The sequence below is a fragment of the Diuraphis noxia genome, unplaced genomic scaffold (assembly GCF_037042655.1).
Source record: "Diuraphis noxia isolate RWA-SAM2 unplaced genomic scaffold, SU_Dnox_SAM2 contig0001, whole genome shotgun sequence".
NCBI lineage: Eukaryota > Metazoa > Arthropoda > Insecta > Hemiptera > Aphididae > Diuraphis > Diuraphis noxia.
The window spans coordinates 43938161-44003716 of NW_028301711.1; the positions used below are offsets into that span (position 1 = coordinate 43938161).

Consider the following 65556-nt stretch of genomic DNA (forward strand, 5'->3'; position numbering starts at 1 on the left):
TCGCAATTTATAGAAGACATAAATCATGAGTATGCTTTAAATATCAAAAAATCTATCACCGTTAACTTATTTTACTTTGGTTAGGTTGTTAGGTATAATATAATTTTAATGGCTTTTGTCTTAAAGTTTCATTAGTTTAAATGCTGTCCTTAAAAACAAATATTTTTACAGAAAATTGAATTTCGTAATTGTATTAATAATTTTTATACATATACGAATTGAATTTATTATATAAATAGTTAAAAAATTCCTATTTAAAAAAAAAAGATAAAATATACAGTATAAATTTAAAAAATATGCATATACTTATATAGGAAAAAAAGTTGGAAATAGGTTGGTAGGTATGCTTAAATATGTGCAAAACACTTTTAAATTTCAAATCCAGACGCCACAAAACAAATTTATAATGAATCAGGTTTATTTTATTTGCCTTCCGGACAAATGTTTTGCAAATTTGAAATTTTCAAATGCATAATACCAAGCCCTAATAATTATGTTACACCATTAATATCTTAATAACATAAATAAATAAACATATTTTATGTTATCAGAAATGCCAACACTGCTAAGATGATAGCTATGACCGCACCACCCACAGCTGATATAAATAATACAATAGATTGCTAACTGTTGTTATCGGCAATGGGGAAATTTGAAGCCGCCGAGTCGGTAAACCGCCATCTTTAAAAAGAGAAGCTGAACAATAATAACACAAGAGAATATATTAATATATTATTTTAAATTACAATATATATTTTATATTATGCAATATGCATCTTGTTCCTTCAAGTTGTTATTTAAATTTGCTAAACATACCTACTATAAATACTAAATAACTTAATGAAGGCATGAAGCATAGGTACCTAACATGGATGTTAATATAAAAGGTACAACAAAATAAAAAACACAACCCAAATATATTTTCGTTATTAATAAATAATCATTTATAACATTGATGAATATAAATAAAAAATGATTCACAAAATACATATTTCACATATAATTGATTGACATCCTCACCCAGTTGACAACCAATTTGCCTGCTACCAATAATGTGCCTGTCTCTTGAGTCTTCCATTTAATGTACCACCAATCACCATAAAATATAATTTATAATTTGTTGTGTAACTAACAAACAAATCAAAATATGCATAATGTAGGTAAGACAATATAATATATCAAATATTAATTTATCCACCATGTTACTGTTAGTAATATCAAGTATAACATTCATGTTATTTAAAGTGCCTATTAACACATTAACAAATTGTGAAACGGTCTTGTAGTACCTATACTGGTTCGTAACCAATTTTTGATACGTCTCATAGAAGTACACGATCTTTCGTAAGTGGTTGAGCTTAAGAGGACGACACACCTGCATGTGTTGTATCCGTCTTACAAACGTATAACATAGCAAAATCTGTTTAGCGCGGGACAACTTTTCTCCCTCAATATTTATAATAGAATTTTCAAAATTTCACAACGCATAGGTAAGAACTTTATCTGTGGCATAGCGTCGTTAATTTTTTGATAGCACAAACCAATAATTTTAAGTAATTTAATAAAAAAATAAAAACTAAATGTATTTTCTTAAGCTTATAACTTTAATTATATTTATGTTATCAAAAAACTAACGACACTATGACACGGATAAAGTTCTTACCTATGCGTTGTGGAACTTTGGTAATTCTACTATAAATACAAAGGGAGTAAAGTTGTCCCGCGCTAAACAGATTTTGCCATGTTATACGTTTGTAAACGTATACATGCGGGTGTGGCGTCCTCTTATTGGAATACTTATTCCTACTTGTAACAACTTATAAAGATTGGGATAAACATGTTTTTCAATCACTTTGCTAGTATCATTAATATCAAAATCAAGTATTATGGTAATCATGCAGTTATTTCTTGCTACACTCATTTCTGATTTTAAAGCTTGAATATCTATCATTAAAACATCCTAAAACAATAAAAATTAATTAATACATTTATTGAGAAAATAAAATATTATTAAAAAATGTAATATTAACCTTGTAATGGTTTATTAAATATGAACTTTCAACAAAATCTATTTTAATAAAACATTCAACAGAGCATGCCATGAGTAAACACTCTTTGAAAAATCTATATTTAAGGTTTCTTACAACAGAATCAATTAGCTGATAGAGCTATGGACGAAAATACACTTAACTGAAAAAACCAATTTCTATAGTTAATAACAAATAACTGAATAAAAAATAATTTTCAATGATATTATAGATAGATGATTAAATGTAATAAATATTTTATCACAAAAATCACAAAATCCCGAGATTCAATATTTTTTTATCAGACGGGGCTATGAAAATATTTAGGGGGGCTTAGGTAAGGAATAAAGATGGAACATTTAAAACCAGGATTCTCATAAATATTTCTTACTGTTGTAACCAAACAATTGAAAAAATATACAAATACAGTTTTTTTATACTAACATTCAATTTTGAAAGAAATTTCTTTTTAAAACTAAGAATAACGGTTAGTTATTTTGAGGTAATAAAAAAACTACTTTATACACCCATTGAAATTTCCAAAAGTTATTTTTTACAATAACTATAATCTAACTTAATTTTATGCTGATCCCAAATAGTAAAATAATATATTTACAGATATTGAACTTAATCTCTTGCCCAAAAAAGACCGCAACCTCTTACGAAGCCAATATAGGCGTGTCCTATCCATTCTTATAATATCTATGGTATAAGGTCTATGTGAATAATGATGATCTAATCTCTTATCATTTTATCAATTTAATCAAAATATTGTCATGGATCATAAGATAATAATACATAATATCCACGAAACAAGGGTCATCGTAATATTAAAGTGAATCTATAAATAGATTAATACCTCCTAAATAAAAGTGAAAACAGAAAAATGGTAATACTGGTAACATCGTCAATATTGTTTTATTGAAATGATTGAATGAGTACAATTTGTATTCACATTTCACAACTCTGGCAAAGGATATTTTAATATTTAACGCTTATGTTAATTATTTTTGTAAAACAATAAATTTAATATTACATATTATTTCTTGTAATACTATTTATTACGTTACAATAAAACCAGGCACGTCGCCAAGGTTTGGGGGGCTTAGGGGGGATGGCCCCCTAAGAAATGTCAGTGGCCCTGGACTGGCCCCCTTGATTTTTATTTTTAAATATTATGGTGTGTTATATACAGTGAAACCTGACTTAACGGACACCTGTATATAACGGACACCTCTCTTAATGGACAAAATGATCAGTTCCCGGCAGTAACAGACTCCTTCTATTACGGACATGGACACTAATATTTTACTCGACAATTTCACAACGGACTCCTTCTATTACGGACACGGACACTAATATTTTACTCGACAATTTCATAACGGACAAAAATACATACATACTACGTTGATAAGAAACGCAATTAGGACATTAAGTGAAAACACGGATTACGACCAATTACATTATCGCCGATTACGATAACGCTAATTGTGAGTACCTATTGAATTTATAAGGTTTACATTTGTACAACAATTTAGGTTAAGGTGGTTCCAGTCGATAAAAAAAAATCGTTTTTAGAAGTCTCGCTATGACAAAATTGTGAGACTTCGGATGGTTCGATTTTAATGCTGTAAAAATAATAACATTTCTTAACATCTCCACTGTAGAACCATCGGAGTAATTTTATTAAGTTTTAACTTTTGACAATGTTATAATATCATACAAATTTCAGTTTTTACTACATTTTCGTTCAATCATATGTATTGAATAAATTAATATTTATAAAAAAATTCTTCGTCCATTCTTTAGAGAAGGTTTTATTTTTTTTTAGGATTTTTACAGAATTAAAATCACACCAACCTAAGTCCCACAATTTTGTCACAGCCGAAGTATGTTTTTACTCGAAGAGTAACTGAATACTTTTTCATAATAGAACTTAACCTGTCATGTGCCTGCGAGTGCGAGAATGCCAAATGCCGATAACCAATTAATTACGCGACGTTTACCCGGATCGTCGTGGGTCGACCGGATGCTGACCATTTACCGAGAAACAATTTTCGATAATTATCAGATTATAATATTAGTCGAGTAATAATAATAATAATAATAATATTTTTCTATAATACACCACAAAAGAGATGGACTGAAAGAGTTAAGCTCATAAACTAGGAATGTATTGATTTTACCATGATGTATGTTTTTAATTTTTTATTATTTTTTTTTTTGTGTCTATCATCACTTTTTGGGGCAGTAAAAATGTTTCGATTTTTGACTTCAGTACCTCGTTCGATCAGAAAGTGAATCTAGTTGGTACTTTGGGGGGTCAAAAGTAACTCGATACTGTTCTAAATAATCGAGAAAAACAAACTAAAAATTAAGGGAAAAACGGTAAATTTTACGCACACTCATTTTTCGACAAAATCGATTTTGGTTTTTGATGTAACATTAAAACAAATGACCATAGGTACATGAAATTTTCACTGAATGTTTATATAAGCATTTTCTATATTTGATACAATTTTCAAAATATTTAGATTTGTTTTGAGCTGTTTACTGACATTTTAATTTTTCAACTTTTTTAGTTTTTTTTTTCTATAAATATCGATAAAAATTTATTTGTTAGGTAGAAAAGCTTGAAAATTTATTACAAGGCTTCTAACACATCTTAAAAATAGCAGTAGAAAAATAAAATACATTTATAATCACAATTTTTTTTTACAAGAATTCAAAGTTTGAATTTTGACAACATACGTAAAAATCACGAAAATTCATAAATTATTTTATGCTAGAAATTCATTAAAAGTTTCCTTTTATATCTAAGAATTTAAAATTTTATATAAGGCTCTTAACATTTTTACAATAGTAGGTGAAAAATAAAATAAATATATTTGCACAATTTTTTTTTACAAGCATTCAATGTTTGAATTTTGACAGCATATGTAAAAATCACGAAAATCACGAAAATTCGCAAATTATTTTATAACAAAAACAATATTTTTTTCACCAATACCGATAATATTTTTATACAGTTACAATTTTATAACAAAATACAAAAAAAATCATAATATATTTAGCAAAAACAATACTTTTAAGTAAATATTACTACAGACAGTCCTATATCTCTATAAAAATGGAAATGGAAATATTTATTAGTTTTTATAATATACGAGATTTAATTGGTACCTATACAATTTAAAAAAAAATCGAGACACAATTTGTATGACTCCCAAAAAAATTTAGGACGCAATGCGGAAGGAATTTTTGAAGCCGGATGCAATTCCAGCCGTGGTCAAAGCCGTTACTGACAAAGTCTGTGGTCATTGATGGGTGTGAGTGGTGGCCGACGGGTGATACCAACTTAGCAGGTAGAAATGTTTCCTATTGTTAAGAGGACATCTTATTAAAATATGTACGCTAAAATTTTCCTTTAAAAACACGTTTGCGAGGCTAAAGAATATGGGTTACTGAATAGTTTTATTGTAAAAACACCTGTGATGAGGCTATAAACAAAATGGTAGGCGAGTTTCATATCTCGTTCTGTAAGAAGCCCGATTTTTTATTTTTTTAACTTTAAGTCCCAAAAATTAGTTGCTGAATAGTATCTTTTGGTCCCCTTCCATAAGTTTAAATTAACTTTATTTTAACAAAAATATACTATAGCACAATGCTAATAACTTGTGTTATAGATATTTTATTTTTTTAGTAAATTTATAAAAATTAACTCATCTGTAAAAGCGTGTTCCTCAAATAAGTCGACATTAGTTCAAAATACCACAAAAGTTAATAACTTTAAGATAATGTTTATCACACCAATATCTCACCAATGTTCCCGATCCTTGTGTAACCCTATTCTTATTATGATTATAAAAAATCTACGGCTCTCCGGCCTTCGGGCGCCGGTCCGTGGTTGGCGGCCGTATGAGGTGTTTAGGTGGCCACATGACTCTCGGTGTATGAAAAATATACCCGAGCACTGAGCAGTCACAACATTATTTATAGATTCAAGATATAAGTCAATCCAACCAGTCGTGGTGGTCTGTGTCCCGTATGCCAGGGTACGGTTGTACCAGCACAGCCAACTGTGCCTACAAAAATACCGACTTCGAGTTCCTTTCAGCCATCAAATATTTTTAATTTCGAAAATGTTTGTTTGGTATATATTTTAACCCTTTAACGTGCAGACTTACATTTTAAATTCAATGATTAGGACAACTGTGGCATCCATAGAAGCCACCGGTAATATCCCTGTATGTGTGGGATTTTTTATACTAACATAGGTTTTACCTAGCTGTGGCATACATAGTAGCCACTTTGTTATCAGTGAGGAAAACGCGGTTAAATGATTTAGAATGTGATTATGATTATCAATATTGATTATATTATAATATTAAAACAAGTGTTGATACCATGGACTAAGATATAATGGACTGGTATCGTAACATTTTCGGTGATTCACAAATATCTGGTGTTATCAAGTAAAATGGGATCTTAGCTGTTACTACCACGCATGGTGGTGGTTTAATTTTAAACTACGAATTAAATAATAATATTGTTCAACTATTTTATTCTTAATATTGAAATTCAAATTTTCACATAACAAGACAAAGTTTATTTACACAAGTAACAAATAAAAACATAACTATTATTTTATATCGTTTATTAAAGTGTTATGTATTAACCAATTTTGAATGCGTTTTCTTTTTGGCATTATTTTGATTTTGATTTTTATTCATCACAAATGGATACTGGCGTATTCTCTTGAGAATGTAATCAGAAAAAATAAACCTTAAAACTTCGGTTTTGTGAACTGGACATAGAAATTTGATTGGACCATATTCTTCAAAGAAATGATTCAAAGTGAGCTCAAAGACATCATTACTGTCGCAAAACTCTGAATATGAGTCTTCAACAGCTGACAATATTTTAAAGATAAATTCATTTGGGTGGGTCAAACCGCCTTTAGACTTTAGATTTACTCATGCAGCTTCTGGGTTATCTGAATACGTTTGTGTACCTAAGGAAGTAATTTACTTTATAGTTATTAAGACATTTTTAATTTTTATGTAATATAGTTTTAATTATTTATATTATGTTGATAGGTACCAATTAATACTTTTCTGCAAAGTTCACAAGTAATGTGTTTGGTAAATTTTCTAGCAATGTTTCCACAAATGTTATAAATAACACAGCCTTTTGTTTCAGCTTTAAAGTAACTATGTATACTTGCATCAAACACAATATATATGTCTGTTTGAATCCTAATATATTTTGAAAATATTTTAAAATAATTCTTAAATGTAGGCATAAATTTTTATTAAAAAAATTAACATGTAGGTACTTATTTAGGCATTCAGTCATTAAAGTAATCAGTATTCTTGACTATTCTATATTCAACAGTAAAACAGAATGAAAAAAAAAACAGTAAAAGATAATAAATAATATATTAATATGTGATATACCGTATAATATGGGTATATTGTATACCTACATTTATTCTATGAATCTAGGTATATACATTTAGTATAGGTATGATACCTAGTATACCTATACTATATTGTCTATATTATTGAGTATTATAAATTTAATACAATCAATCATTTTTAGATGTACCAACTATAACGATAAAGAATTATAATGATTATAATATTATTTCAATGAAAACAACATTATTTTTATCGAAGCCAAATTGTTGTGAAAAATAATTAATTAAACAAATTGTATAGGATTTAGATACCATTACAGTGAAACCTCCTTTAACGGACTCCTCCCAATAGCGGACACCTCCAAATAACAGATGGAATTTTGGGAACGGTGAAATGTGTACTCACTGTATTTCCCCTCTTAATAGCGGACACCTCCAAATGGTGGACGACGTTTAAGCGACCAAGTTTAAGTGTCCGGTATTTAGAGGTTTCACTGTATTTACATTTTGTTAAAACTACTTTTAAAAAGTATTCAGAATACACAATAATATACTTTAAAAATTGTGTTTAGAACACAGGTACACAACAAGTATTCGAATACTCTACAAGACGGTTGATAGTCGGTAAATTCTGTTACAGAACACTTAATAGTATATGTGTTGGAGATAATAAAACTCACCATTGTACAATAAGACAAGACTGCCAAGTCTTGCACAAAATAAAATATAATTTTTCAATGAAAGCGTCAAAAAAAAAAAGTATTAATAATTTATTATTTACACCGAGGTTGGTGGGACGCATTGACATGAAAAATATTAAAAATAATAGAAGGCCAAAAGCATTTGATAGAAAAAATTCGAAACTTTTGTACGGTGGACTTTTAGTTAAATTTATTTTTTGATGGGTGTGATGTATCTCAACAATATAGCATACGAATTCAAAGATGAGTATTGTGCGTTGACCTTTTGGCCGCAAACGTAAAACGAAAAGAAAAAAATTTAGATAATAAAAATATAGAACGTCTACTACGCATTAGAAACCTTGAATGTTATAATTATAATTGTACTTAGAGTTAGTTGTTGTTGCGATGGGTGGGATGGTCGACAAAATCTCGAGCGACCGAGTGAAATACAGTAAAAAATAAATACAACATGGTCAGTGATTTGGACGATTTGGTCATCGTACGATATTATTAACACGGCACACGCATGGCTTCTTCTCACCTGACACCTGTACACAAGGTCCACGTCGGTGGCCAACTCATCAAACACCTTGTCTTTGCCTTCATCACCCCATTGGACGCCTAGAACGACAGTCATCTTGTTGAAATCAGATCTGATGATAGCCATGTTTGTATGAAAAGAAATAAATGGATAAGTAACAAAATGGAAAAGACCGGACTGTGGGTAGTGGACAAAAAACGAAAATTGAAAATTATATTAGTATACCGAAAGAGTGTAACAGGGGTATGTAACTATTGTATATCTATAGAACAGAAAGGATATACTAGGATAAACAGTTGTCAGCGCTAATGGCAGGGATCAGTCAAGCGTATTACCAACATACCAAAAATCATAAATGTCCCAGACATAGGTAATACTGATCATAGTAAACATAATCTCAAATTAAAATATAATAGAGGTTTTTAAATTTTTTAAACCTTGAATTTTTTTAAAAATTTTTTACCAAGGAGTGTAATTAATCAATAATTTTATTTATGTTTAGTTTGACCAGATGTAGCTCGCAAAGCCGCTCCAGGGGTCTGGGCTAGGGTATGATTGCATAGGAAAAAGTGGTAATGAGGCTGTAGTATCTACACCCAGTAGTACCCATGTAGCACCCATGTAGTATACCTCATACTTGGATTCAAATTTCAGTCCATCGCTCCAAGAACCTCTAAAAATAAATAATAAACATGTTTACAATAATATTATTTTTTTTTTTCATTAAACTATCACTAGTTACATACAATACAAAAATCATTAAGTTAGTTTTCATGACAGCATATGTTGATTCTGTATTACCTACATAATATGGAGGACTTGAATTAATTGAGAAAACAATCAATGATACACAATTTTTCTGACATTAATTCTAGAAAAGTGAATTTTGTTCTTATATTGATATAGCATAGGGTTAAAATACACAGGCCCTAATTAATTTACAAAAGATTGAAAAAAAGATTTTTAAGAATATTTGACAAATATAATATTTATTTTAACTTTCTTCATAATTAATTAGAAAAATTACATTAAAAGTTGATACCTACTTTGGTAATGTTTTATTGTATAACTGTTTCAATGTTGATAAATATAATTTTCGTAATAAATAATAATCTGTATTATTTTTAGAATCATAAGTATTTGTTATTTTAATTCTGTAAGGGTTCTATAATTCTATGTGTGATTTCAGTAGTTTCAGTGCAATTTTTATATGCAGATCCCCATTCTAGAACTCCATATAATAAGACAGACTGAACTAATGCAAATTAAACCATTTTTAGTCTTGGGATGTTTAAGATATTACGTAGTTCTTATTTAAATATAAAAAGCTTTACGTATTATTAGTATGTCAACATTAGGTTTCCATTTTAATTTTTCATCAAATATTACACCTAAATATTTTCTTAAGGTTACTTCAGGTATACAAAAACAGTTTTTATTACATTTTTTAATATTATATTTTGATGTTCTTACATTTATTTTTATATAATATAATTTTGACTTGTTCTGGTGAGTTCTGACTAGAAAATATTAAAGGAATAAAAACTGATTTGTTTTTTTGTCGAGCATTATGCTACTTTTAGTATACCATTTAATGGCCACTGATAGACCTTTATTAGCATTTTTTTCCACCTCAGTCTAATTTACACCTTCAAAAGCAATAGTGTCATTCACAAAGCGGAGTATCTTACTACCTATTTCTAAATTTAATGAGGCGTCTACACATTTTATTGAGAATTATATAGATCCTAGCACTGTTCCTTGTAGGATGCCATATTTAGCAATACACTATACACGAATCACATTATACAGTATTTTGCCGCTATTAATGCTATTATACAGTATACTTTCAAAAGTACATTGATTCATCTAATTGCTATATACTGACGTCTCACTAAGACACCTAAATCCGCATATATACGTATATGGACGTAAGTGTCCCTGGGGCATATGATTTCGCCAACCGATTACGTTGTGTAGGACCTCAATAGCTGAGTAGAAGGCCACACTAAAAGACTTTTCCTAATTATCGTAACAATGGAGATTAACTATGTGTTAGTTATATCACCTAATAGGGTCATCGGTTTACGAATTTGTAGTATTGACAGATACACATGGAGATCGTAAATAATTGTTATAAGTTATAACTTAAAACCTACTATGGGCATCGGTTCATGGACATTATGAGTGTCACGAACTCGTGAATAACAAGATGTGAACCGAACGGCCGCACGAGCGTGGGATGCTGCGATATCCTAATGATAGGTACATGAGGACGCATTTGCGCGACTCGACCATGGACACATACTTATCTTATCGATAGGAGAGAAAACGCAGAGAGTAGGACTCTCTCTTCTGAATAGGAGAGCCCCAATTAGACCCAAATCAGACGTGAACCACCAGTCAGTGCAAGCACCTTCACGCCAGTCAACATTCTAAATTAATCATTTGGACTTAGAATATTTTGAATTAAATCAATTTGTGCAGTAAAAGTGCTTTATTTACATGAAAATCAAATAAATGTATAATAAATTAACTACAAGTCAAGTTGTTATACTTATTTGCTTCAATCCATCTACCTCAATACCAGCCATTCGTCCTCCTGTATGCTGGGACGCTACATAATAAACTAAAAACATTTAGCACATTAATAGAACATACTTTATTGATGTTGACTATTACATGAAATATAAGAATAATCAGCTGGATCCATAAGAAATATTATCTTATTCTAAAAATATTACATCAATAAACCTACAAATATTTTTTTCTAAAGTTATTTATTAATTAATAATTAATCTATGTTTTGTAATAAGTTAATTTGAATTTTGGATATCAAAATATAATTAAATGTAAGAGAGACAATAATTGTGTAATATATTCAGAATCTGTATTTTAACACGAAAATTTGTATACCACTTAGAAAGTGGCGATGGGCTTAGAGTAATTAAAAAAAATCACCAAAGATGATGCCTAGTATGGTTAAATCGGTGGTTTTTGAAATACTACGCTATCTATTGGTGAATAACGGTCTATGGCTGTATTGTGTTTTTCGGATGTGTTTGGGAACCCTGCAATCGCTTATCAAATATTGCTGTAAAAAAAAATAGCGGAACATAGGTGTTGTGTTTGTGGAATGTGAATGTCTATTATGTCCAATGTCCATTTTCCAGCGAATCGTCAATTCAGCTATGGCGTCGACTTTCAACAAAGACACGAGTTGTACAACCCTGTTTATTTAATCGTTTGTTATTTCACTTTAATATTGTTCAAATATATTTGATTACACTATCTACACTACCCCCTGCAAACTACGCAACAGTTTTCTGGATTAGATGATTAAAAAATAATATCATACCGTGCTTGTCTATGATCGTAACACTTGTTATTTGATTGAACAAACATAATACAATGTAATTTTTTTTTATCATCATGAAATCTGGTAATCTAGTGATGTTTAAAATCCGTAGTTTCTCATCAGACATCTATGATATTTTTGAAAATAATCAATTTAAATCAATTTCATTGAATTGAACTGTGGTAAGTACCTACATATAAATCATAAGTAGTATATTATGCGATTTAATGAGTAGTCACCTAAAAAGTATTGGTTAATACTTAATATTTTATGTAATAATGGGTATTGATGTGTGAATGACAACTAGATACACTATATTGCTTAACCTAATTTACGTGTTTGCTCAAAGTATAGGTACTGAACTTTTTGTTTCCTTCCACAATTTTTACGGGCATTTGTAACTAAATATATTTATTTATATGTTCGTTGCAATTTATCTTTTTTTGTAGGTATCATATTATAATGTAAATTTTTACCTAGTTGAGTGAGTAACTAATCTTGTCAGGTCTATAGGTGCTAAAAAAAAATTTGTCTATTCCCTTTGACATATCTGAGATGGTATTGCATATAAAATCGAGCGATGCTTTTGATGTAAACTGTCTGAGAAGCATCTCTAAGTGAAATTTTCCTGATACGAAGCCAGAGTAGTAACTTTTTTGATAGAACAGTTCAAACCAAAAACATTTCTCGGCTTGCTTTGCAAAATCTTTCTATATGATAAAACCATTTTTTCTTCTTCTTTAGAGATATAGTAAATATTAGTTAAAAATTAATTATTCTTTCAAATATACAGGATTAAACAATATTATAAGGATATTTGGACTCTTGAATAAATTCATATTTTATTGTAATTTACAATATTGTATGTTAAAGTATGGTCTCATAAATATAACTTTTTTTTTTAAATTAATTATCAACAATGAAGTTGTTAGTCATTTAAACTAACTACCTATATCATTTACATTAGGCTTAAGATTATTTGTGTATGGTATTTGTTGCAAAAAATTATTATTATTTTAATTTTGATTATTAAAACCTTGTCACCTAGACATCACCAAGGATATCATATTCTACATTGAATTAATCAACAAATAAGTAAACTTAAACTAATTTAATAAAATAATTTCATTCTTCAACAATTTAGAGTAACATTATTAGCCATTAAATAACAAATAACTCATATGATTGAAAACTTTGCAGAAATGTAGATGTTAAGTTTTTTACCCTATATGCTTATATTAACTATTAAGTTATTTATCTCTAAACAAACAGGTGCTTTATCTTAGTTTTAATTTAAATAAGCTTTTTTTTATGAATGTATTGAATTGTAACATATTGTAATCTCAGTATTCTGAATTACAATTTTGGTTTTATTAACTGCTCGGTTAACTGTCAAGTACTACTGTTAATATATTTCATCTTTTATTTAAATATTGAAAATAAATTACTAGTGATCATGATTTTAATCGCCATTTCATCTTTCACTATTCATTATTTTTTTTTTTTTAATACATGACTAAATAAATAGGTATGATCACAAATTTGTGATATGCAACCACCCTTATCTTGTCGATAGCGAAGGTTCTTCGCTTCCATTATATTTTATTAATATTGCTGACCAATGAAATGCGGAAAACTACTAGTAATTGTGGGAATATGCGCAAACTGGACAAACAACAGTTTTTTGTAATCATATTTATTTATTTAGTCATTTTAAATACAAATATTTTAATTAATTATTTATTATTATTATTAATTATTATCTTATTATTAATGTTTATATTTTATTAGTTACTATAGGTCAAAAAGTCAAATAATTGTGACGTTATCTGATTGAAAATATCAATAATAATATTTAAAAGGAAGTAAAAAAAGAAAACATCATTATAGAAGAAAAAGAAGAAGTACCACAAAGAAAACATTTTGTTGTTTGACAGTCGTAATATAATATTTGAGTAAAAAGTAAGAAGTGAAAACAATTTTATACAATTTATTTTGAATTAATATGCAATTAATACTACAGTTCTAGCATGGCATCTTCAAACTCTGGCAACTGTAATTCCAGTTCAAAAAATTCTAAATTCAATTCTATTTTAAATTCAAGGTCGAAAAATTCTTCAAACATTTTACAAGTTAAAGACAAACCTACGTGAGTTTAATAAATACATTATAAATAAGTTGTTTTTGTAGATACTTAACAACATATACTATGTCTTTTAGTAAACATCAATGTAATTTATTTTCAATCAAAATTAATTTACAGATACTCGCAATTAATAAGTGAGAATGCAAAAACAAATAAAAAATGGTATGATGTAAAAATAAAAAATTCCAAAAATATCAGTATAGCTCATAAAAAACCAAGGTAAACTACTGGTAACTATCTATTTTAAGTATAAAAAAATTAAGTTATAAATATGATTTTAGGTCTCGTATTCCAATTAAGTGTAAAATTCAATGCCCACAAACTTCATGTTGCATTCGTATTACTAACTTATCCAGAAGAATTACCGTAGATTTCCTTTATGAAAATTTTTCTGAATTTGGAACAATAAAAAAACTAGATCTACACTTCAACCAATATGATAGATTTTCCAAAGGATTTTCTTACATAATGTTTTCTTCTCCAGAAGAATCTAAAAATGCTGTAAGAACTATGGATGAATGTGAGTTTTTCTATTTTAATAATTTTAAAAGATATAACTGATGATGATAATGTTGTATATAGGTGAAATTGATGGATATGTAATAACGTGCAAACAATGGTTCTTACCATATACAGAATACTGTGTAAGTTCTATACTTCGTGGTGCTTGCAGTGCAGATGAAATCCAAAGATATTCACCAACACACCTATCACCAACTTATTATATTATACAACATTCTTCTCAACTAGATAGATTGAATTCTCATACTGGATCTCGTTTTCATTCTCTAATGTATTATGATAATATACCTCCAAACAAATCTCTCACTGGGTCTTCAAGAATTTCAAGTTCTAGATCTCCGAGGCAATCTAGATCAAGATCTCGTTCTAATTCCTTAACAATACATCATTCTAAATCTAAAAAAAAAACTCATAATAGATCTTGTAATATCAAAACATATTCAAAAAGTTCTCATCATAGATCTTCTAGAAAGCCATATAAGTTTTATTAAAAATGAATAAGTCTTTAATTTTTATCAACACATTGATCCAAATAAGTAAAAATTATTATTATTATTGTTATTGTTTTTTATTTGCATACATAACATTGTTTTGGATACTGTAATTTAAAATTATGGTATTTCATCTTTGATAAGCGATAAACCATAGATATCACAATAAAAGTATAAATACATTTTTCATTATATCAATTAATTATTATTTTTAAATGTAACTATTATAAAATAGTTTTAAACATTGTAGTAAAATTTAATAAAAAAAACAATTTATTAAGTATTTTAAATTAAAAATTTCTAAATATTATCTTCATTTATTAATTAAATTTTAAGAACATAATATAATTGCATATTAATATGTATCAAATAAATATATTATTTAATTTTAAAGTATTGTTTTATTCATAGAATTATTCAATTTCTATAAAATAAAATGCTAAAATAGAAGAAAAAAAATTGCATACATCAACTGACTACATTTGCTCTTCTTGAGTAAAACATTTTAATTTTTAGTTTTTAATATTAAATCATAATTAAAACAATTTATCATTGTTAAAAGATAAAATTAGTTTAGTAGCTATTTGAAATGATATTCTCTAAAGTGTCTTTGTGCTAATTTAAATGTGTAGCGTTTTGTTTGTTTTAATAATTGTATATAGAGTATGGTACAGTGGTCTGGGATCTGTTTACAGCTTAAAATCTACTATAGAGTCCACCAAAGGTTCTTGTGAGGTTCCTAGTTATATGTTGCATATTCCTTGTAAACTACATGATTTTACTCCATAGCAAATTTAGGTGAAGGTGTTCAACAGGATTTGAATTCTTGGGTAAGAAAGAAGACTCTTCTACTAATTCCTAGTTCTACTGTTATTCATAAAAGTCACCAGCATTCTTTTAGATTTATTGTTAACTTTTTTTATTCTTCATTACACCACCAAATACCAATTGTTATACGTCTCGCTATAATGCAGATCTATCCTTTCTAATTTTTGTTTTGACACTTAATAGTTTGGTTATTTTGTACATATTATTAAATGAATAATTAAATAAAAAAAATTGTAATTATGTATAATCTTAAATTATTAATAAAATTCTGCATTTTTTTATGCTTACACATAGTGTAATATATTATTATTATTATTTTCGCTTATTATTAAATTATTATACTTAGTTCTCAAATACAATGTATATTATAGAATTGATATTATTTTGTCTATTGCTGATAATATTATAAGTTATAGATTGTTATAGAACTACTACATAGATTGCTCTGTTTCCAAATAAACTTAAAATACATACATTTTTATTTTTTCTAGGCACTTACTAGATACCATTAAAAATTAAGCATTTCCGTTTGATTGTTTACTTTTATGCTTAAAATATTGATTATATAAGTAGAGTATGTATTTAGTTATTATTTTTATTGTTAGACCAATAAAAAAATTATTCTGCTACTGTAGAATAAATGTATGTGTGAATGTGTGTATGCGGTACAAAAATTATAGATTACTAACATCTAATTGATGCTCGGTAAATAAATATTAATATATTATAATGAATGGTGAAGTTTTATGGAGACAAAATATGCCATGAATTTATTGGTCTTAGCAAATGTTCACTTACATAATTGATTATGTAAATGTTTTTTTCTTTGTGGTGCTTAGAACATTCTCCCCTGTTATTACAATAAATGACAGAGTTTGTTGCACCTTGCTCGATGGAAGTTTTCCCTTCTATTGCTATGTAAACTGAGGGTACACTCTAACATATCTTAAGTAGGTACACTTAATTGTAACTGATTGTGAAATCAAACGCCCTCTTATTGGAATATAAGGTTTTCTAATTTAAGATAGAAATGCTTTAGGTCCGCAATCAATAAAATCATGAATTTATGATGGTTACTCACAAAAATCAGCTATTCAACTATTCTAGTTCCTACCTTACACTTTACAGGAAGGAATATCAGATACTTCTAACTAGTTGTTAATCTGGCATTTTTAATCAACCTTTAGAAACTAGAAAATTCTGAACATTGTATTTAAAAAGCTCCAATTGCTTGAGTTTATATATGAATGCATGATATATTAATATACGATATTTTACTTCATTATTAATATTAATATTATTTCATCATTACTATATATTATAATAATGACTAATGATAATTATGCAATAGTAAGCCACTGTTGAGAAACCATTATCTTAATAAATACAATTACTATCTATATATAGCCTATATTGTGTCTGCGTATTTTTAGGTATTTAAAATAATTTGTGTACTAAATTATTAATGATTATAATTGAATAACATAAGCGTCATAAGCATATGAGATAACTAACTACCTTGAAAGTGTAACTTGCCCAACCTAGAACGACTGACTCTGCGGTTCCCAAGCGGGTGCCGGTGTGTAGTTACAATATTCCGGGAATCGCCTACACATTAGGTGTTGCCCGTAGACTACAATAATATACTCTTATATTCTAATACAGAAGGCTAATACTATATACTATTAGCTAATGCGTTTATAACAATCAGCATGAATAAACAACTTAAAGTTTTGCAACTCATCAAAGAACTTCGACTCTAGATTAGATCTGAAGCTCTGTCTCTGTGCGAGGTGATTGTATTCACGAAAAACTGTTTGCAATGATTCAATGAGACCTCTTTTTAAATTTGGAATCATATTTGTTCGAGTAGATAGGTATTTGATCCGACTCTGACATAAAATATATTTATAAAAATTTAGCATTATTTCCAATTTCGGGTAATAAACTACCTATTAAATGATGCACTTGACCCGGAATTTTAAAAGTGGTTATGAAGTTCCCTTCAGCTATTTCGTTTGCTCTAAACGATGTCATTTGAAACAGTGTATTATACCGTCTAGAGTTATCAAAGAAATGTTTTGATAAAGGGTGAGAATTATCAATTAAACTTTTAATTAGGCCTGGAAGATCCTTAAATTGGTGTAAAACAACTCTACCGTCAGAGCAGCTAAGTCCATGAGTTTCATCTTTCCATTTTTTTGCATGGCACTTAGGACATAATATAGTCATTGGTCCTATTTGAAGCGCTGTAAATTTTAAATAATCAATCTCTGATTGATAATTTAACGCTGATTTCAGACTCAGAACCTTCTCCTGGCAATGACGACCCAAACAAAAAAAGAGTGAGCCAAATCGGGCCTGCCGTTCTCAATTGATGAATTGTTATACATTTTTGTCTCCATATTTATATATTATATAGATTATAATGAATAACATAAGAATATGAGATAACTAACTACCTTGAAAGTGTAACTTGCTCAACCTAGTTAAGATACTTATGGTGCTGTTAAACTCTTATAAAATATAATAACATTAACATAATTTATCTATTGTTACCTTATGTTTAGTTTTAATCAATATTTAGGCGCGCAAAATGTATCATTAATCTAGTATAAAGTATAATATGTAAGAATATATTATTTAAAATTACAAAAATATAAACTTATAGATTATGGAGTACATACATCATTGGAGTACAATAAATATTATGGTTTTTATATTATTATACCAATAAAACCAGTATATAGGTACCATGTTCATGTAATATTATCCATGTCTTCTTTTATTTTGCACATTCCGTTTAATTCTACCTATTTTTAAGTACGATTCTTTTTGAACTTCTATTAAAAATATTTAGTATTGTAAAACAATTAGGATTGCAAAGTATAAAATTTCTATTAACATATCTATGAAAAACTGCAGGTCCATTTGTCGTCCTAGGATCCATGGATCGGCACACCTGCCCAAAAATAAGGTGGGAATAAACATTTTCATCAATAATTTTGTCTACAATATAATCCTTAAAATATTCAATATTATATTGTACCATGACCATGAGAGATTCATCAATCCCCTTATTAGAAGGTAAATAACTTAGATCGAAAAAACATTGTAGCCATTAAAACACAACTGTTTTTCCAGCATAATGCTATTATTTAATTCTTAATAATTTTTAATGCGACAAAACCAGGCTTGGCTAAAGTGAAAATGACAACCTTCTGCTACTTGACAATTTTCGAAAACTTGCATTGTCAGACGCTTTTTCAAAGCCTAATTATACCATTTCCAATTGCAATTGTTTATAACAATTCATTCTCTCAAAAATTTAAATTCTCAATAGTTAATTAATATTAAGTAAATATAATTGTGGTTGTACAAAAATAGACAGGTTAGGTTAATCGGGTTGATTTTTAATCCCACGTTATCTAATTATGTCTTCCATTGTAAATTTATGTCCTCGCGAGATGTCCTTAATTTCAAGTTTGAAGCAGAATAATTCATAAATAAATATGTTTTTACTTTATAATTTTAATAAGACATCAACGATTATTAATAAAATAATAATAACTGAGCAACGAGCACAAAGAGACGTGCTCAGGATTTTTCTATGGGAGGGGGGGAGGGTTCACTTAATATTTTTTAATAGATCCATTTAATAATATAAAATTTAGGTATTATACATTATACATATCACATATTTATTGCCTATAGATAATACACATAACAATGGACAATATTGAATATATACATATATACACATATATACATATTATATATTCCTAAATACATAACATATTTTTAAAGAACAAAGTCTAATTTTCTAGGCTTTTTGGCCAATTCATCAAGGACTTCTTCAGCTGTTATTGGAACTTCCTTATGAACGGCCAGCATTGTCAATCCATTAAGTCTAGTCTAGAAAAAATATGTTGTAAATATAAACATAAAAAAAATATTATAATTAATTATTTATTTAAATTTTGAAATGTTTACTTCTGTCATCGTGCTACGTAGATAATTCTTCAATCTTTTAAGACATGAAAATGTTCGTTCCGGTATTGCAGTTGACACAGGTAGTGTAACTTAAATTTTTACAAAGTCTCAAAGCTTCTAAACCATTTTTTGGTCGCTGTTCATTATTTTCTAACAAAGCATGCCTTAGATGTAATTCTGCCATAACTATTTTTGTCACTATCGAGATAGAATATAATAAGTTCACCAAATTCGTCTGAATATAAACCAGAAAATAAACTCTGAAATCCTGAAAAAATACTTAAATTCAGTAGCCAAAAGTTAAAAAAAATAATTAAATATATACCCAGAATTTTTTCGGGGGGTTAAAATAATATAACATTAAATTGTGTTGAATTTCATTTTATTTATTTTTATAATTTTATATATTTTATCTTTAAAAAAAAAAAAAAAACTTTAAGGGGATCGGTGGCGGACAGTTATTTTAGCCAAAACATCCAATTTTTATTCCATCATACTGATCGATGTAGTAATGCGATAATAATGTTTTAAACTGATTTGAATTTGTTATTATGTCTTTTTGAGATCGGTCAGTTTATTTTCCCCAATTTGACCCCCCTAACAGCTAAAAATTTGGTTTGAATATTTAGAAATTTCGGCATTTTCAAACGTTGATTATTCGGAATATAAATCAGAAATCATAAAATGTGAACTGACCGATCTCAAGTAGACATTATAACGAATTCAAATCAGTTATAAAAAGTATTATCGCATTACTACATCGATCAATATGATGGAATAAAAATACATAGTTTTAGTAAAAAAAAATACACGTTCTGGATCGTTCATGCGCGTGACAGTATGGCAGTGACTTGTACCGCACGTGCCGCGTGCGGAAGAGTTCCTCCGCCACTACCGTTCCTTCACCTATATCGCATGCCGTGGTCTGCGATAGATAGATTATAAATCGTAATTATATACTATTCTAGGTATTACAACGGTACAATTTATAATAAGATATTTAATATGTTGCGTATATTGATAATTTGGTATGAATGAAATATAATATAATAATATAACATGAAAATATGAAATATTGTTCATTTGAGCTTCGCCTCACGTCGTCAGTTCGTTACTACACTTGGACTTTGTATACCTATCAGTATATGTATTTTTTCGCTAGTGTAAAATAGTAAGATTTTTACTCACTTTTTTATTTAATTATATTTTGTTTTTATAAAACGTGATTTGTTTTATTTAAAATAATTTGGTAAAATGGGAAATAAAAAACAAAAACTATCCAAAGTGAAAAAAATAGAGGAAATATTTCATCACTTTTAAATTGGCAAACTCATCGCCTACAAAAAACAGTAAGTGAACTTACTTAAATGTTTGTTTCATTACCAATTTCATTTTTGATTTTTGCTTTAATTATTTCGTAGGATAACACCGAAAGTTTGACTATTCCAATTGAAGATCAAAATAACGAGTATATACATATAGAACAAAGTAGTATTGAATTGTTCGTAATATATTTTATTTTTTTTGTACATTTACACGTTTTGGGCTATTGATGCAATTTTTTTTTTCGTTATTTAGAATAAATACCGATGATGTAAAAATGGGTTGCAATATATTATCTCCGTCGACATCAAATATTAATCACAATATACTTGATTCGAAGTATAAATTGCTTGTGACAAATACAAACGAAAATAAACAAGTACAGTAAGTAAATAATCTATTTATACAGAAGATAAAATTTGTCCCAGTGCAATATTGTATGTTAGACAAATTATTTTAATTATTTTAATTATATGCAAAAGTGAATATCCTTGGTGCATTATAGAGGTCAAAAGTAAACATTTTCGAATAGTTTTCAAAAAAATCGAGAAAAATGAAAAAAAAAGTGACAGAAAAACAAAAAATTTTTTACGCAAAACCAGTTTTCGACCAAATCGATTTTTTTGTATGGTTGTAATTCAAAAACTGCAATCACTATAAATACTTGCAGTTTTCACCAAATGTTTATATAATCGTTATCTATATACTGTTTAATTTTCAAAAATTTTTGAATTTTTTTGAGTTGTTTATAGACCACTGAAATTTTCGATTTTTATGAGAATTTTTTTTTTGAAGTATCGGTAAAAAAATGTTGGATGACCAAAAAAACTTGAAAATTTAATACTAGGTTCTTTATGAGTTGTTCGTATTGTATAGCTAAAAAAAATTAAATATCGTTTCAAAATAGAATATAATATGACAATATTTAAATGTAATATATCCTAGACTGACAATTCATCTCCGTTCAGAATCGTTTTTCGTATACAATGATACCTATCATTGCATTCAAATCTAACCTACCCTAGTCAGAGGTCCACCCCACCACCTAATGTACAGCAGAGCGACATCTACTTACCCGCTTTTTTTTGTGTTTTGTTTTTGCAAGGTACAATTGTGAAGGCCGAAGATTTGTGGACATAAAACACTTCTTCAATTCTTTAAAAAATATTAAACACGATCCTTTTAGTTGTACATTTCAAAATTTAAGTTTAATAAATGAAAGAAAAAATGGTTTTTTTTCGGAATTTATTTTCAAATGTGATTTATGCAATAAAATTGACATTATATCTAACGAGCCTAAGACAACTGACATTTCGTTATCTATTAACACCGCTATTGTAATGGCAACCATAAACTCAGGACAAGGATTTGCTCAATTAGATACCATGGCAGCTTTTTTAAATATGCCAAGTATGTCAAACATGACTTACCAAAAACTTCACTTAGATATATCAAATCACACCAATGACACGGCTATAGAAGCAATGATACTAGCGGGAAATGAAGAAGCTGAAATTGCTAAAAAAGTAGGTAATGTAAATGAAAATGGAATACCACTTATAACTGTGATTGCCGACGGTGCTTGGTCGAAAAGATCATACAAAAGTGGTTATAATGCACTGTCTGGTGTAGTAAGTATTTTATTTTATATATTTATAGCAGGGCTTTGCACCTGAACGAAACCCAAAACCCGAAACCCCAATTAACCCGAATAAATTTGCAAAACCAAACCCGTATAATACAACACCTGAATGAAAAAATTAACACCTGAATTAACCAGAAACCAGAATTAATATTTGGGTTAACCCAAAACCCGAATTATTATTAAATACAAAGAAATGAGTGGCATATCAATTCGTATGTATTTTACGCAAATAAGAAGATAAGAAAATAGTTGGCGTTATATTAATAAAACATAACATAATAATATTATGTTGTATCAACTATTGATATTGACAGAAACTGTATAATTATTAATTCTCGACGATATTATCTTTAAACACGCGCGTGTATTACCCTTATTTGCTTGTGTTGCTTGTGACCTGCGTTTAGTCATGACTTGTGATCTATTCTTTTATCCATGCTTGTGATCACAATAATATACAGTGTCAAACGTGTCTATACAGTGTACAGACTACAAATACAACAGAATATAATATGAAAAATTAATATAAATTTAATGAATTAATATTAAATATAAACCAACTAAAGGTGTAGAATCTAGATCATTGTTTTATATTATTTCACAATATTAAATAATTATATTTGTGTTATCTAACCTTTGTATTCAACAATACTAACAACAAAATTATGTTTGATCAAAATAAATAATAAACAAGAAGTTTTTTTTGTAGAAAAATGACTTTTTAATGGTAAGTATGATTTTAATATGTTTTTTTTAAAATTATATTTGCTTTAAAAATAAAATAAAAGTACAATACCAAATTCGCGTCGAAAATCTCATGTTAATTGATATAAAACATGGGTATTTTTTAACACCCGAATTAACCATAATTACCCAAATAAATTTACATTTAACCATAACCAGAAAAGTTCATTAACCCGAAACACCCAAATTCAATAACCAAAATTTTCCTTAAACACCCAAAACCCAAAACCCGAAAAAATTATTCCGGTGCAAAGCCCTGATTTATAGATTATTTGATATTTTCGGTATCACTATTGTATTTTTTATCACAACAGGCGTCAATTATAGGTTATAATACAAAAAAAGTACTGTATATGGGGGTGCGTAATAAATATTGTTCGATCTGTGATAAAGCAAAATTAAATGGAAATGCCGCTTCAACTCACGGATGCTTCAAAAATTGGGATGGTACTTCTACAGCAATGGAAGCTGATATTATTGTGGAAGGATTTCGGCAAAGCATTCCAATGCATAATATTATATATAATAAGCTTATAGGAGATGGTGACTCAAGTGTAACTAAAAAATTATTTATGGCTAAACCATATTGGACGCGATGTTTTTGTTACAAAAATTGAATGTATGAATCACATTCTCAGAAATTATCTGAATCGAATCGTTGATTTGTCCGTTCATCGTAAAAGTTCTTCTGGAACAGTTGTACCCGGAGTTCTTAGGAAAGTTTTAAAAGATAAACGACTAAAATTACGGTATGTGTATATGCATAATTTATATGTAAATTATATAATATTAATACTGTAAGCCTGCAATTTAGATTGGTCTGTTAAAAATTATTAGAAAAAATAATAAATGTATATATTTTAAAATAGGTGTGCAATTACCAAGGCAATAGTTTTTCGAAAAAATATGACGTTGCATCATAATGAAAAAGTTGAACTTTTAAAACAAGATATATTGAACAGCCCATACCATGTATTTGGAGATCATTCTAATTGTGCCAAGTATAAAAATTTAATATAAATTAAATGATACATTTTTTTTTATCTGCAATCGTTTATAATTATGTATTTATATTTTATGTACCTAGTTACTTTTGTGATGGTCCTAAAGAAAGTGAAGTAAATTTAGTTCCTCAGATGGAAAATTGTGGACTGTTCAAAGATATTTTAGGAGCTAGAAATATTGTCGCTCATCATGCTCAAAGCCTAATATACAACGTAAACAATAATGCAGTTGAAGGCTTTAATAGTGTGGTTGCCAAGTATGTAGGTGGAAAAAGAGTTAATTTTTCTTCTAGAGGTAAATAATAACAAATACTTATAAAACTAAAAATTATATTTTCGTATTATATGTTTGACATATTATGTATAACTGACATTTTATAGGCTCATATAGTGCACGGTGTAATACAGCGGTAACATCGTATAATTTTGGACCAAAATATATTAGTAATTTACATAAACAAATTACGAATACTAGCCCTGGATTATTTACAAAACAATATATAAAAAGAGTAGAAAGATCAAAATTAAAATTAAAATGTAGACGTTTAAATTTTGAAAGGTATTATATTATAATAATTATACAGTTTATATATAGGTACTCTTAAATTTGTAAACCGTTATATTTAAACCACGATATTTTAAATATCAATATTTTCACTAAGTAAATTATAATTTTATGTTAGAAACATTTTAATTTCAAATATTACAGTTTTTTAAAAATATTTTGTAATAACATTTTTAAATAGGTGCATGTTAAAATCTAATTATTTTTTTTATTGTATTTATTTTAATAATTTGTGATGTATAAACTATAAATTACTATAATTTACTTAACGAAAATATTGATATTTAAAAAAATTTTAAAAAATTAGCCTTTTGACTTAAATAAGTGTTTTTACCATATACATTTTTCTGAAAATCAGATTTACAAATTTTATCAATTTTTAAGTTTTTTATTTTCAGTATTAAAAAATAAAAAATAAAAAATGTAGAGCAAGTGTCTATGAATTATATTTAATAGAAATTTTTAAAAAATATTGATTAGAACAAAAGTTATATCATTAGTCAGAATGTCAGATCTCTGTGAGACACTCTGTATAAGTACTTAATACCTAATATAATATAATAGTATTATTTTTTTAAAATTTCTATTTAATAATGCAGTGAATAATATCGTATTCTCATTTTTAAAAAAATAATTCTAACCATTTTATTGCCTAAAAACAAATAATATAATATATTATATATTCAACTGATTTTTTTTTTACTTATAAATTATAAGAACCTTTCCAAAGAGAACAAAAATTATTGACGGACCAGATGAGAATTATGGAGCTGTAAATGAATTAGAGTGTACAATAACTTATATGCCACATGACAAATATTTAAAAGAGGAAAAAATATTTTTAAATAATTTAAAGCTAACTATAAAAGAAATAGAAGAAGTGGAAAGAAGAACTGTAGGACAGCAAAATAATAATGAATGGCAAAAGTATAGGAATTCACGTCTCACAGCTTCCAATTTTGGCAAAGTGTGTAAACTTAGAGCAAGCACTTCTCGGGCAAACACCGTCAAAAAAATACTCTATGATATTTTTCAAGGAAACTCTGCCACTAGGTTTGCATTATAGTAATCAAGCATATTGCATCATTACTCTAAAAATTATATAGTTAAATGTTATTTTATTCATACTATAGGTACGGCAATGAAAATGAACCAATGGCCAAAAGAGATTTTGAAAAAAAATTTGATGTTAAAATTGAACCAGCAGGGTTATTTATACACACAAAACTTAATTATTTAGCCGCAAGTCCCGATGGACTAATAGGCAAAGACGCAATAGTTGAAATTAAGTATCCTCAAAGTATAAAGAATTATACACCGGAAGAAGCTGTAAATAATAAAAAATTAAAATTTATGATTTATAATGATGAAAAACTAATATAAAAAAAAAAATTGTTACTATTTCCAAGTACAAGGACAACTTAATATTACAAAACGAAAATGGTGCTATTTTGTAGTGTGGACGCCCAAAGGTAACTTATACATTTTACTTCATTTTTTTAATTCAAATCAACATAATCTAACATTTTATATTTTTTTATAGGTTTTGTAGTTGATAAAATATTAAGAGACGAGGAATTTTGGAAAAATAATATTGAACCACAATGCACAAAATTTTATATGGAATCTTTAATCCCAGAAATTATAGATTCGAGATTTGATCGAGGATTACCTATAAGATCTGGTTTACCGGAACCATAATATTTGTGTATATATATTTTTAATATACTCTCTAAATTAATACATACAACGTGTATTGTAAATTATTGTAATATATGATCCTTTATACCTACCTAAAATAAATAGAAAACTCTTGTTTATATAATAAATACATTTTTAAGTTATTAAAATTTAAATTGTGAAGGTTTTTGCAGTAAAGCTAAGAAGACGTGTGTAGTATGGACGTCAAACGATAATAATATAGAATGACGTAGAAGACAGCGTATGCGGGTATTTACGTAATTATTATTACCGTGTATTACTATACAGCGTTGTTATAGTTATTTGTCAATTAGCAGATAAGATGTAGAGTGGGTAGTACCTGGTGTAGGGCAGAGACCTGTACACATACTAATAATCATTTACTACGCACACAGTCACAAATAACTCATGCACGCACACTAAATATTGCCTATACCTAACTCCTTAAATATACACCACCACCGATCCCCTTAAATGTATATTCAATTTTTGTTTTGATTTTTTAGCAAGTTCATCCATAACATCATTAATATCACGTTAATATTGCGATGGAAAATTAGTAAGGCTAAACCATTTAAGCGTATTTGTCCAGAAGAATTTCTCAAATAAGTTTTCAAACGACGGAGTGATGAAAACGATTGTTCTCCCGTGGCAGTAGACACTGGAAGTGTTATGAATATTTGAAGAAGTTAAGTTATTATTGGAAAAACATCTGGACTGGTTTCGAAATGTACTTCAATAGCATTTTTTTTTAAATTTGGAAGATGTTAAAGTTGAATATTTACTATTTAATATACCCACAAACCTAATTCTACGTTTAATAAATGATCATTTAAATTTGAATCGGTACATTCATCAATGATATCTTAATATATTTTTACTAATTGTTTGAATTTATTTTTAATTTCTTCAGATATTTTAATTTTCTATCTTAGGTGAAATGCAATCAAAATTATTCAAAACAGCCCTGTGTGATATAAATCTGTCGTTTAATTGTTCTAGACAATTATTTATAAAAGGTATAAATACTGACTATCAAAAAATATTCTTGATTATCTGATTTTACATTGACGTGGCAAACTAATAGTACCTAGTATCAAATTTTTCACATAATGTTATCACAGATAAAAATAATTGTTGAAACTCTACACCACAATTTTTTCTAACAATATCCTGAATATTATTTTGAACATTAGGTGCAATTTTTAAATCAAGATTTTCTGTTTGAAGATATCGACTGAGAGGAAAGCTAATGGAAAGTATTTTCACTAAAATTGATAAAACTGTTTGAAATTTTAACTGTCTTATCGCAGTAAAAAGTTGACTTGCAGAACTAGCAGTGACAGAATCTATCCAAAGTGTAATTTTATCTAGTGCATGTAAAACGGCTGGTTTAAGTTCTTCAAATAGTATAACTGCATCATGGCGATCGTCCCATAGAGTTGCACATAGAGTTTTTAGTTTAAAACGGTCAGTCTGTGGAAATACTTCTTCTATTGACAATTGCAAAATAGTTTGCCTCTTTGGATAACCGAAAAAAGTACTTACACTTAGTATAGTACCTATACAATTTCTTATCTCTAGTATTTTGCAGCTAAAAGTTATAGCTAAATTTAAACAATGTGCACTGCAATGTAAATAAAAGGCATTAGGATGCCCATCAAGAATACATTTTTGTACACCATTATATCTGCCTCTCATTGTTTCCGCTCTGTCCTTACCCAGTTAAATATTTACTATTTAGTCCGAAGTCAGTCACACTTTTCAATATATCATCAGATAAACCTTTTCATGGCATATCTTGAATTTCGATAAATTGTAAGAAGTCCTCTCTTATTTTTTAAATCGGCATAACGAACACATAATGTAATTTGTTCTTTGTTAGAAACATCTGTCGTTTCATCAGCCAAAATTGTGAACGATTTAGATTTATTAACATTAGCAACCAAATGTCCTAGAATTAATTTATTGCAGACTGTTATTATTTCGTTATGATTCAACGGACTTAGATAAGTGGCATTATTTTTGGTAGTTTCTAAATGATTTTTAAGAACATTATCGCCAGGATCGATTCGAAATTTAATTAGCTTTCTGAAATTTCCCTGATTTTCTGTACTTTCATTTAGCTCAATAACTCCCGAATCTCTATGCCCTCTTAACGAAATTCCTTGACTTCCGCAAAATAAAACAGTTTTAATAATTGGACGGGGAAGATCTCTTTTATCATTAATTTCTTTTTTTAAAGCTTCATTTATCTGTTTATCAATTGGTTCAACTTTTTTATTTCTAATTGCTAAAAAACTATCAAATTTAATTAGACTAAGTTTGCGGTAATGATTATTTTGGTGGCCCTTAAACAAATCTTTGGCTTTTTTCCAATTATTAAATTTTCAGTAACTAATTTCCCCGGATTTTGATGTCCATCCTTTCCTAATTCACCTGATAGCGGGAACAAAATACACGTCAAACAAAAATCACCATCTTGTATTTTTGATCAACAAAGCCGACAGAACTCATACGTCCAATTTATTTGAAATTTCAAATTCATATTGCCACTTTGGGAACTTTATAATTTGGATCAGGTACCCACATATTTTTTTAAATATCTATTTTTTCTACAACTGACCACTGAAATTGTTTAAACAACAATAATTCGAACCAGAAGTGTAACCTTGCATATAAATCTATAATCCTTATAAAATATAAATATTAATAAATCTTACCTGTTTTCCTATGTAATAAGAAATATATCTTTGTGCTTCAAAAGTAGAAACTACATTTTTTGTATTATCCAATAAATCATAAGCTGGAATTTGGGATGATGTCGACGGTATGGAAAGTTCATTATATTGAACAATACTTCGTTGTCAAGTTTTCGTTTTTTAATAGGTTGCGAAGATGTTGAGGAAGTCGAGCTGAAGTAGCTCAAAATGTTTTTTTTTTTGATTCTTTGCTCATTTTATTTATGGACTTACGGTAATAAATAAATTTAATAAATTACAAAACGTTAGTACAAATCGAAAACAGCAAAAGTAACAAAACAACACTCGTACGGTGATCAATGTAATTACAATAGAGTAGTAGAGTACAGACTGTTTGCATAGACATTGCATACTTTTATGAAAAACGCTATCGAAGTATTCGAAAATGCACTAAGAATGTAAAAATACATTGGGGATTATAGTTTGTTATGATATCGATATCGCAATCGTAAAAGCCGTTAATCGGTTTTATTATATTATTATATTATCTATATTCTGTATCATACTATCATGTAATTACGGTTAGCAGGAGTCCTGCAGGAGTAATGTAATGGTAATTGCTGGTCAGTTTTATATGTCGTATACGTAATGGGGACCGCTGACCGCTGGGTGTCACGTGATGTGTCGATCGACCATTAAATTAATTAAACATTGAATAATTTTCGGGGGGGGGGGACACGCCACTGAAATGGTATGACTAATTGTTATACGATAGTACACAGCTCTATGTGTACTTCTTTTATTTAAACGTTTTACTAATATACTGATGTCTAATATGTTAGCCATTTTCTAAAATACAATTTTAGTGAAATTGGATAGTCTTTTTGTTATAACAAATTTGATAAATATTCACTTCAGCTTCTTTAAACAGTTTATTAAATTCTTCGTTGATATTTTCTCGTAAAAGTGGAATAGTAGTAACACTTACTTCAGAAAGATCCATTGCTTCTTTAAGATCAATATACATTTTTTGTAAAAGTTTACATAAGGGTAAACACTATCTAAAAATCATATTAAAATAATAACATACCTATAAATATATAGTCCTATAATAATTATGATTACTGAAACAACTTGAAGGGAAATCAAGAATTCTGAGTCCATATCATTCAATAATATTTTGGCATCGGTAGCCGTTGTGTCATTCCACTCATATATTTTATCTAGTGCAGCAACTACAAAGCGAAATAACTCTATAAAATCATTAATAGCTTCCCTACTAACCTAACCCATCTTGTAGCACATAAATGTTTCAAAGATTTTAACTTTGTATCCATGCCACTTTCATCAATGATATGTACCAGAAATTTTTTACGTTTTGGTGTGTTAAAAAAGCAGTAAATTTTTTCTATCACTCCCAAAAAATTCCTTATTGCTTGAATCTCACAAGCTGCAGACACAGCCAAATTTAACGAACGGTGGACATATAATGCCTTGGGGTAAGTTTCTCTCACAATAGTTTGGGTTCCTTTAAAGCGATCTGCCATATTTGAAGCCCCGTCATAACCTTGACCATGCATATTAGAACAGTTTACTCCACAAGAATTAAAACCTATGAAAAAAATGCGTTGATAAAAAAATATGTTTATCATTTTTATAAATTGAATGTACCTATTTATAATTTTCAATGTTTACCATTAATAATAGAAAATGGAATATCTTTCCCTGTTAAGCTGTCAATTTCAATGTACATAAAAAAACGTTTACATAAGTACACATCTGTTCCAGAACCGGCAACATATTGGACATAAATTGACAGTTGTTCTTTCACTGAAATGTCTGTAGTCTCATCTGCTAATACTGAGAAGCATCCAGCAATATTAACTTCCTAAACAATTTTTTTAAATATTAAATCACCACAGGAAGAAATTATTTCATTTTGAATCTTTGAATCTGAGTACTTATTACGACCATCAGATTCTAAAGATTTTTTTTAAATGCTCCATATCTTAAGCCTTGTATTTTAAAATGGCCCGGAAATTACCCTCGATGATGTATGGTTCAGATTCACCTAACACATTAATACATTTTGTACAATTATTATAAAACATGACAATTAAATGTATTAATTTTAAATTACTTTTAAAATAAATCGAACCAAAATCTGTATGGCCACGTAGGGCAAGTTCCTGTCTTCCACAAAGAATGACACATTTTATGATTGAAATAATATCGGCTCTAATTTGTTTCTTTTGTTTTAATCTAAATATTAAATTACATATTAATAATAGTAAAAAATAATGTACCTAATATATACTATTACTGTATAATAATATTGAAAAAGATTATCCAATTATACATTAAGTTTTTAAATAATTTCTATTGAATACATTTCACCATCCAAAATCTCAATAATATTTGGTTGGCTTTTTGAAAACAATTTTAAAAAGTTTTCACCCTTTAATAATGCTACTTTATGATACTCATGTTTATTATGCTTTTCAATACCTATTAAATAATTAATTTTATAAATTTATATTAATATATATTTAATGATTATTATAAGCAAAATATATATCATTCTTAAGCATTTATAATTAAATGAATTATACTTCTAAAGCTTTCTTCCAATTGTGAAAGCCATTTAATACAAAAAACCGCTTCTAACTTTTGAGAATAACAAAGCCCACAATATTTTTTTAACCATCTATAGTGAAATTTAATTTTCCTTTTAACATATTGTTTTAACAGTAGAAATGAATAATTCAGTAGTGGTGACCATAAGTTTGGCAACACTTGTAATTTTTGAATTATTTTTTTTAACGTCACAACAGGACAAAGACTGAAATACTTATACAAATTACAAAGCTTTTGGCAAATAAGATAATATCAATGTGCTCTGAACACAGTGTAAAAATAATATATAACGATGGATCATTCGGTATAATAACTCCAAGGTGGATAACGGTTAACGCGTTCCGATTACACAGATATAATACCTATATATTTGTGGCCGATTATTACGAGGACCAAGGGCATGGAATAATAAAATAAAATATTGTAACAATACTTCTATTTCAGTCTTATGATACAATTCATGAACACCGATTATTCAGTGTTGCCAAATTAGAATAGTTTCACATTTTATTATATTTAAAAAAATTTTAATATTTCCTTCGAGAAAATTTCATATTTCATGGACCACTATTGATTAAAGTATATTATTATTATACAATATATTATATATTACCATGGGGAGGGGGTGTTCAAACCCCATGACCCCCCCCCTTGAGCACCCCTCTGAACGAGCAAGATTAAATATTGCATATTTTTTAGTTCATATATAGTATTCTCATCCGGGATATCATCCCAAATTTCTGAATGAAATATTAAAATAAATGTATAGGTCAGGTTAGGTGTAGCATCAATGTATATCACTAAAATCTAATCACTGGCCATTTCTCTTAAATAGCTGTATATTTGTTCATTAAATAAAATGCAAAGTGTTTTTATTTGTAATATTGATTTTTCTAAAATTAGTTCTCAGTATATCATATGCGATTTTCGAATGTTTACAACTACATACCAACAATATAATGTTATAATTTTATAAGTTAAGATTTATGTTTTGCTTATCTCGTATTGACACTTATGTCTTCACAGGTACAAGGTTCAAGGTAGAAGGTACAACTGGTATAAGGTACAAGGCGCATGACAATAGATACTTAGTACCTTCATAATGATTTTAACAGTTGACATTGTATCTAAAATATAATATGATAATGACAATTTTTTTTTTGTTATGCTTAGAAATCGGTTAGGTATTCATTCAATAAAAAAACCCGCCCATGAATATTAAAATGGTTTTGGAATTTTCAACAATATTGTAGATAATGAATATTGATCATATACTTTTGGGTTTCTTAATGCTAGTTTATTAACCAAAACATTTTTTTTTTTTAATTTAGTTATATTTATAAAATAAATGACAACGAAAATAAATAAGCTATAAAGATATTGTAGGTATATGGTTCAGAATTTACATAGTTCATAGAAAGCCCACTGACCAGTAGTAAAATTTCCACTGTCCAACCTTACCAGTCTACCTTTGGGTATCTATAATCTACGTAATATAAAACATAGGACACTCATAGTACTGAAAAAATGACGATATTATATTAAGATTTCACTTTAGGAACAGTAATTACTAATTATGACTATAATAGCATGTGGCATACTGGCATGCAGATACCTATGTAGAGTATCTACTATATCACCAGAACGTTTTTATCGAATACCGATATGTGACATTGGGCACGAGCCGTTTCGCCCAAAGGTATAAACGTTTTAAAAATAAGTTGGCAATGGTTATTAAATAATATAAAGTTTGTAATTGATGGCAAAAGATTTTTTTAAATATATGTTATAATTATTATTATCATATTAAATATATAGGATATATTATATTATAAAAAAGTTTCTAAAAAGTCGTTAAAAAATATAAATCATTATTTTATTTGAACTTCCACAAATGCTTTTTACAGAGTCGTACCTAGTAATTTTAGTAATAATAAAAATTTCCTATTATTGTTGTCCATTAAAAACAACAAGAAGGTGAAACACAATGTTCATTATACTATACTATACTATATTAGACTTACGTAATATACTTTTATTTAAATAGTTTTTAGTAGAAAGCAATAATTTCTTAAGCAAAACTAATAATTTAAGCTTAATATAATGTAAATTTAAAAAAAAACTTTTGCGATGACTATAAAGATTTTAGTAACAAACAATTATGTATCATATTGTTTAGTAACCATTGCCAACTTAATTTTAAGACGACTAAAACGCCTTTAGTTAAAATGGGTATCCGGGTGAAATGGGAAGAAGAGTCGATTTTGAGTGAAACGGGTTCCGCCCGTGACATAACTATATTAATATACTTTTATATATTAGTATTTGATAGGTAATTGGTTAATTAGTTTTTAATATTTTAATATTTTATTCTTAACACTGTGATTGGCGCCTTGGTGGTTTTAATATTGTTATGTTTCATGACTCATAACATGACGTGTAGTTACATGTATTACTTATTTCTTGTTAAGGTTAGCTTCTGACGTGTCACGCGTGTCTCATTTTTAACATTTGTTTTAAAAACTCGAAATACTATTGTAGAATTCACAAACTGATACAATAATATGTCTTCTGTGCATTATACGATGTTAATGTTTCCTGTATTTCATTGAAACACGACTATTGACTCTGCTTATTATATTAAACTATATATTTACATTATTATTAAATATATATTATTTTCCCATTAGAATAGGTAAACAATGCATTATTGATATAATTATTTCTTAAATATGCGGACGTCTGCTGTATTTTAATGCTTGTAAATTTTAAGATAATTATTTCGTCTTTCAATAAACGATTGTACGCATCCTAATATTTACCTTTCTTTCACCGCCGATTACATTCTAGTTTTATTTTATGTGAGTATAGGTAGTACCAAATTAGTTCGTCTGACCCTAGCGCTATAACATAGCGCCCATATCGGCATTCATTCCATTAATGGTCCAACAACCGATGTGAACTGATGTAATTCAAAGTTTGATGATTTTGTTTGAAGAATTAAATATAATTTTAATAAATTCTCCTGATATCAACCATGAACAAATATACCAAGTATATTTTTGCTTTTATATTAATCACAGGTTAGTAATAAAATTAAGTAAAATCTAAATATATAATATATTATGTCTCTGGTTAAATATCGTATATCTATCACGTAATTGTTTGCTATATGTAGTTCAAAAATTATTTTTAACTGTACGATTATTCAATTATAATTATTTTATTTCTATCAATCAAATGGTTATATATATATATACCTCCTATTTATGATGATTGAAATAGGTAGTTGACTTTATATTAAGTCACCATACATACAGAAAAAAATAATTTATTAACTTTATAAAAAAAGCTATATTTGTTAAAATATTTGATTGATGATTAAAATGATAAAGTAACTGTGATTTTATTTTGCATTATATTTAATAGAAAGATGATTTCCAATAGGCAAAATATTTTACAGCATTTATGTTTTATAAAATATTTTATAACGTTTGGTTTTATCGTTAATTGAACTAAGTTTTTATTAGTTTAAATTTTTAATACTTCATTTCACTAACGATATAATAAATAAGCGCAACATCTAGAACAGTTTAACGTTATCTTATTAATAATGCAGGTAGTTTGTTTTGATTTTCTAAGAAGTCTCAAATGTGAAGTATTTCATTCATTTATACCTTGTTACATTTTCATTTCAGGACGGTCTAATATTTAACTACTGAGGCTTCCTGTATTATATTATGTCTACCTGAAATCTCAAAATAAATAATTATAAAAAGCTGTTTTTTTCTATTTGTTAGTGTAAAATGTAAATTATAAGTACCTATCTTAATAATTCACTTATGGTAACTTTGCTAATATAGGACCAGGATTGATTGTGCCCGTGCATGCTGGGTTATGTAATCCAACCATCGCTCCCTGTGATGTAGGCAGTTGTATGCCATGTAATTTGGGAGAAAAGCAACCGGTGGAACAAAAAAACTGCAATGATCCGAATGGATGCCCAGAAGTCACCAAAGTAAAAATTCAACCCCCTATCGAGTATGCAATACGCAGACTGCCGTTCTTACAACCACCTTCTACGTGCTTGTTTTGTTTCTGGAATATCAATGGATTTTATTGGTATAATAATTATTTATAAACCATAATATTTATTGTTTTTTAACTTAATTTTATAATCTATAATCTATTAATTATATATTTTCATCGTTTTAAATATATTCTTATATACTTATTAGTTATTATATTTTACACTACAATAATGGTATTACATTATACGCATCCAAAAATGTATTAATGCTAAACGTAAGTCGTAAGTAACAATAGACAAAGTTTGATAATTTTTTCAACATTGAAAAAAATGCCGTAACTATTTGACCAACCAGCTGGTTGTAAACATTTAAATTGGGTTCTCAGAGTTCCCATAACATCATACACATTTGGCTACCCTTCTCTCTCACTCACGGGAGCCCATACTGTAACAGCCTAAATCTTAAGACAGCTAGTTACCAAATGTTATTAAATTGTTATTATTATATCTTATATCTTACATCGAGCAGTTGAGCTGTAATTTTTATATAAAACCAAAAAAAAATTCCTATCATATTAAGCTCTTAAAGCAGTACTTTTAAATCAGTTTTATTATATTATGATATTTAATCAACATATAAATCATAAATTGAATATTTATTCTTTCAATAAATTTTAAAGTTACCTGTTACAGCACTGCAGCATTACACATCATTATAAACACGTTCCATAAGTACTAAAATAAGTATATATTTTTAACAATATTTGTTTTTTTTATTTATTCCTGATTTTATATCGCCTATTTTTTAATTTTTAATAATCATTATTATGAATCATAATTTATTGAGTGTAAAATTAATATGTAAAATTAAACAATAAACTTTTGCAAATTATGTGTCACTATCAGCCTACTTATTATTTATATACAACATTCTTCTAAATTGTTTTGTATACTACATAATAGAAATAACTGGATAATAAATGTGCAAATTAATAATAAACAATAATATGTTATATATCAAACTTAAATTAAATGCATCTACCTGTTATTTTACATACTAAAATTTATACTTCACATACATACACATACACATACATATATAAGCATTATTTAGTCATATTAAAAATTAAACTTGGATCGTACCTATATATTCTTTGATCTTAATCAGTTAATCAAACAATTATTTACGATATAGGAGTTGCTATCATATTTGTCCTTTTTATTGCAACTGAGGAAAGATAAGAAAATATAATAGAGATTTTTGATATTTTAAAATTATTGAATTGACACTGCAGTTTGTCGAGAAGATGTTTCTTAATAAAAAGGAAGCTTGTCTCATATTAAAATCTGTTTTAGTTTGAATTCAATTTATCAGTTTTAACGTATAAATTAAAATACTACCTACTTTGATATAGGTACTAATGATTTTTTAATTAATTCTATTAATTGAGCACGGTTAGCTACATTTTTTACCTTAAAATTACCAAAGGTTTGACCTTGATTTATGCAATCTGTTTGAGTAATTTAAATGGGTTTACTACTGATTCGTGTTAAACGAATATTGTTTTGTTAAGGAAAAAATATATGTATATTGACAATTATTTGCTTTACTCATTCTTTATCATTAAATTAATATTATATTATAAATTCCTGCATTTTAAGAAACATTTTAAATAAAACTATAGCAGTTAATAAATAGTATTATTTATTTAATTTGCTTAAGAATTCTAATCAATCGATATTTGTACAACGACGATACGCCACGCGTTTGAACTTTGGGCGCTAATACACTATATAGTCTATAGTAAATATAGATATATCTATGTAGACTTTTATTTACCTACGTAAAATATAGGTACGTATACATATACATATTATATTAGTTTATCAGTTAGTAATTATATATCAATATTATAATAAATATGACTAAAAATACCTAGGTAAAAATGCCGAATCTCATATCAACTTTAACAATGTAAATCGAAAAACGCTGCGTACCTATACCTATCCGTTACCCGCGACTATGAATGCTATGATGAATCTGTGATGCGTGACTAAGTACCGATAATTATTATATTGTGGTAAAGAACAATCACTTAAAATATAAACAGTTTTCCTGTAATTTCTGACAAAAAAAATTAAATTATCATAATATTTATTATTTTAATTATTATTTTATTAGTTATTTTCAGGGCTTGCAACAATATTTTATACTTACCTAATTTAAGCAAAAAATGATGAATGATAAAAATTAAATAGTGCAAATCAAATATAATGTTTAAATAACAAAATATATACAATATTAACAAATATTATTATGGGCTATTTTTCCTGAATCTAACAATAAAACGTACCTACCTACGAATTATCTACCATAAATTATTAAAAGTCGGGAATGATAAGCATTTTAAGAATAATAATGTTTTTTTCTTATTTTTATTATAATATTGTTTAAATTAATAAGAGAAAAACAAGTATAGATGTCTAATCTTATTTTAATTTAACTCTATCGAGTGCCTATTGTAGGTATTTTTTATTTAAGTTAAACATTTTTTACGTGCTCTGAGCACAATTCAATTAGCTATAACATCATTGAAATTTATTTTTGAGTCCAAAGCATTCTCCATAGATAAAATAGTAAATGAATATACTTTATAATGAAAAAATATATATAATAAGTAAAAATAAATATTACAAATAGGTAGTAGTTTATTTTGGCACAAATTACCATTTGTTTAGGCAGGTACAAGCTTGCATAGATTACCTACATAGGTAATGCCCATTTATCTTGTTTTATGTGGCACAAATTATTAAAATTAATTCTTTGATGTGACGTAAATTACATAAGTATTTATGTGTTATTTCCGTTTTATTATCGTATAGCATAGTACATTTTTATTGAAGAGGAATCTGTTTTACTTCGTTTTTTTAAATATTAGAAAAAATTGACTTATTATCAAATTTAAAGTCAATAATATTATTGAGGGTATCTATAGAGAAGTATATTAATACTTTAAGTTTAATGTAGGTAGGTAAGTTATGACTTTATGAGCATCATACAATTTATAAAAAATCTAAATTTGCATAGTAGATACTCATAATGATTGTTTCAAAATTAAAATATCAATAAAAAGAATTGTTTCTATAGGTATCCTACAAAATATTCATGTTTTTACATTGGATAATAAGAAAATTTACTCTAATACAGAATATAAAAAAAAAAACAAAGTAAAACAGATTTTTCTCAACTTTTAATTAGCAATCATGTTATATGTTAGTAACTAGTAAGGCATGAGAAATATAAAAATAAAAAACGTTTTAATGAAAGAAAAAATAATAATAAGACTCACGTCATATATTTTATTTATAAATAATGGCAAAACAAATTAATTTTTAAAATCCAGCCCTGTAATTGTACAAATTCGATATGACGAATTTTTTTATACCTATTTGATGACTCATCCTGGATAGTCGAATTGCACTTATTACCTACAAAGAAATGGTATTACACTTGGATTGAAAAAAAGGTAATAGTCAAATTGCACTCGAGTAAAAATCAGGTAGTGGTCGGAAAAATTAGTTTAATCATAATTTATTTATTTGTATTTAACACAATAAATTACAAATCGATTCTTATATTTCAATGCACAGCACTGACACAAGAGTATATTAAGACAATCAACAACATGGTACCTATCAGAAAAAAAAATAATAAAATTGACTTATATGTGTGTTACTAGGTTAGAATTTTTGAATACAGTTTGTCATCATTACAAAAAATTATCGAAATTTAAAAAAATTATAATAATGACCATAATTAAATTTTATGATTTAAAATAAAAACAACAAAAAATGTATAATATTAATAATATGTATAATATAATATAATAATTATGTATATCAATAATCAACATAATGTGGCGTATAAAACAATCATTTTTAACCACACCTAAGCTTATGGGAAGGAAAATGAATATTTACAAAATGTTTAACCTTTTCAAATACATGATAATTTTATTGAAATACTTTTTTTGGGCCTAGTGCAGTTCGACTACTACCTGCTTTTTACCCGAGTGCAGTTTGATTATTACCTTTTTTAAACCCAAGTGTAATTGACTAAAATAAGTGCAATTCAACCATACCCGACTCATGATACCTATCTTCATTTCTAGTAAATTTATAGCCGAATAGGTACCTACATTATTTGTAATCAATATTTTTAAAAATAAATTTGAAAATCATATTTGACTTGCATAAAATGGAAAGTTACTAGTTGTAATTATTTTACAATTTTATAGCATAACATTGCCCTATAGAAACAAGGTTAGGTTAGGTTAGGTATGGCTGGTATTAAATATTTTGGGAGGAAACATTGAAATTGGTTTTTATACCCTTAAGTTTGTCTCATTCTTTTGAAATGTGATCAATAATTATTATGAAAATATTATTAGGTTAATTTGTATAGATACAATTATAAAATTATCTAATAATTTACTATAAAAATATTAATGATACACTACAATATATAGTAACGAGGCATTGTAACTACACAATAAATAAAAATAATTTATATTGATTATAATGATGATATCTTCAGTTCCACTCCGTAGGTTCAAAATTCAATACTTTCTAATATTTATTTAATCAATTAGGCATAATACCTATGTTTTAATTTAATATTGATTTTTTAACTGTACGATAGAACAAATACTCGAATAATGTATTACCTAGTTGCTTTTAGAGTAGGATCGATCATGGTCAGTAGTATACTTGTATAACTAGATTTTGAAAAATATTTTCTTTAGAGTAGACCAGTAGACGATTAGAAAGTATAATTTTATAATATATTATGTACATTATACATATTATTTATTTACTGTTCTTTGAAATTCAAAATAACTATTAACAATAAATTTAGTTAGGTATAGATCCGCTTATTGATATATTGGTGTGACAGTATGCTGAAGATATAAAAATAAATTATATAAGCTAGTAACTTTAGAGAACACAAATAAAATCTGATTAAAAAATAATGTAACGTTTTACAGGTTACAACCGGTTCATGCTTTGTATAAATATCTAATATGAAAAACAAAATGTAAAACAGACATACCGGTAAATTTGGTCATGCTGTGACAGGAGAGAGGACGAAAGTATAAAAATCAAATATCGTAGGCTGTAAGAAATTATGTCTATAGTATCTAGGTATACGGTTAAAAATTTGATATTCTACTAAAAAAATATATATATATTTATATACTTATTTAGTATATTATTTTTTACAAGCTTATAAATTACTATTATTATTTTATAATTTAAAGGAACACGGTTTTACAATATATTATTACTATTAATTATTATTAATGCACATCTTAACTAATGTGGACATACCTACCTAAAATGGAAAAATAAATTTAATTTATCGGCCTTTTGCTTCTTAAGAATGGAATAAAAGTAAAACGTTGCCTGGTATATATAACATATTAATTTTGATTCTGGTAACATTAAAATTAATTATATTTGAAATGTTAAACTGAAAAATTTGACACTTTCGTATTATTAAATTGCAAAATATTAAGTATTTTGATTTTAAAAACTAAAAATCAAGTTCATTTTTTATCGAAATGCTTATTGTATAATATATGTACAACAGTAGATTACGCATACGTAGGACGTAGGTACTATGTAGTATGTGCAATGTAATACAAATAAATACTGATACAGAACATAATTTGTACCAACTAATAATAAAATATTTATTGTTTATGGTAAGTGGTAACATGATTAATTTAAGTCTCAAAAAATCTATAAAAGTCTATATTATTATGTATAGCTACATCTATCGTGTTGTCAGGCTACAACACAAGTACTATACCTATTGTCTTACTGTTACACCTCTGTTTACGACTTTTGGATTTTGGCGGTATAATATGAATGTCCAAAAATCTTAAATTTTATTATACTCTAATGTGCTTGTTATCTGAAAGTCTCTCAAGCTACTTTAATCATATATGCATGCTCTTTCGTTTCCTTTTACCGATATCAATTTACTGAATCATAACAGTGTACATCGTTGTCCGTATAATGCTATTCTCATCATATCGATCACATTATAGTTGAATGGAATTAATAATTATATATAGGTATAGCCGTACATCCGTATAGGTGAGCTTACTAAAATATATGTACCTACTAAAAGAGTGTTTTTCTAATACATTTAAACATTTTTACTGGAGATATTTAAAATAAAAACTACATTTTATAAATTATCGGAGTAGTTCGAGGCACGGTCAATAGTGGCTGAGGTAGTCAAGTTAAGTTTTGATATTTTAATTCATACAGATTCGGATTTGAAAGAAATACTTACTTGTCTAGTTTTATTTGTTGTACAATCACTGATTGAGTAAACACGGTTTCCCTTTTACGTATATAACTACACAAGTATACACCTACAACAATAAACATTTCATATTAATTCTATTACCTAAGTATTAGTCATGAAAGGTTTTGCCTATTATACTTTTAGGTACTTAAATAGTTAAAGATTTGTATTGTAATATATTATATTGAAATAAAAACAGTAATAAATAATAAAACAATTTAACGCGTAAGCATTTATATTTTAAGTATCGGCTAATATTTCTATAAATTAAAACATGATATGGCTAGATCGAAAATTAATGATACGGTTTTGTTAAGTATATAGTCAATGATTTTAACTAGATATATACCAATTTTTTTTTAACCTGGTACATATTATACCTACGTGGATTGGTTTATTTATAGATGATTAGATCACCTATATAATAAACAGTGCTTAGGAGTCAACTTAGACTATAAGTTATTGTAGTCTGTAACGAAATTAATTTTTTTTTAACTGTAATTTTAGTAAACTGAATGGTAATTAAATTAAATGTTAATGAAAATACTTTATACGGAGGTAATTTAAGGTACTTTTTGTAACTTAATTACTTGTTACTTATTTTTTTTAAATATACATATTATATAAGAACTAAGAACCAATTGATAATAGATGTAAAAATACTATATACATTGTACATTTTTTAATTAGAAATTCGGAAAATGTATAATTTTTAATTTTAATTTTAAAAATAACTAATACGGAATAATGTGTTCAGAAATAAGGGGACAGGAGCGTATCATGTTTGAAGGAGTAATGTTTAGGCAATTCATATAACATATACATTTGGGCTATGTCTATGTGTAGTAAATTAATATTATTGTGTGTGTTTCCGTCGTTTCCGACTACTTCTTAAATATTTATTGGATTCTATTGTTCTTAAATATGTATTATTATACATTTTCATTACTCATTAATCATTAGTAATGGACCTGGGTTTATGCATTTTTTTTTTAGGAAGTTGCAGGCAATGCTTTTCAAGTACATAATCCGGTTCATATGTGATATATCAGAGAATTTAAAACTTTTATTTTGAATTTTTAGTATTTTGGTATGCATTCTTATTAATCTTAATTGGTAATTCAAAATATTAACTCAATAAAAAACTTTGTTCTTACGTTTATCCGTTTATCATTGTCGAAGTCCTATTTATGATTACCTATATACGACGATAACGCTTTTATCTATAAATGCAATTAACATTTAATTAGTCAGTTGGTGCAACATCGTAATGGCGTTTATTTCGTAGGTTTCTCTCGAAAAAAATATTGGATGACTTTTTAAGGTCATCATTGCGTTTAAAATACATTTTTTAAAATTATTTTGAATAGTTCATTTACATTTATAGGGGTTGATAGCCCTGGCCTTAATAATTATTAAGCTCCAGAAATATTTTTGAATATAAAATGTAATTTTAGGTAGGTACTTGTATTTAAATTAAATATATATCATTTTGATGAAGTCATTTAATTAATTCAAAAGTAATGTAGCTTGACCTGCAAATAAGTAATACCAATTATTTTGACTTCTTTTGAAGTGAGTATTTATAGACATTTTAAAAATTTTATTTTTATATTTTAATTTTTTCTATTAGGAGGACGCTATACAACCATTTGTCTCATTTGTCTTACAAATGCATAGCATGGCAATTTCATCTTGTGTGTGTACCTAGACCTACACAATAATTTTTCAAAATAGTGCATCAATTTTTAACTTCAGTAGCTTTACTGGTTGGAAAGTGAATCTAGTTGGTGCTTTGGGGAGGTCGAATTTGGAAATTCACAGTAGTTTTCAATAGCACCGAAAAAAATCAAAAAAAAAAAATTAAGGAAAACTGGGAATTTTTACGCAGTATCAATTTTTATAAAAATCGATTTTAGATAATGTTGTAACTCTAAAAAAAATTACCGTAGATAGTACGCATTGAATTTTCACTGAATATATTTTATATTTATACTGACATTTTCTATACATGATAAGGCTTTTAAAATATTTCAAATCTTTTAAAATTATTTATAGAAATTTGAAATTTTTAATCTTTTTAGTTTTTTTTAAAAACATGACAGTAAAATTTTATTCACTGTGTAAAAAGGCTTTAAAATTTAATACAGGAATTCTAGTATATTGTTATAATTATAGTTAAAAAATATTAAAAATACATAACCATAATTTTTTTTTATAAACATTTAAAGTTTAAATTTTGATAAAATGTATTTAATTGAAAATTTAAAAATTCTTCGGTTGTTAAAAATGTATAAAACGCTTAACTTTTATAGCTAAGGATTGAAAATTTAAAACAAGGTTCCACATAAGTAAGTAATTTTGAGGCAAAAAAATCTAAAAACTATATACAACCGCAGTTTTTTTAATAATTATTTTAAGTTCAAATTTGGGTAAAATTACATATTAAATAACCAAGAATAACAATTTTAGGTACCTATATTATTGTAGTTTAAAAATATCATTCATGGGTACCTAAAATTTCTAGAGTACACTTTATGTTCTATTTGTAGTAGTTAATGTCATTAAAGACTTATATTAATACTTTATAACAAATTGTTTATACCATTATATCAATATACCAATATACTTACTATGAACGACTGAGTGAGTCTAGTGCATAATCTGATTTGATAAATTTGGAATTTATATTATAGGTACCTACCTACTCACATTTTTTTTTTTTTTTTATTGAAATAATAGCAATATAACAAACATAGTATAAAAGTATAAAATATCCTAGACTGACAATCCGTCTCTGCTCAGAATCATTTTTCGTATACAATGATATGATACCATTGAATTATTTGAATTCAAATGTAATGTCATCCATCACAGTAACCCACTTGTACAGTTGTACACTATTAATTGTACAGCAGAGTGACATATATACTTATTTTAGATTCTGAGCGGAGCGATGAATGTATTGATTTTACCGTGATGTGTGTTTTTTTTTTTTTGTGAATCTAGTTGGTACTTTGAGAGGTCAAAAGTAAAAAATTCTTAATACTTTTCTAAATATTCGAGAAAAACAAACTAAAAATTAAGGGAAAAACGGGACATTTTACGCACACTCATTTTTCGACAAAATCGATTTTGGTTTTTGATGTAACTTTAAAACGAATGACCATAGATACATGAAATTTTTACCGAATGTTTATATAAGTATATTCTATCCATCATGCAATTCTCAAAAAATTTCGACTTAAGTTGAACTATTCATAGGCATTTTAAATTTTCGATCATTATTAGTTTTTTTTAAATTAATATCAATAAAAATTTATTTGTTAGGCAGAAAAGCTTGAAAATTTAAGAAAAAGCCTCTCAACATATTGTTACGATAGCAGTTGAAAAATAAAAAAAATTCATAGTCACAATTTTTATTTATAAGCATTCAAAGTTTGAATTTTGACAAAATACGTAAAAATCACGAAAATTCACAAATTATTTTAAGCTAGAAATTCATAAAAAATTTTCTTTTTAAATCTAAGATTTCAAAATTTAATACAAGATTCCTTATAAGTTTTTCAATCTTTATCACCAATAAAAATTCCACCGGAAATTCAAATTAAATTTTTATGAGCATTTGAAATTTAAATTTTTACAACATTGGATTTTCACTTTAAGCGATTTTCTTATTTTGGTATAACTCTAAAACAAATGACCGCAGATACTTGAAATTTTGACTGAGTGTTTATAAAGGCATTTTATATATTTGATAAAATTTTCAAAATATTTAGATTTGTTTTGAGCTGTTTACTGACATTTTAATTTTTCAATTTTTTTAGTTTTTTTTTCTATAAATATCGATAAAAATTTATTTGTTCGGTAGAAAAGCTTGAAAATTTAATACAAGGCTTAATTCTAACACATTGTAACAATAGCAATTAAAAAATATTAAAAATTCGTAGGCACGATTTTTTTTATAAGCATTTAAAGTTGAAATTTTGACTAAATACGTAAAAATTACGGCAATGTTCAAATTGTCTTAGATAGAAATTCATAAAAGTTTTTCTTTTTAATTCTAAGATTTGAAAATTTAATACAAGGCTCCTAACATATTTTTACAAGAGCAGTTGCAAAATAAAAGGAATACATAGAAACGATTTTTATTTATAAGCATTTAAAGTTCAAATTTTGACAACATATTATGTAAAAATCACGAAAATTCTTAAATTATTTTATGCTAGAAATTCATAATTAATTTTCCTTTTATATCTAAGAATTTTAAATTGTTTATAAGGCTCCTAATATATTTTTAAAATAGCAGGTGAAATATAAAAGAAATATATTGGCACAATTTTTTTTTACAAGCATTCAAAGTTTGAATTTTAACAGCATATGTAAAAATCACGAAAATCACGAAAATTCGCAAATTATTTTAAACTAGAAATTATTAAAAAATTTCTTTTTAAATCTAAGATTTGAAAATTTTTAATAATCTATAATAATATATTACCCACTTGTAACCTACTGTACAGCAGAGCGACATCCACGACTTACCTGCCTTTTTTTTTATGTTATTGTTGCTTGTAACTTAAAAAAAAAAAATTTTCAAAAATAAAATTATACATAGATATCTAGAACCTGGTAGATTTATTATACTATCTTATATCTAGTCTTATACCAAAATTTAATTTATTTTTTAAGAAAATAATTATCATTGTATAACGGCTTATATAATATAAAAATGTTAATTGCAAACAACTGGCCTTGTGGCGCAACGGATAACGCGTCTGACTACGGATCAGAAGATTCCAGGTTCGAATCCTGGCAAGGTCGAATATTTTTTTCTACACATTTTCAACATTTTAAATGATTTTCTATTTAATTTTTATCCATTAAACATTTTATATATTGATGGTAAATCGATTCTATCAGCATTTAATTTTTAAACTGTTGCATTACTGTGGTTATTGTGTTTGTGAACAATATTGCATAATAGGTGTATACTATATAAACCAGCTACCAGCGCAGTTTTTATAATAATAAATGAATAATATAATTCTCCCATAGGCCATAATATGTTTTAATTCAAAAAGTTAAAATGTTTAAAGGTAGAAAAAATTGATGAGTCGATGCCCTAATATAAACCTTTATATACCTTAAATACAGTAAAAACGCGTTAATGACATAAAACACACACAAATAATATCTTAAAAATAAAATATTATGTTAAAGACTTAAAATTATTTAAACACCTTGTCTAAACATTTTACCTTAAAAAATAACAAATATACAGTGCCAATTTTTGTTCTCGGAAGTCAGAAATATTCACTCCAAAACACCTTAATAATAAACCCTATAGGATCGCCCCTATTGTCCGGATGTAACTTGGCACAACCGTTACAACCACGGGTACGATTTGACGTTTTAAATTTAAATGAATAACATAATAATATTAGTTTTAATTTTATGTTAGTTAATAAGTGCAATTAAATAATAATAATTTGTAAGAACTAATCGAGGCTTCAGACATAGAGATAGCAACTGGTTTTTCATGTTCACGCTATCTCCGCTGCTTATATATGACAATACCAATTATTTTTGTTCTGCTGTATGCTATAAATGCAGTTATGTGTGTACCTACATAATAACATAAAAATCAACATACGATTTTTTAATAAAATTACAGATTACAATATAATAACGAGTTACGACTGACGAGTCAACCTAAGCATCAAGCTCCAGTCTTGATTTTGAATACCTGGCCACCGCAGGGTTATTATTATCATTTAAATTATTGTGTCTTAAATTATTTTAGTTATACTTTTAATTAAAACTTAAAATGCCTGTATAGAGAAATAGGATCTCATTTCTTACCCGGCCATAATTTTGCATTATTATAATAATTATTACCTAATACCTATAGGTACCTATTACTAAAGGAAATATTAACAAAGCAATAGGCAATATTATTATTATTATTTATTAATATTCAAAAACAAAAACACATATTTTTGGTACTTTTATAATTTAAATATTGATCTATTATATATAATAAATACATTTTCGTCTTCACATTCTAATAGCTAGATTTCTGAGAAATGAATGTGTGAATAAGTATCCTAATTGTATAATAATCAACCGAATACCTAATTAATAAATAAACGAATTCCTGCAATAGCTCCCTTAAATACCTACCTACATAAATAATAAAAATAATTATAATTGAAGAATATTAATTCATAGTACATTTTGTTTATTTTGAACTACCGACATCTATCGATTTTTAGTAAGTTGTATACGGAAAATACAACGCAAGATGTCTCTGTTGTTAATAAAACTGCTATTGCCAGTGTAAGCTTGTAACTTTCGTTGTCTTAACACTATGTATTATTTACTGTTAATAATTGGATTATTGTTTATTGATATTATAATCAAATTAAAATTATTCATCGTGAGAAATTGCTTAAATTAATACACATCACTTTCTTTTACCGAATACAACGATAAACGTATATTTGTTGTATTACACTATTACCGTACGGCGTACATCAAAATGTTATTCAGTTTATCTAATTATCTAGGTAGGTACTAGGTAGGTAGGTATACGATATTAAACACCTACCTATTTAATAGAATAAAATATTGGCGATAATTTAATATTTGTAGCTTTTTTGTTTTTTTATCATGTTATCTTATTTAGCAATAAAAACTAAAACTCTTTCATTTACTGACACATTTTCAAAATTGAATTATGTCATCAACCTATTATAATAAAGTTCAAAATATTCAATTATCTTTAGCGTTTGCAATCGGATTTATATTTTTCCTTTTAGGAAATAGGAGCAAAGTGTTATTTTAAGACATTATAGTATAACAAAAAATAAAATAAGAATACAGTCAGATGATAGTAGACGTGCTTGCTCATATTATAGTCATTAATGTTATGCTTTAGTATCTCCGTATTAGTTTAGATGTATTGGGCCAAAAAGTTAAGGTATGTGTATTCCTATAATCACAGATCATAAACTAGATCTTAAAATAATGAGGTACTTCAGCCCTAGCTTTTTTATAATAAGTAAATTAAGTTAAGGTTAAGAGGGCTCTGCCATCCCCCACAAAACATGTTAAATTAATTGTTGATAAATGTTTTATTTTATTATTTTAGTGTATCGTGTGTATCGTGTGTATAATTATAAGAATCATTGAAAAGTGGAATGAGGTGGTATAAATTTCAAATTGTCAAAATATATTATTTTAGTTGCAAATTCAAGTTTTTAATTTTCTTGAAATATAATTGAAAATTTAAGAATTTACATGAGACACGTAGATAATAATATACTAGTCATTAGTCATTACAGTTTAATCCACCGCTCAGTACCTATTGTCAATTTTTTTCTTCATATTTTCTTTATTTAGAACATTGGATAAAAACTCTTTCAATAGATAAAATAGACAGCTTATAGAATAGATTTATTACCTTGTATAGAAGTATAAATTTTTCGACGCATAGCTGAAAATGTACATTCACTAGATGTGAAACTTGTTGGAATAAAAAGAAAAAACAGATGATTTTTGAATATTATTCTTTAGCCGTTTTAAATTTCCTTGATTGTTGTTAATCTTTTTTAATAATTTATTATCTAACAAACATTTTTGATTTTAATTGAATTATATATTTTGTATTTATAAAAATTACCAAAATAGAAATTTCTATTTAGTATGAAAGTATGACCTTAACATAAACCATAGAGTATTAAAGAAAATTTAAGAAGATAAAAACGTTATTCAACTATTCAAAACACTTTGAAAAGTATGTTATCATATTATTATTGCGATTGTTCTTAACACTATATTTGCCTATTCGCAATCCATGTTATTTAATAAGTTAGCAAGATAAAGCTAAACGCAATAATTAATTTTCAACACCCGAAATAATTTTTTTGTTTAATTTGTGGTTCGTGTAACTATTTTTATTGAATATAGAATAAATATTTTCTTGGAATTGTTTTTACACTGCACAAAGTAACAGTTTTCATTGCACATTACTTTTTTCACTACATAAACGTGTCTTACTGCGCACTAGAAAAACCTTGCAATATTGTATGATAATACCTAATAAAAATAATAATAATAATAAAATTCCCAGATGTTAGTAAAAAAATAAAACGATATTTTAAATTAAAAATTATAAATACCTACTGTTGATGGAAGAAATTATGACATAGGGGTCTAAAATAAAAAAATAGGGGGCTTAGCCCTCCGCCCCACTAGTTATACATATGTCTATAACCACTGTTAGGACTTATCTAGATAGTTATTTGTTTATCTTTTATCTTATCTAGATAAATAAATACAAGTTATCTACGTATTTATTTTAACTAAAAATTTCACTTATAGATAAATTCACAATATAAATTTGTTGGTGAAAATTAGGTAGATCTGTTCGAAAATATTTAATTTTAATCTCATCATTTCAGGCACAACTTGTAAGTAAAATAACATAGGTACAGGGCTAAAGATATATGACGTTATTGTGAAAAGACTATGAATTATTCTTATTTAGTATTTATTAACATTCTGTGTTCGCTTATAAATTAATATGAAATATACTAATTAATTTAAATAAGTAGGTATACCTAGTATATACCAATATTGCTGTTATTTCCCAGAATTGTATAAATATAATTAAAATACGAATTATAATCACTACAAAGCAAAATGTCATAGATTATAATATTATTTATTGAGAAATAAAGATAAACCTGTAGCCGTTTATTTTTTTCGTATTCGCTATCGGCTATACGATCATTTGAAATTATTAATTAATATAAATATTAAATAATAATATTTATGATGATTGACAACTGATATGATATGTATGGAGTTAATGATTGGTGATACACAAAATATCATAAATGAAGACAAAAATAAACGTTTATAAATTTATAAATGCATGTTCTTGCATCTTACATAACGGTATACATATTTTTTTTAATTAGTTATTTTAATTTCTATAAATTATATTCTGTAATATTTATCTAGATAAAATATTTTATCTTTTTATTAAATGGATTTGATTTATTTATCTTTTATCTGTATTTAAGATAAAATTTAGTTTTGTTATCTTTATCTTTATCCAGATGATTTTTTAATTATCTGTTCCTTACACCATCTATAAATGTTACTCATCTTTGAGCGACATGATAACTGTAAAAGTGGCTCTTTAAGTAAGTATAACTTTAGTGAAAAGGTGTATTTATGAAGAGGGAGGCCCAATTTCACTTCATGAAAACTGTTTTTGAAGTAGTCAATGATGATGCTTCGATAGATATTCGATATATATACTTTTGTTATTATTGTTTTTTTAAACAATAATACTGTATAATTTAATGTAAACCTTATGGCTTATATATGTAAATATTACTATATGTGTTGTACACTGATATTACATTGAAATACGTACTGACTGACGTTAAGTTAAAGTTAAATATTTATATTATTCAAAAAGGTAAATAATAAGAATTATTGATTAAAACAGATAATAATATAAAAATCTCAAAAAGAGAACGGTGAAATAGCGAGCAAGGCGTTTAATAAATAAATAAAATATAAAACTAGACACAAATAATCTGTCTTCAGGTGTTGTGACTTTGTGAGTGATGAGTGAAAGATTTGAGTGCAATAAAATAGGTATTGATTTTATTGCAGAGACGTAATTTTTAAGTTTTGTACATACCAACACCTTTTTTTTTTTTTTTTTTGCTGTATAATTTAGCCTTTTATGGGACGAACATTTGGCACAGGTGATATTTTTCTTACTTTTTAGAGGTCGTTTGAGAAGTAGTAGTTTTGTAGAAAATGAATCGTATAATACCATTCAGAAAAACCTAAAAAAAAAAACAACAGACTTTTACTGTAAATGTACAATTACTTAATTGTTCTTCGCATTTAAATTTAAAAAAATAATATACATTACACTTTTAAGAAAGTGTATATCATTTTATACGAGATTAACTATATTTTCTATTCATATATCTAAATGCAATACCAAACTCTCATCTAAAAAAAAAATAAAATAATAATTAATCAATAGTTATTCCTCTGCGATACATATTTTGTTTTAAGTAGAGTTGTTTATTAAAACTTATGACATATGTGAATACAAAACGTGTTAAATAATATTGATACAAAAACTACAAAACAGTTCTTAATTCAAAATGATATTAGTTATGTTATCTAATATCTATACTATATAAAATGTTTTGGTAGTCTAAAATCTACTATAAGTATGTCAATAAATCTATATTATTTTCATAGATCATTAGAATATATTTTAGTATCAATACGTCATAGTATCGAAATATAATCATCCTATGTATAGAATTATGAGATATTTAGTCAAATTAATCACTCCTGAAGAATCACGTCTTTTGATTTAAATTTTTAGCGTTTATTACTTATTAAATGCAAATATATGAACAATGAATATAAATATAAATAATCATTCTCTGTTTGAAAGTCAGGAGGTATTATTTAATTTGTATTATTTAAGCCTTATCAACAAGTGATAACCATGTTGTTTTGGGTTCTGCAAAACTAATCATAAATATGCTCAGTGTACTCATGATACCCTGGTCGAATGAGAGCACAAAACGACTGACTGAAAAGCATCAATGCGTGAAACTTTTATCTGAATTAAACTAAAACAAATATTATAGCCATAATTTAACTTTATTATCTAGATTTTGTTGAGTTGATTAACTACACACATTACTCGTACCAAACAATAGTATTAAATATAAAAAATGTAGTAATTCAGTCTTCACTTTAATTATTACGCGATAAATAATTAAATATATATTTAGAATCAGAGTTCTAATTCTATTGACATTTTTTCGGATTTTATTGAAAAAAAAATTTAGATTATTTCTCAATAATTAAATAATCCATATTTTTAATGTTAAATTCATATGATTTTACTATACTACGCTTGCTATTAATTTTGAAACAATATACCAAAAATTTAGATAGACAAAAAAAAAAGGTATTATTTAAGGGGATCGCATAACACGTATTTTTCTTACGTTTTAGAATCCTTTAACAAAATAATTAGGCTTTCTAGGAAGTCGATTGTCGATTTTCAATTTTAAAGGACCATACAATTTAGACATTTTTTTTAAAAATCTCATGAAATAATTGCTTTACATTTTTATTTATTTTGCGCTGTATATCAAAAAAGTGGTTCCTACTGAACATAGTCTAGGAGCTTACGAATTCAACCCCCTTTTCGAAATTACAATCGAATTTCAGGAAGTACCTATGTTTAATTTATTACCGCTTTTGGTGGTTTTTATAGGCGATGCATAGAAAAATATATTTAGTTTTTCTCGATTTATTGACATGAGCGTGCTCGTGCAAAAGTAACATTCACGGGTGGCTCGCCGCTGCCGAACGTATCTACGCACACTAATGATAATTTACTTCGCACACAACCACACTCCGTAACGAGTATAAGACATTGAATTGCCTATACACGACCTCTTATTAAATCACCTCCACCAATCCCTTTAAATATTAAATTTTTTTTTCAATTTAAAAAATAGGAAATATTTTTTGTTTGTAACCTTTCCAACACCATAAGTAAAACGAATAATTTTTTCAGAGAAAAAATATTTTAATTCATATTATAGGTACAGTGTATTATATAATAATAATAATAAAAAAATATCTACACAGCTAAACATAAGGATGAAGGTATACCAATGTAGTGGGAACACTCAGAAAATTATATTAGAGGTGAAAAAAAATAATATATTATACATATTTTATTTATCAAAATGAGGGCAGAGGGATACATTTTAACGGGAGATTTAAAGTAATATTTATACGTATTCATATGTACACAGATATTAGGTACTAAACGAATAAGTTTTAATCCAATTATTGTTAGAATTTTAAAAACCCTCTTAAATACCGTGAAATACATTTAAAATTTGTTTCAATTTTTGGTGATTGGTGTTTGGTTTATGATCAATTCACAACTATTTATGGTTTTATAATAGCATCTATAATAATCAATGACAACCATGTATTATATTTTTTTAATAAAAATTAATTAATTACTAAACAAAACAAAATAAAATACATATTTGGGTCTAATTTTGATAACCAACAATGGTTTATAAACAAATGAATTTTAGACTTGTATTACTTACTTACCATTCATTTACAATTTCTATGATAAACAGCTAGGTCATCGAGCATATAGTTAAATATTGAATAGATTAATAATATTTAGTATAGCTGTAGTACAAATATGCATTAGGTATAATCTTTTGAAAATTGCTTTTTCACATTATCTAAGCCACATAGTATATTAGAATTGGCATATAGATATTGAGCGATGTGACGAATGTATTTTCAATAATAATGATGACAAAAATAATTAAAAACACAGCAAAACATAGGTAAAAGTCACAAAATAATATATGGAAAAAACCTTTGCTTCAACAAGCTTACTTGATAATTTGTTTAAAAAATGATAAAAAAATTGTCTCTGGTTTTTAAATAATAATAATAAATAGCTTTTTATAGGTTAAAAAAAATATTGACTTAAAAAAATGTTTAATATGATAAATAAAAATAATTTGAGCTTATATTAAAATATAATACATTTTTTAAATCACCCGGGTTATAATGTACATTTTATAGATACTATATACATACCCTATACGAGTATGTAATTGTGCAATTTACATTATACACACATAATATTAGCTATTATTTGATGACAGTTACAGTGTTACTATATAGTCTATACTGAGTTATATAAATTCTAGAGAAATGTAAACGGTATTGCTGGGTTTAATTACTTTTGAATAGCACAACAACGATCCCTTTCTGATTGTTGGGTCAAGAAAGGTCTTTTGGAAGACAGACGAAAACGACTTTGATGAAACCGTACATCACAGTCTCGCTGCAGCCCTGCAGGCCTGTAATGCGAATGACGTGACTGGGATTTGATAAGAAATAACACCTAGAGCTCGTACCTCCCCTTCAAGTTTTTCCAAACCTCCGATTCCACAGATTCGGGCCGTCTGCCCGAAAAGGACTACTGATTGATTACAAATGTACTTTGACCCGACGTTTTCACGGCAACCGGCGATGTCCTTACACGCTCATCTCCATTTACACCATCCCTTGAAAATTATTTCCCGGATGACCTCTCCCGCTGGTCGAAACAGCACTTGCAATCCAGCACAATGCAATCCAACATCACAATGGAAGCAGTTTATACGTGCAGAGAGATCTTTCTACGGCTGTCTGCGACGTTTTCTGACCATCCATCAAATTGATGTCATTAACTTAATATTGGTCATCCGTAATCTGGTGCCGCATAATGCGAACTAATTTATCACTCCTTGAACGCCCGGAAACGAGTCTGTCTTGTTTACCCATACACCAAAACAATTGGAATTGGAAATATTCCTATAGTGTTCTTTAAGCGTTCGGTGACAACGAGTGAAATGTAGAGTACGACACGCACATCAGCACCAGTAGCAGTAGACCGGAGAATTTATTATAAAATACAGCTTTTAAGATTATTACCTAGTAAAATTATTGTGGCCATGTTTCGTCGTTCAGAAATTTTATATTTCTTACATAATATATTTTCATAACCTAGATTTTACTAATTTTTTTAAAAACTCACACCCAATGTAAAAATTTTGATTTAAATTGACTTTTATATGATCAATATTCTATATAATTTTATATGTTCTTGATTACCTATACATATTTATAAAATACATAATTGTTCATATTCTTCAAATATCTGCTTTAGAAATCAATCAAAAAATTGCGACTCTGGATTATTGTTAGCTGGTTTTTCGATTGTATTTCACTGACTGTTAATAGAACTTAACTGACGTTTAAAAATATCTCCAAGTTAAACTGTTTATAGAATGACAGTTATCTTAACTTGTTGTGTTAACCATAATCAGTTAAACTATTATCACTAAAATCTCTCCTGGTTATCTTAATAACTCAAATGAAATATTATTTGTTATGCCTTAGATGTATATTATTATATGATACTATATAAAATAAAAATACTACGTCTTACTAAAAATATTAAAGTATATGTACTTGAGCATCAACAAAATAATTTTTTTTACTTCGCTGATTAAATATTGTTTGACAAAATTGGAAATTCAAACGTAAATATCAATTTTTCTTTAAATGACAGAAAAATCGTAGAAAGTTAAAACATTTCACTAATATTTATGCGACCATTTTCTATACACGGTGAAATGTTTAAATAATTAAGACTTATGTTGAAAGGATATGAACGTACCATTTGTTTTCTCTCTCTGATAGCACACGCAACATAATAACAAGTACCTATATGTTTAGCAATCCTGTATTATTACTTATAATATAATTAGATTAAATTCATTTATAATCAAAATTTAAGCTAAAACATTACAGCGTCCCTATGTTGACTTTTTACGATATTCATATTTTCATACAATTTAATAGTATTTTTAAATTGTTTATAACTTAATTAAAATTAAAATAGCATAAAATAGCAAACGTAGTGACACAAGTAATGTTCTTAACTGAATGTTTTATAATATATAAATTCATTATATAATAAAAAAATAAAAAAATAAAACAAGTTTGAAGTAGTGTCAATGGACGCACCCTTCAGTCAAGCCTCCAAACCTGGTAAAAAAATCCCATATTTACTTATTGTTTTATTATGTTACAGATTGTAAATATATTTATATTATAAAATAAAAAATAAAAAAATCATTATTAAAAGTAATAATAATACAGGGTTGGTTCTGCTTAACGTAAATTTGATATGTTACACGTAGCTCAGAGAGAGAAAACCAATAGTGCGCTGACATTGTCATAAGGTATTTATAGTTTATACCAAGAATCTTTTCATACCATTTTAATATTCTATATGGTCCATTAATAATGACTTAAAATAATTATATATTCTATATTTTTGTTTAAATCAAAATCAAAAATCAATTCAACAATTAATTTCATGTAATTATAAAAAGAGGGAAGGTTGATAATGACGGTCGTAAATGTTCAATCTTTATAGTTTACTTTTAAACTGAACATAGAAAATTTTTTAACAATAAACTATTATTAGTACATTTTAGGTATTTTGACGAATTTTCTTAAAATTCAGACCTTGCACTTATATACTTTATAACGTGTATAAAAAAATATTGTGACTGTATTTTCGATGCATTGTATTTGTAATACGAATAACTAATTATAAGAAACCTTTTATTCAATTCCCATGGTTTTTGACCAAGTGAACATTTTTTATCGATACTTCGATACTTATATGAAAAAAATTAATAGTTAAAAAGTTGTTAAATATCTATAATTTGAACATTTTATAATGTATAGATAATGCTTGAACAGATATTTGTGGTTTAATTTTCTGGTATCCACGATTATTTGTGTTAGATTTACCCCTAAAAAAATAAAATCGAATTTGTCAGTTTTGTGTAAATTATTCCAGTTTTTCCTAACTTTTAATTTTTTTTCTGCTTATGTCAAAAAGTACGTGGAACTTTTTAATTTCGACCAATCATCATATCAATTACATTCAGTTTGCCACCACAATCCACTCTCAACATAAAAAATTGAAGCACTTTGACAAATATTCAGATGTCGGACAGAAAAAAAGAACATGCATCATTGTAAAATCATTGAAGGTCAAAATCAATAATACAAAACGTATACCGTTAACTATCCTTGTAAATAGATTCTGATGATAATAATAATATTATCTTGGTGAGGTCGATTTGGGTGCCTACACACACTTTGGGCTTTTTTCCACTTTAGTTTGATGTTATATATTTACTGTATATTATAGTATTATTAGTAATAGTACATACTATTATTGCACATGAATATTAAATCAAGTTAAGAAACTGTTAGTATTTTATGATTACGTATTAATTACAACTATATCTACTAGTTAGCAAAATAGTTAATTGAATACAACTATAATTATAATATTTTAAACACATTACATAAAGTCAAAAACATTTCGATATTTTATTTCCGTTGGAAATGTCGCTGGGACGTGTGTAGTTGGCACAGCAAGAGAACAGTAAATAAATAGTCGTTAAGTTAGTAGCAACTGTGTAAATATTGTGCAAGATTGGTGGCTACCAAAATATTCATTACGAGTTATGACGTTTTGTATAATTTCCTCGTTGATTCCAATTTCCTCCAATAACCGCCCTAATCCACTGATTTGCGTGGAGTGAGAGATAATTGGATATTAGTGATATTACGGTACTATATTTAGGTTGAATGTAAGAGGTGGATAGAAGCAATACTTAAATTTCCGGTTTACTGTAAATAATTCGATTTCTTTAAGTTGGTAGGTAAGTTATGGTAAACGTTTCAATGTTAAGTTAGAATGATAAAGGATGTACATTTGAGAATATCATAAATAACATTATGGTCAACATTTCATCAAATAATTTTTTTATGTTTAAATTAAAAAAATCAAATTAAAATTATTATCAAGTTTAGGTTAGGCCCAATTGCACACTATTTTAATGAAATATTATTATTGGTTAAATTTTAATATTATGTGAACATAATTATTACCTGTATAAGTTTTTGTTCTAACTTATAAGAAAAAATCGTGGCTAAATATTTAAATATTTATTTTCTGTCGTTTATCATATAATAATAACCGTTAAAAATTACCTAACCAATGACTTAAAGGGAAATAATTATGAGAAGGATCCCAACTTTCACAGCTGAATTTTAATTTTTTTAATTACCTAATGTAAGTACATATTTTAATGATAAGTTATTTCTGAAACATTTAATCAAAAACAACAATTTTTACTCTAAACTTGAACAGAACATAATCCAACCACATTTCTACTTTAGTTGTCAAGTGTTGATTATCACAATGAGTTGACTTTTTACGTACAGTTATTTATTTTTTTTAATTAAACAAAACATGAGTATAAACACATAATCATCTGCACAACGGTCATAAAAATAAATATACATATATATGATATTAATTTTTAAACACAAAATTATTGAAAATAGGTTCTATTTAAGTATTATTGTACTAATAAATATTTTTAGGTAAAGAAGAAAAGGAAAGTGATTAAGTGAAAACTATGTTTTTTCTATGCACATTTTTTCTAAAATATTTTTTATTATGATAAATACTTACAGTACCAATGATTTAGTATTATAAATGAAAAATAAAGTTTTTTGTGCGAATTCTAAGTATAGACTAACTCGTCCGCATTACTTAGGCCATATAACCTACATACCTAGCAGTGGCGTAGACATGATTTCTGAAAGGGGAGGGGATCAAAAAAAAAAAAAACGACAACTAAATAGGAGGTGAAAATTGGAAAATCCCCCACCCTCTCAAAATTTTTTTCTAAGGTACCTAGTTTAATGTTTATGGTATTCATATTTAGTATGATTATTTAAAGTCTAATAAAATTAATAAAAAATAAATTTTAAATATTTATAATATTGAAAAATTCAAAATGTGTAAACATAACTTTATAGACATACGTCATACATATTATATATATAATATACTGTATATTTTTGTCTCTATAAATAATAAGATAAGCTATAATAAAGCATAATCGTAGTCGTCAATCGTCATCGACCATTTTGACTAAATAAATATTACTGTTTACTTTGCTAATTTGCTATAAATAAACGAAAATAAAATTATAATGGTATTCAGTAATCAGTATATTGAAAAACTGTCAAAATTAAATAGCTCGATAAATCACAATTCACAATATGAAAAAATATTACATTATAGTGTATACTACATAATGTAAACGAAAACAAAAAATAAAGCTAATGGGGGGGATCTGGCCCCACCTTGTCTATGCCACTGATACCTAGTACCTATACAATAAAAATATAATGGAAGTATACATACATATTAAATGGAAACATACAAATCTGGAGTATAAATCATAAGTATTATATTTGAAAAAAATCTTGCTAAGGATGGAAAACTATTGCAGTAACGTATAATCAATCGTCTTAATATTCGTAGTTTCGTATTTTGTAGTATTATTGTTGTACTGTAAAGTCATTACTTCATTAGTTAATTATATACCTATATTGATATTTAAGATATTTAATTAAACTTCATACGTTCGAATGTTAATAATTTGCCCGCAATGTATGTGTGTTTAATATCCGCGTAAATTGACACATTCAAAAGATATTAGGTACCGCATGAGCAAAGTTTTCTATCACGAGGTAATAATAACATTACTAACTAAATGCATCTGAGTAACTAACGACAGTAGACCCCTCAGGTGTGACGTTAATTCATAATTCAGACTTCGAGGGTAATGAATGTTGGTTAACTTTGGGATGAAAGTGATACGCGGACGTTTATACGAAAGTCGTTGCGGTCCGTTCGTTAAATTTCCACAATTTGTATAAGCTTTTGAAACAGCTTGTTGTACTTGTAGAAGGTACTTTGCAGTTTGCTTATACTGTGCTTTGAAATATCCAAAAACTTATTTATGTGCTTATCTAAATTAATGCCATGTTAATATTATTTTAATTTTTTATGAGAGTTGTTGTCACTTGTAGATTTGAGATCTTCAATTGATTTTATGTCTGTAATGTTAGCAATACAAAGTAATAAGTGGTAAAGTTGATCATGGAAAATTAAAATTAATCAATTAATAATAATATCTTCTTTTCAGATCACGCATTTTTAGAAAGGTATGAATGATATAATGCCTTACATGTTTTGTGTATTAATTATAATTTATGAAAAAATATATTCTAATGAAATTTTAATTTTAAAGCTTGTAATAATTATAAATACCTTTGTTATATTATTTTAAATACGGTCCATTGCATAAATATTAAAATATTTTGACATACATTTTCTCATAAATTACGTAAAAAAATGTAACGATAATAAACTCGAAAATTCGAATAATTTGCTTATTAAATATTTGAATAATAATATTGATGTTGTTTGATTTGCTCTAAATTTATATTATCAATTTTTCGATTTCTTATGAGAATATTTCCATATACCTGTTTATTTTAAAAAATCAACAATTTCATGAAAAAAAAATATGGGCGAGTTTGAGTTTAATTGATTAAATAATTTTTTCAAGACGCTTTAAGTGGGTTGTAAGCGATTGGATTTTCTTAGAATTTTGTCAAATAAGCTGGCGAAAAATAAACATACTTCTAAGTTCTAGTTATTAAATTTTAATTTGGAAAATTACACAAATCGTTAGCTTCTTTTCTGTTTTTTAGGAAAAAACTTTTTATTTTATATCTCGTCGACCCTTTGACTAAGCTACATAATCTATTCAAAATATCGAAAATTATTTTTAAAAATTACAATTGTACTACTAGAGTCTAGAAGTATGTTCATTTTCACCAGCTCGTTGTCATTATTCATTGTCGCGTTAGTACAAAAATATTATTTAGTGACTTCGATGACGTCTTGTCCATGCGCATACGTTTTCTATGGAACATAGTTCGCCACGACCGCTCACACATTGAACCACACTCACACTAATAATAATTTACGACTAATATAAGGATTTTGGACAGTAACGGCAAGATTAAAAATTGACTAAATTTCCCCTTGAACTAAGAGCCGCCTAATAAAATTGCATTATTTTAGTGTAATACAAAGTGTATATTTATATATTATAGCAGAAAAGATAAATACTGTCAATAATAAAACAATAAAACATAAATATACATAAAAAATATCGAATTAATGCTTTGTTTATGTAGCATATATAACCTACCGTGTGTTCAACTTTTAAGGTAACAGGAAATATTTCGAACGCATGACCTTGAATTTGATTCGGGTTTTTTTTTTACAGAATACAGGACATATAAATACATATTTTTTTGATAAATTTAAATTTTTAACTTTTTTTTATCTGCGCATATCAATTGCCATTTTTATGACGGTCGAAAGTTTTAAATCAGTTAATTCGTAAATATCGCATTTTTCAACGCTCTATCTTAATATTACACATTTATAGGTATTATTATAACAATTTATTTTTATTAAAACAACGATGTCTATTTATTATTACATAGAATTTTTTTTTTTTTTTTATTGGTCATGAAATTTATACAATTTCTGCTTCGACTACTAGGTCATTAGCATATCACTATAAACATAAATATATTATAATATTATTATTATATTACATATATGTAGTCATTTGTATCTTATATCACTAATGTATTTTTTTTAATTGTTATTTATTTTCTAAATGTTAAAAAAAATAATGTTATTAACAGTAAGTTAAGATGACATTCGTCAGTAAAACTTTATGAATAAAAAAAAGAAAAAAATAATAAACATAAATTAATTATACTTATAATAAGGAACAGAGCAAAGAAATAAGAGAAAAAACAAAAAATAAAATAAAATAAAAAGTACAAGAGAAATAATTAGAATTAATTTGTTCGGTATTTTATACATTGAAAGGTTGGCTAAAGACATAGAATTTATAAAAAAAAATATTATTATAATTTGTTCGTTAAAAAATGCGATATTTACAAATTAATTGATTTAAAACTTTCGACCTTCATAAAAATGGTAATTTTGAAGATATCAACAAACTGTAAAGATCAAAGTTACTCAAAAAATATAGAGCAATCCAAATCCAGTGTCAAAAATAATGATTCCTATTTAAGAAATTTTTATTTTACTGCGCATGCGCAGATAAAAAAAGTTAAAAATTTAAATTTATCAAAAAAATATGTATTTATATGTCCTGTATCCTGTAAAAAAACCTGAATCAAATTCAAGGTCATGTGTTCGAAATATTTCCTGTTACCTTTAAAATTGAACACACGGTATAATATATATATCTAAATACATACTATAATATACATTTACTCTGGCTGCTTTTAAAAACAAATAATAAATAAATGTAGGCATATAAATTTACTTAAATAGTTAAATTCGTTAGTTTGAAAAATGTTTTGTTTTCGTATAATCATATTATTTTGAATATTTTAGATTGGAATCCATTCCATTCTAATTGCACTTTTTTACTTAAATTTTACCTTTTGAATTTAGGGAACCTGATAGAGTACATACAAAAAATTAAGTTTGTTACAACGTCCTTTGTAAAGTGAATTGAATAAAATTCGTACCATTTTTAGAATATCTCGGCGTGTGTATGACTCTCAAACCCGATGTTGGGGTTACTGAAATGATAAACGATTGTCAATTTGAATGAAGACCAAAAAAAAGGACCCAGACAAAAGACAGAACCTTTTGTTGTTTAATTTTACGCGAAGGAAACAACCACCAAGGGAATAAAACGGTGTGTGTCACTATCAAACGAGTTATTCACAGTACAATTTCGAAGGGGTGTATTACAAGGAATTTTTTTTAAAGTATACTTTGTGCAAACCATACGGAAGAATGATTGTCACCAAATATGAAAGGAAATAGGTTTTATATTATTTTAAACTAGGTATATTTAAACAAAAACAATTAAATTATACAAAAAAGTTGTTAATAATCGTTGAAAATTCACAGACAGTGTAATGTAATACGCAAATATACACCTAATTTATGTTTAAAAAAAAGAAACTTATAGGTACAATGGAATAGATGAATATAAAACTGATACGTCACGACATTGATGATCAAATCGATTTGTATGTGGTAGGTAGTATAGGTACTATGAACTACTAATATTTACTATAATAATATATTAATAGGTATATTCTTCATATCGTGATTGTTGATAACACATGTTTCTTTATATTCTATATTATTATCGTTATAATAGTAGGTTAACAATATACCATGAACTTCCTGTATATTTGTTTAATTTGAAAACTTATTAATAAAATATTAATTTGTGTACATTTTTGAATTTATTATAAATAAATAACAATTTATATAATGTGTGTGTCATAGTAAAAAAAATATAGGTTTACACGCTGGAAGTTTATGAGAACTGCAGATCAATACGAATTGAACGTGATCGTGCGTATTTACGCGTTTCAAATGATGTACTATTTTGAATATATATGCGAGTGAGTAAGGTTATAATGTCGTTGTCAGCTTTTTGTGGTTGCAGACTGATTGCATCCCATTATTCAGCTGTATATATGCATATTATGTATAATATAATATGTGCCCTCGTCGTCAAAATATTGAGACCTTATTATACGACGGTTTTTTTTAATCTTTTCTAGGGGGCATGGTATCTTTTGGATTTTATCGGCGTAAGTTGAAAAGAAGACATTGCCGCGACCCTACAGTAATAATATTGAATGCATTTTGTACGCGCGGCATTGTCGTAGTAGTCTTACGTCGTCCGAACATAGCTGCTGTGTATAGGAACCCTTCCCGTCGAGCTCATACGTACGATTTATAACACCGCCGTCACTTTTGATTGCGAAACAAAATTAACTCGTAGGACGTGGCCATATGCCGGCCCAGTAGGGAACGTCACGAAAAAAAAAATAATAACAACTCGATATAAATCTAAAAATCTCGTAGAACGGCCCAACAATAGGGTAGATATATGCGTACTTGGTAGCTTGTATATCAGCTAGTCTTATAGTGCAAGGGAAACTTCAATTAAGCCTAACCCTAAAATATAAGAGGGTAGCAGAAATGCATTTTAGTGGGTCCATAATATGAACCCACATATTATTAATAAACCATGTCTAAGTAAAAATATTATTTCCGAGTGTCACACATTTTTAACAAGTTTATTAGGTACCTACCAC

At 27.0% G+C, this 65556-nt stretch overlaps 2 protein-coding genes, 1 non-coding gene and 3 pseudogenes across 3 annotated transcripts; 5 read left to right on the forward strand and 1 right to left on the reverse strand.

The window, feature by feature from the left end:
* The first annotated feature begins 11804 nt into the window (after window positions 1–11804).
* Window positions 11805–15348, forward strand: LOC107165095 (uncharacterized). The gene is made up of 6 exons (XM_015513174.2): window positions 11805–12213; window positions 13823–13993; window positions 14055–14180; window positions 14295–14396; window positions 14459–14697; window positions 14760–15348. Exons 3-6 carry the CDS (start codon window positions 14062–14064, stop codon window positions 15188–15190), a joined length of 891 nt encoding a protein of 296 aa, XP_015368660.1. The 5' UTR covers window positions 11805–12213; window positions 13823–13993; window positions 14055–14061; the 3' UTR covers window positions 15191–15348.
* A 4471-nt stretch (window positions 15349–19819) lies between these two features.
* LOC149060738 (52 kDa repressor of the inhibitor of the protein kinase-like) lies at window positions 19820–31275 on the reverse strand (annotated as a pseudogene).
* LOC149060739 (uncharacterized) lies at window positions 21266–21722 on the forward strand (annotated as a pseudogene).
* LOC149060740 (uncharacterized) lies at window positions 24185–26993 on the forward strand (annotated as a pseudogene).
* A 4002-nt stretch (window positions 31276–35277) lies between the features above and the next one.
* Window positions 35278–37155, forward strand: LOC149060741 (uncharacterized). Its single transcript, XM_089216672.1, has 2 exons — window positions 35278–35415; window positions 36196–37155. Exons 1-2 carry the CDS (start codon window positions 35370–35372, stop codon window positions 36471–36473), a joined length of 324 nt encoding a protein of 107 aa, XP_089072798.1. The 5' UTR covers window positions 35278–35369; the 3' UTR covers window positions 36474–37155.
* A 10337-nt stretch (window positions 37156–47492) lies between these two features.
* Window positions 47493–47565, forward strand: TRNAR-ACG (transfer RNA arginine (anticodon ACG)). The gene has a single exon. It is a non-coding gene; the product is annotated as a tRNA-Arg (tRNA).
* The last annotated feature ends 17991 nt before the right edge of the window (window positions 47566–65556 follow it).

What these genes read in the sequence shown, in the direction of transcription:
- LOC107165095 (XM_015513174.2), top strand. Translation starts at nt 14,062, where the DNA reads ATGGCATCTTCAAACTCTGGCAACTGTAATTCCAGTTCAAAAAATTCT. An exon ending in CAAGTTAAAGACAAACCTAC is followed by an intron (nt 14,181 to 14,294) that starts GTGAGTTTAATA and finishes ATTAATTTACAG; the next exon opens with ATACTCGCAATTAATAAGTG. An exon ending in ATAGCTCATAAAAAACCAAG is followed by an intron (nt 14,397 to 14,458) that starts GTAAACTACTGG and finishes ATATGATTTTAG; the next exon opens with GTCTCGTATTCCAATTAAGT.
- LOC149060741 (XM_089216672.1), top strand. Translation starts at nt 35,370, where the DNA reads ATGAACAAATATACCAAGTATATTTTTGCTTTTATATTAATCACAG. An exon ending in TGCTTTTATATTAATCACAG is followed by an intron (nt 35,416 to 36,195) that starts GTTAGTAATAAA and finishes TTGCTAATATAG; the next exon opens with GACCAGGATTGATTGTGCCC.